The 71,140-nt window shown below is 48.1% G+C and overlaps 1 protein-coding gene across 1 annotated transcript; it reads right to left on the bottom strand.

Moving 5' to 3' along the window:
• Positions 1 to 13,860: 13,860 nt before the first annotated feature.
• On the bottom strand, positions 13,861 to 57,949 carry PLPP3 (phospholipid phosphatase 3). The gene is made up of 6 exons (XM_082287383.1): positions 57,252 to 57,949; positions 33,299 to 33,456; positions 28,422 to 28,705; positions 27,367 to 27,424; positions 20,010 to 20,186; positions 13,861 to 15,681 (listed from the first exon to the last, which is right to left on the bottom strand). The coding sequence occupies exons 1-6, from the start codon at positions 57,388 to 57,390 to the stop codon at positions 15,556 to 15,558; spliced, it is 942 nt and encodes a 313-aa protein (XP_082143509.1). The 5' UTR covers positions 57,391 to 57,949; the 3' UTR covers positions 13,861 to 15,555.
• Between the last annotated feature and the right edge of the window lie 13,191 nt (positions 57,950 to 71,140).

The following is a 71,140-nucleotide window of genomic DNA, read 5'->3' on the forward strand; positions in this document are numbered from 1 at the left end:
TTTTTTCCCCCTCATCAGCTCCCTGACTCCACAGAGAGCACTCCCATTTCAGCCCTCGCTGGAGCTCCTCGGGGTAAGATTGCAAGCGCCAGGGAAAGACACATGTTTCCCATTACATGCCTAAGTCTTCGCAGAGTCCTGGTGACAAGAGATCTTACAAAATAGCACTCGGTGGAAAGGGGCCGCAGGTGGGGGAGGGACTCGCTGCTTGCAGGGGCAGATTCACAGGAGGGAACCCCGTTATGGATAAAATAGAGGGGGTGGAGAGAGGATAATAGAAAAAAAAAAATAGCAGGGGATTGTTTTAGCAGAAATAAACAAAAATGATTGACTTAATAAAATGCTCTCCCAAGCTGGTCAGCTCTGGGGATATGTTGTTAACAGCATTTATTCAAATGTATGCTATGTCATGGTAAGAAAAGAAAACACCCAACACCTCTGTTTATATAAATTACTTGATTTAACCTCAAAGTCATCCTCAGTGCTTCTCTCACACACTGCTGTCCTGCTCCTTCGCCCGTCCTGGAAGCACTCCCTTGTTCCCAGGGTTGTGTTACAATCCCATTTGTTTCTCCCTGTAAATCTGGCTCATTTTGTGGCTCTTCCCATCCCCGCTGTTCCAATAGAGTACCCAATTTCGCATTTGCTTATGACACGCCATGATCCGAGCAATATAACTATCGTGGCTGCTCTGGTGTTAATCATCTCGGTCCTGGCTGATGGGAGAGCAATTGAAACTGCACTGCAGGTGATTCATAGCATCAGTTTCACTAATTTTTACCGAAATATATCCGCATTTGAATGACATGTTTATTGGAACTTCTTCTGCCGTCAAAGAGAGTTATTGTGGGCATGGGTGAAATGCATTCAGCCATTATATTCTGCAAGCTGCGGTTAAATGCCAGACCAGGGCTGAGCTGGGTTTGAAAAGCCTATCTATAAAATCTCCTGCATGTGTCACAAGGACAGGCTGGCTAAAGAGTTTACCAGCTTAATATATTAGCCTAATACATTAGCTCTTAGCCTAATATTAAAATAACAATAACCGCCAGAGGTACAAACGTTGTGGCCAAGCAGAGAGCGCTTGGAAAACGCAGCCCTCGAAGGGAGCGGGTCATCAGCCAAGAGAAATAAATTACCTTCAGCTCCCAGCACACCAGCTGTGTCTAAATCAGCTTAAACTTATGCTGTCTGCAGGCTGGTTTTATCTCCTTGGAAGCAGAGGAGGGTTCGTGGTGCTTGGCTGTCGGGGGCTTCTCTTTGCAGCCTCCTCTGGGGGTGGCAATCACCTGCCAGGCCAGGAAGGTTTGTCCCCCCCAGGTCTGCCAGTCCTATCTCCCAAGCAAATCTGGCTCCTCTTCTCCCTTCTGCCTCCATATCAGACCCTAAAGGACTCTCTTCCAGTTCCGGCACTGGTTCCCTAGGCAGCTGCTGATGCTCCTGAGGTGGGATATGGGGAATATTAATTAGGGAAGTGAAATCAGTGCAAAGATCCTTCTTTTTGCTAGTTTATACAGCCTAAGCATGGGCTGGCATGGAGAACTGGTGTTCAGATGGGCTTCATCAGAAAAGGGGCTCCCGGTGCTTTCGCACCGTGTGATGGTTTTATTCGGCACATTAGCACCTCCATGCCAGATCCTCCTCCACGGCGGGCAAGCGGCCCCGCTCAGGATGGGGTTTGATTCCTCTCCCTGCCCTTGGGAGCCGTGGAAAGCAGAAAACAACGCACATTTCAGGTCCGCTGGGGACACGAAACTTGGCGAGGGTTGCACAAAACTCGGTGGAGACACAAATCTGTCCTGGGAGCTGCCAGTAAGCACAGCCCCCAAAATCACCGCTCCGCCTCGCCATAAAACGCTCTGCTGCTTCTGCAGGACACGAGGGGGTTTCACCTCCGGGTCAGGGTTTTGTTTGGAGTTTGTGAGTCTGCAACCATTTGCTTTGCAGTAGACCAGCTGGTTTTTTTTGGGGGGGGGGGGGGGGGGGGGGAAATAAAAATCAAACCAATGCAAAGCGCAGAGCTCTGCGGACCTAATTTGGCATTTGTTGTGAACCTGCCTCTCCTCAAATGCAAAACTGAATGAATAAAAACTAACCGAGAAGAATTAAAGTTGCAAAGTGCACCTTTGTGTATGAAAGAAGCTGGAATGCCAGGCTTTCTTTCGTCCCTAATTTGCAAACTCCTCATTTTTTAGGGAATACCCCATTCCAGTGAAGGAGGCCAGGACAATAATAGCAATAAAACTTTTGCAGAGTTGATTCAGACAATTAAATGACACATAGACTTCTAAAATTATGAGAAATTACTGCTTTCCATCTTTGAGGTCTCAGTTCCTTGCTGACACCAAAATGTGAATCAAAAACTGAAATAACTCTTGCTGGGGATATTTTTGTCAGAACTTTGCACAACTACAGGCAAAAGCCCAAAGATGGCTGCGTGCAAATCACAAATTACTTCGTGCATTATAAACAACTCCAGATCAAGTATTGAAGAATTGCTCAGAAAGAATCAAAAGGAGGTTTTTTGGTGGTTGGGTGGGCTTTTTTTTCCCCAAGAACACATTTCTTATTTTTAAAAATTGCTATGTTTCCCAGACCTCAAATTTGAAACGAAACAGGAGTTCTGATTAAAAGTGATGTGAAAGGAAAATGTTCAATTGGATAATGCCCTATTATTGTTTTTCTTAAGGGTGTAATGCAAGGGACATTTTACAGGCTTGTCTTTTTGGGTTTTACTCCCTTTTTTGCAACTCTATTGTTAGAGGGAGTGACAGCAGAAAGGGGCAGTGCAAGGCTTAAATATGGACAGGAAATTTCCCACATGAGGACAGGCAGAAAAATTTGCTGAGGAATCAAAACGTAGCCCTGTTCTCTGGGAAGTGGATATGAGACCAACACCTTTCAAAGCTTCCAGAGAGGAAAACAGCTTATGTCTTGTCTCACAAGTGGTCACAATCCAAACACCAGGGGATCAAATAATGTTAAATCCCTTTTTTTTTAGAAACAGCTAAAGCAGGAGTGCAGTTATTTTGGCTGGATGAACCAGGCTTTCGTGAGCAGCCCAGACCAGCTGCACCAATCTGGTGAGACCATGACCAGAAGTTTTGTCAGGAATGGGGAGATTTGGCCACGAATTCTGACACAGGTCTGGGGTTTCCCACATCTCCATCAAGGATCTTTATGGCCAAATACACACATTTCTGGACCACAAAGCAGCTTGTGATATCAAGAAACCTTTCTTCAGGAGAGCCCAGTTAAAAAGAGCTGGTTGTCAGGAAATGTTTCTTTTGGAAGAAAACAAGAACAAGTAAAGGACAAAGCTGAAGCAGTTAATCCAGAACTTCCCATTTGTCTCCTCACCATTAGGTTTTGAGAAATCCATGCTAATCTACTTGAAAGAGTGGGTCAGCAGCTATGGCTTCTCCTTTGAATAAGGTCCCACAGAGCTCGTAATTGCTGCCACCCCCCTCACCTGACCCCAAGTTTGGGACACACGTGGTGTTTACCTTCCCTGCATCTCATTTTCCCTTCTGCTAATAAAGGGAAGCAATGACTGCTGCCTGCTTTGATGAAGTCTCCTGTGATCTACAAGTGAAAAATACAGTGTAAACGCAAGGAATGTAATTATTATTATCACCGAAGAAGCTGCCTGCTGACCTCGGAGCTGATTTATAGATTCATAATTGGTTTAGATCAAAATGGTGATGAGGCAACAAGGCTAAACATGTCATTGTGTTCTTGCTATGCCCAGTCCAGTCTTGGGGGACAGTAAATACTGCTGTTAACCCATGTTTCAGGACACTGCAACACCTTCACCATCTTCTGAGCTCCAGGTGCCCCAGTGATGCTGGGATTTGGAAATTCCCAGTCGATACTCATTGTATCACACAAGTCAGGTCAGTTTTCAGCCTGTGTTTCGCCACAAGGAATTGTGTGCAGACCTCAGGAATGAGAACCCAGTGCTATTTGACATTTACAGAGTGTTTGATTTCAGAGAGATGCTGTGTGCAATAGCAGTGAAGAGCCCCTTCCAGCCTGAAAAACAGCTGCTGTTTAACATTATATAATCACTTTATGTTGCCCTGGAAAATGGAAGGTGAGGATTCAAATGTTGCATCCAGTTAAAATTACGGGAGAGGCCCCCATAGACCAAAAGCCAAATGGGAGTGTAGCTGTAATTATGGGTCAAACAGCTCCTCTTAAGTAAAAAGTGTCCTTATTACAGCACTGCTGTAGGGGATTGGCTTTTCAGCAGTTTTTTTTCCCTACCTCTCATTTATTAAACTAATCTGGCCAGAAGGAGAAAACAACACAACCATGGGGAGGGCTATAAATCTTCCTGCTTTGGAGCAGGAACTCAAGCCCTAAGTATAGGGAGGTTGGGAAGCCACTTCCTCCATCAACAGGTTGTTCCGTAATTATCCTCTCCTGGGCTTTCTCCACCTTGCCCTGCAGCTTGTAACCAGAGTCAGAGCCAAGATCCTGGGCAGAGTGGACACACCACCAGGCCCCCTCTTTCCCAAGGTTGTGCAACGCAGTGTCTGTTATCAGTGTCCTCAGGATCTTCCCACAGCTGAGACAAAAGGTCTGGGGTTATTTGTAGATGTCTGTAATTTGCAGGGTCCTCCCTTAGTTTGATTTGCTCTTAAATATAGGACTGGGAACTCCTGTGCAGAGTCGTCCCTCTCATTGCTTGGTGTTTCCTGTGTACTGAGCGTGCTGTCAAAACAAATATTCCCCTGCCCCTGTTTACCACGTTCAAGTCTGGCATCTCATACTTCAGGCCCGGCTTCCTCCCAGCTTCTCATAAGCACGATTGCCTGAACAGGAGCTATTAAAGGCTTTTAGCAGTTCTTTCCCCACCCAGGAAAATGAACCGGATCATTCAGCTTCTTTTTTTTTTTGTGAAAAGGGTGGTTACAAATCCACTTAGCCACCGGGTGAGATCAGTATCATCCATCGTTTGCTTCCAGCCATCCCCCTGTAGCCGAACTGGCTCCTGGCTGGTTTCCTTTGCAGATATTTAAAGACTATCATAGTATTTATTTCTCCTTCCTTTGCTATTATGTGCTAGATCCTTGGGCTTGTGTTCCAATGAATTTTCATCGCTTTTCCCACGTCTCCGTTTGCTGCTGAGGTTGTGGATGGAGGAGAAGCCGTGGATGGCAGGACTGGCACTCTCACATCCTAAAACTGCTCCCAAGGTTCCACATTAGGTGGGGCTGGGGCTTCCCACAGGTCCATCCCACAGACCCAGCTTCTGCACCACCGGCTGTTTCACACCAGAGCAGAACCTCTGTGATGGAAACCATTGAGCTTAGGCCAAGGTTTTTCCTCCTTTTGGACCACAGGCTATTCTGGACATGTGAGCTGCAAGGGGACAAACCTGATGATTTATCCACTAAGCCACATAGGCCCCTCAAACAGCTCCTTAATGTGAAACATGTGCTGCCGGGCCCCGGCAGCGAGTTCTCACTTCGGCTCAGCCCTGGTTTGCTCAAACACTGAGAGCCTTCGGACAACAGAGGGGTTTGGGTAAGGAAAGCAGAATTCCTGGAAATCCCGTTGCTGCAAGAACACACTCTTTCTGCTGGCACTTATTTTGACTCTGACCTGAGTTATTTACAGGAGGTGAAGGGCGTTTCGCTTGACTTTTGTCACATTATGATGGGTTTGTGCAGATTGAGCGTTATATGATTCATGCTATTTATGGCAGCAGAGTATGGGTGCAGGGCTCATGCTCAGGACTTGGGGTCTGTACATAAAAGGTTATGTAGACTCCTTTTGCCCGGGTAGGACCAACTCCTGTTAAAATCTGGAAGAGCAGAGGGCCTGAATAACCTCACAGAACACCCCCGGGATTCACAGAGGTCTGTAGGTGCTTGGCATATGCTACACAGCAAACTAAACGTGAAACCAGAGCTGGGCGACCTGTGTTACTGGAGGAGTCATTTTAACCCCATCACCTCATCGCTGTTGGAATATTTGCTCCCTGCATTGCTCTAGGGGGAGGAAATGGGTCGTTACAGCAAAAGCTCCTTCCCTGGAGGCTTTAGCACTGGGACGGCCTCACCTTTGCTAAGCATCCTCTAAACCCTGAGGATCGATTAGCACAGCCCGAGGGGAGAAGGAGACAGGTAATCCTTGCTGAGGCACCCAGCGGCAGTGCCAGGAGAAACAAGTTTTCCTGAGCTCAGGAGTGACAGTCCAGGCAGTATCTCACAGGATGGTGGTAAGCCAATGCACTCGCACAGCTGCTGTCGGTGAGCACGACCTCACCACACTTTAAAATAATTAATCTTGTTTTCCTGCTCGTACCACGTCTAGAAGCACTAAAGGAAAGAAAAATGTGTTCCTTGACTGCTTTGAGGTTGTAAGTGATGTTGGAATCAAGGGCACTTCTTCTGTGATAAGTGTCTGGAGCTGTGTGGGGCTGCACTAGACGGGCAGAGAGATTTGCACAGAAAATGTTTAATGTTTCCTAATGGGGATTGTTTGGAATTTCCCATTCCATGGGGGGGGAGGAAGAAAAAAAGGTTAATAGCACACAGTGAAATACTGGAATTTCTCAAGGGAAAACCCCAAACTCAAAGCCGCCTTAACAAAGTGAGGAATGGCGAGGAGAAACCCCAAGCATTTTTGGCAAGTAGAAATACCAGCAGATTGGCTTCCTGCTCACAGGGTTACCTACCTTGGCTGATAGTGCAGATGGGGGGAAATGCCACAGGGGTGTCCCTTGGGGATACACTTCCCTTCTGACTCCTGCCACCCGCCCTGGTTTCCTGGAGAACCCAAACCCACCCACCACAGGTTTTCCATGGGTGGAGCAGGATGACTACTTTACAGCCAAACCCACCTCCATGCCCCAACCTCAGCCCACTCCTGTTCACCTTGGCACCTTAGGTTTGCCTCTCTTTGTTCTTACGCTCATTTTCTGTTTAATAAACCCCTTGATTGCCTGGCTTTTGTCTTTGAAAATGTATATATTTCCCCTCCTAAAAAAAAAATAAAGCACAACAGCTGATGAGTGGATGTGAAAAGGTCACCCCCCTACCACTGTGGGTGCAGGGGCAAGTGGAGCTCTGTCCATGCCATTTTTTTCCCCTTTCTCTACTTAAACAAAAATAGCTGCTCATAAATATAACCAAATTGGGCGAAAACGTCCGGAGGCAAGCTGGAAGCTCATTACAGGTCCTGCACTGGCAGTGTTTGTGTTAGGCTCCCATTAAAGCACAATGTGTATTTTTGGGAGGTTGGCTACAGGCAGGCTGTTCTCTCCCAGAGCCTCTGGCTGCGTGCAGAGGTGCCAGCCTGTCGAAGGCTGTCCCGCTATGTGCTAATATCTTCTCCCAGTGAGGTCTGGCAGCTGGTTCATTAGTTTAAGCACTAATCCACGCTGCCTTGGACTTATTTGTATGGAGACCTGCTCTGCAAGAAAGCTGCTTTCCATGTCTTTCTCCTGAACAGTTAATCCACCTGCTCGGTGCCTAGCCTGGCTGCTTCTGCAGAGCTTCATTGCAAGATGAGGCATGCATGGCTTAGTGCCTCCAGTAAACTTGCCTTCTTTATTCAAATCTTCCTCCAAGAGCTCAGCCAGGCAATTGTCTTCCTATTTTCATGCCAGTTCAGGCAGGGAGCAGGCACACAGTTATTTGAATACTTTGTCCATAAGTAATAAAACTGGAGATGTAAGCCTGTGTTTAGCATCTCTCCCCTCTCCCCTCCAGCCTGGCAGCACAGGTGGAAAGTGTCCTGCAGCCTTTTGTTCAGCTCACATCCACTGTGTCTGTGCAGTTGTTCGCTCTCAGCCCAGGGTGCTGCTCTGGGCTTGCACTGCAAGGTCACATCTGCATTTGTCTCTGCTGGAATATCCACTGCAGTGCAAGCATTTAGCACAGAGGTAACTTCCAGTTCCTTTGTAGCTCCTTTGGAAAGCTGAGGTGGTTAGATACAGCTGTGCTGTTTGAGTTTTAAGGTGCCTGTCAATCCCCACAGAACCTTCTTTCCATGACTTGACCCTGCAGCTTCACATCGCCCCAAGGATTCACCTTCAAACCTCGAAGATTTTTGCTAAATACACCCAGCCCTAACTCATGGTGACCCAGTTCACCCGTCTAACAGTGTCCTACCTAACTTATACCAAGTATAAAGTGATTTATCCCACCCCACACAAGCTTGGAAACGCTGCCCACCCTCAACACTGCTTGGTGAAACTCAACACACTGAAAGTCATTAATGTTCACTTTTAGATGGGGCCTTTTCTGCAGCTGCAGAAAACCCCATGGGCAGGGTTATCTGCTGTTCAGGAGTGCCCAGAGTTCAGAAGTACCCCCCCGGTGTGGCAGATAAGGTGCCCGACTGAAGGAGGCTGAAGGAGGGCGAATGCTGTCAAGCTTTTATTCTCCCAGGGCCTGGAAGGTGGAGGGGTTAAGACCTGATAAGGAATCTCTCCTCTAGAAGAGCATCAGATTAAATCTGACCTACAAGCAGAAGGTGCTCCTACTTAATTGCTTGTGCAAAGGAAAATTGGTCCCCAGCTCGTCCCTTCCCCACTGACTTTGTGTTAACTTGCAGCATTTCTTATGTTCTTGTAGAGGAAGCAAAAACTTGAGCAAGTTTTAAACCGAGAAGCATTATTTGTGAAGAAACCCCATGAGAAGTTAACCAGGGGGTTCAGCTCTGGGAAAATGGCACAATTTAATCAGAAAAAGCCTCTTTTTTTTTTTTTTTTTGATAAATAGAAGGAAAGGGATATGGGGCATGGGAACACAGAAGCAGTTATTAATGAAAACCAAGGGAAGTATTAACATGTTTTTAACAGTGAGGCCAACGAGCTGGTGGGACAGCTGGCCAAGGGATGTGGTAAATCCAATTTAATCTGGCACCTTCACATTGAGCCTGGATTTCTTCCTAAAGGACTTGCAGTACCTTGGCCATAGGCTACAAGGCTAAATCTAAGAGCTGCTGCATGATCCCCTGGAGAGAGCTGGAGCATCATTAATTTGTTGATGGTTGGTGTTGGTGACTCTTAGAAGGGTGAGTTTGAACTGCCACATCTAACAGGCCCAGACTCCCCCCCAGATCCATCCAAGGGGATGCTTAGACTGGCCCTGCTGAAAAGAATCACCTCTCCTGAATTAAGCAGTGTTTTTTCAGCTGCAACCATCTCATCATTTACAAGCAAAACTTTCATAGACTTTTTCTGGGTTTTATTGTTTTCCCATGGAAAGAAATACCTTGTAAAGGAAAAAAAAAATCCCCATTTTTTGTTTTAAATAAAAGCTTCAATGGGCTTTTCCCTCCCTCCCCTAAGCCTTGGTAGTTATTCTTCCCTTAATTTAAGCAAGGCTTATATCAGTTGACGTTATACTTGTGCTTACTTGACTTGAGGTAAACACGGCTAATCCTGCTTAAAAATGAACTAAGATTATCTATGCACTTTATTGAAATGGATTAAAATTTTACCTCATATTAAACATTAACAACTTTTCTTGTTCAGACAAGCCCTGGGAGGCTGGAGGAGTGTTATTAATTTGCCTTCAACATCACTAAAATTTCTTTGAAAATAAGCAAATTATGCACTTGTGCAGAAGGCAGGTCCCTTTGAAAAGATGGTGCTCACAGGAGATCTGGCTCCCTTTCTTCTTTGGATAAAAAGAGTGTTTCTTTTTTAGGTTTTATTCTCTTTTTAACACTTCATTTTCTTTCCGAGTTCCTTCTGCTCCATTCCTGATGTTTCTCCGGGGGAAAGATCAGCCTAGCAAGAATTAAATGCTCCTTTATTTAATTTATATCTCAGGCTGACATTGGCTCACATGCACTCACACCACACACCTGGAAATGGAGATGTCAAAGTGCGGTGGCAAAGCCAAGCTTTTCCCACCAGTTCCCATACAAAGAAAGTGATGACTTTGTTTCAATTTAATAATTTTTGAGGTGGGAAAGAGAAGTCACATTATTTCAAGTTTTGGTATATTTTGACTCATTTCAAAGACTTCAGGAGCGAGCTGAATCCACCACAATTCCCATTTATCCCATCTGTGGACATGTGTATACACACCGTTTGGTGTTTCAGTGGTTCTGTTCCTCAACTTTCTGCTGACACGTGGCAACACTAAAAGGTGTTTTTCTTAAATAATAGCCCATTGTTCCAGCTGGTTATGAACCCTCTGCACAAAGCGAGATCAAACCCTGCAGAGTTCATGCCTTCAGACACCGCAGGTGCTCAGCCCTTTGCCACCAGCGCCGAATTACCCGGCAGCCTCGCGCTGAGAGCCACCTGATGAGAAATGAAAAATAAATAAATAAATAAGCAAACAAATCAGCCAAGATGGTTCTTTTCTGGGCTCAAGACAGGAATTAAACGCTGCACGAGGCCACAGCACTATGTATGAAAAGCAGCGTTGCCTGCGAGGCGCCGCCGCGGTGGCACTCAGCGGCTCCGGCAGGGCAGGAACTCGCAGAACGAGACTTTCTAAGGAAACTGGGAGATGTTCCCGGTGACTTGGCTCCCTTCTAGCTACAGATAGGATGAGGCGGGGAATCATCACAACCAGTCGGATCATTATTACCCAAACACACACATAGGTGTAGTCCGTGCCCCGAGGAAATTGGAACTCGAGACAAGCTAACGCAGGCACTCCTGCGCCGGCTGGTGCCAGTGGGGGTGGCGTGCAGAGGTGATAATTGAAAGTTGTTGGGGTTTGGGGTTTGTTTGTGTGTCTTCCCCCCCCCCCCCCCCCCCCACGCTGAGTCAACAGGAGGTTGTTTTCTACTTTCTGCTTCATTCAGTGGAGGTGACAACTTCAGTTTTGCTTGGTAATCCAAGCAGTCAGGGCTGTGCCCAAAGCATCACCTGGCACCCAGGGAACAAGGGTAGGACAGTCTGGAGCAGATGGGCAGTAGCTCCTCTCTGTGGGCAGGGGTACAGACCGTGTTTACAGAAGCCAGGAGGCAAGAGATTCACTTCGTTCCTAAAAATCTGAACCTCTGATCTGGTGTCCAGAGGAAAAGGTAAAACACAAGGGAGGAATCGCTCACCTTTTGAGAGGAGAATGGTGGATGAAGGCAGGGAGTGTGTCAAGGCAAAGATGGGGGGAAAAATGCAGATGAAGTGGGGTGCTGGCTCCAGGGACAGCTGTGCTGCACCCCAGCCATGGATGTGGGCTTGACATCAGCCCTCCTGTGCAGCAGGACCTCAGCCCAACACGTCCTCTGGCTCCACGGCTGAACGCTGGTTTCGGCTTTACAAAGAGCTGGGTGAAACCTTCGGACAACCAAAACAAGGGCAGGCTCGGAGCATGAGAAAAACAGGTCTCTGCTTGTGGGGCCAACCTCCTCCCTCCCCCTCCCTCGATTGAGAGCTTCATATCCGAAAATCATTGAGCAGAAGTACAACAGCTCCAGCCTCTGCAGGCTGCCAAGGCATTCTTGCTGAGTGAAGCTGTTTAGGTGCACCGAGACACGGCCGGACCTGGGGCTTGCGTAAACCTCCCTTCCCCTGGAACAAAAGACCTGCTCCCATGGCAGTCAGGTGCACGCACGAATCCCTCCCTTTGAAAACGTGTTCAACCGGTCTCGGTGCAAAAAAGACAGGTTTGACCAGAATGTCCCCTTGTGCAGAGAGGCTCTGCCAGCCAGGCCCCGGCATCAAAGGCAGACGGCTGGGTGCTCCGCAGCCCCTGATTAGCATCAACAGGAGCAGAGCCCAGGGTTTGCAGCACTAAAGGCCACAACCAGCATCCAGCCCCGGGCTCCAGCAACACGTCTTGTTTGCATGAGTGCATCTGGGTTTGGACACCCGTCTGCCTCCTCAGGAGCGCTGCAGAGAGCGGCAGCATGCGAACCCCAAAGTCTGCTGGCTGCTCAGCATCCCAGCAGGAGGGAGCAAGCAGCACAGCAGTGCGAGGTGCAAGCTCCAGCTGCAGCTGCAGACACTGCAGAAAGTGGTGGCCTCAGGATCACAGAGCTCGTATGGGTTTGGGTTTTTTCCCATTTCACTTGTTTATTTTCTCTTCCTTCCTGCCCCTCAGGAAGCAATGGCAGTAGGTACACCCTGTCACCGTACTCATGGTTTGTGGTATCTACAACTCTGCTTCTTTGGCTTTCGCTTCTCTGTGGGGTTTCATTGAAATGCTTGTTTAAAACCAGTCCTTATTCCTTCTGTAACACTGAAAGGTTCCTCTGTGCTTGGCTAGCCCAGAAAGGTCCGTGTGGATCTTGCCTTTTCCCACCCATGCTTCCAGACATGATCACTTCTCTTAATCCCCAGACAGTGAGTAGGGGTGAGCCCCAGCAAAGCTGCACCCACCCACCCACCCAGCACATGCTGCCATGCAAAAGCTGCCCTTACCTTCCCAGGATGGGACGGAACAGCAGGGGAGAGGCAGGCAGGAAGCAGAGGAGGAAACAACCATCGCTCAGCCACAAATAGGACTTGGCAATGCTGATGCTCAGCCCCACGCTATAAAGTTCTACCCTGTTGCCTTCTGTAGGTTTATCCATGGCCTTTTCTCCCTCTCCCCAGGCTGACCCACACATAGTGAGAGAGATCCCGTGACTTGCCCACTGCCCTGCCTGGGCTCTTATCGCCTCCTGTGCCGCTTCCCTTCTGACCCTTCTCCAAGCCCTCCTCTTTCACCCAGACATCTGTATTCCTCTTTTTTTTCCAAGTAGCTGGAGTTAAGATGCAAGCAAACACTTTTCCCAGCCCAGTGGTTGCTGCACTGGGGCTGGCTCTGCACATGAAGGGCTCCACAGGCAGACAGGACAGTGTTTCCTTCTCCCATGGGGGTTGCTTACACCCAGGCAATGCATTTTGGAGATAAACTGGGGATTAAGAATCCTCACAGCCATTGCCCTGAAGCTGAAGTCTCACCTCTGCAACACACTCAGCCCCTAAACACTCAGGCTCAGATCACACGTGGCACCATGAAAACTCCCTTTGCGTTTAGGACAGGTGCAGGTTTACGAAGTTTTTCCACGCGTAATAAAATTTTACTTCTAATTAGGATAATAATAGCAAGTGCTAGCTCAGTTCTGCTGGCTTAATTTCCACCTGCTCTTTCTTTGCAGTTTGATGTGGTATTTGCTTCCTGTCATGCATTCTTGCATATTATTTGTGCCGTGTTATCTCGCTGATGTGGTTCACACAAGGAGTGGTCGAAACGCGGCTCTGACTGTGTGTCACCACCACCAAGTTCATTTGCCTCTGTAGGAGGAGGAAAATAACAATAAAAAACCCCCTAAAATAATAATAATAAAAAAATCCAGGCTGCCTCATAACTGTGTGCTGTGCACATGTGCCTCTCTGAGAACATGTTGTTGTGGGATTTTTTCTTTTTTCTTCCTTCCCCTTCCACCCACATTTGCAACCCAGCAAGCTGCAAGGTTTTGGTTCAGCTGCAAGGCGTCTGCTTTTCATGGGAAAGGCATTTGAGCAGAGCGTAGCTGGGAGCCCTCCTAGGCAGGGGCTGTCCAGGACAACCAGCAGCTGGGCTGTGGCTCTTCAGACCTTATTTTACTTCAATACAATTTCTTTAAAGCTTATAAAATTGCTAAAGAAAAATGGATGCCTTAGGTAAAATGGGATTTGCTTGAAGACTGGGCATAGCAAAGAGATCAATGCAAACCCGTAAGTGCCCCCAGCCAGGAGCTGGTGGGACCTTCTCATCACTCCCACTGAAAGTGGCATCTGCTCCTTTTTATCCAGCTGCCCTCCGGTACCATCACATCCCAAAATGTCATCCAACATCCCCATCATAACCCCAAACTGTCCCCCTGGGCAAGGACCCTGCTTCTCTGGCAAGGAAAGGGCAACCCAAAGACAGAACGCTACTTGCACCAGGATGTTTAGTTGTGTTATGAGCTTTTATTTAAAAAGCACATTTATACAGCAATAATTTCGCAGATACAAACTTCAATTTTGTATTCTACAAAAGTCTTTGAATATTCTTCTCTTTACAAAATGGAACATTACAAAAATACAGACAATTTAATATGTTTTTTTTTATACAAATGTCTCTAATTGTAGTTATTTTCATTAAAATATTACTACCACAGAACTACAATATTTTAGTCGACTATAAAAAAATTAATTCAATGCTTTTTTAAGCAGCAAAATGTAAATAACACAGGTCAGGACACAGTTTATAGTCATAGTGGATATATCTAAAATTGTTTCAGAAATAATATTTTACATAGTTAATTTTTAAGGTTTTATACATTATTTATATAATATTTATAATATAAAAAAAAAAATCATAGCTTGCTATAAGTTGAAATGATAGGACGGATTCTGTGAGAAGGATGTGCAAATGGCCGTTCTGCGTGTTCTGCGGGATCCCTTTGCAAACGCGCTTCGTGGAAGGGCTGCAAACCAAGGACCTGTGGCTTCTGGGCAAAAAAAAATTCACCATCACACCCGAGAGAGGCACAGCTGATTTCCCACCGGAGTGACCCAGCGGAGCACAGGACCTGGTACTGCCATGGCGCACCCCGGGGTGCCCCGGGGAGGAGGAGGAGGAGGAGGAGAGGAGGGGATGCACAAACCGACTGACACCCAGGCCGGGACGTGCCGCCCAGCAGCCCGTCCCAAAACTGCAGAATAAAAGTTTCCCCGGGACTCAGCCCCGGGGTCGTAGTGCGAACGAGTCTTCGGCAGAGCCGCCGCTCCCCTCGCGCAAACCGCCGGCTCCCGCGGGCGGGCGCACAGAAAACCTGCTGGGATTTTTTTTTTGGGGAAAAGGGGATGGCTGGGAAGTGGAGGATGCTCTTTTCACTTAGAGGGGCTCGGGTGGGATGAGCCCTCGCCAGGGAGTGAGCGGGGAGGAAGAAATGTGGCTTCTCTGCATGGAGGAAGGAGCTCTCCGGCCTCACTGCGCGTCTTGGGGCCGCTCGTTAAAGGCGTGTAGTGTGAGCAGAGAGAACAGAGACCCTTCGGAGATCTTGGACTGGGCAAGCTTCTTCTAAATTAAGTCACAGTATGGAAGAGAGGAGGCAAAAATAAACTAGGATCAAAAAGAGAAAAAAGCAACTCTTACAAACCAATCCCAGATCTTGACTCAGTGCTGTTGCTCATATGTAGTGCTATACAATTTAGTGTCTTGAGTTGGTTTTTTTTCTCGCAGGCATTGGAAATCTTCATAGAAAAAATCTAGGATGGCCAGCTTTCCAAAAATCCCTTAGTGTTCATTGGGCTAGGAACAATTTGGCGTTCACTACAACATGAACACTCAAACCAATTGCACATCCAGAACTCCGGCACCTCTCTTTGTTTGTTCGGCTTTTTGTGTTGTGTGGGTTTTCTTTCCTTTTTCATTGCCGCCTTTGCCTTAGTTCACCATCACCACCACCCCTTTCATCCAAATGTCGCAAGTTGAAAAGACCACAGAGTAAGACTTTACTGGTCGGGCAAGAAAGTCTCTCCCTACATTCTACTGTCTGATGAGATTTGAGAGCAGCAGGTAGTTGCTGTCAGCAGTCACTTTTCTTTTGCAAAAAAAAAAAAAAAAAAAAAGAGTTTAAAATACAACACCCATCCGATTCCTTGAAGTTCTACACCATGTTGTGATGGTTATTCCTCTCAATGATGTCCACAGGTGAAAGGATCTCCTTCCGGATGGGAGGTGGAGGCAGGCAAGTCTTTGTCTTCGGCTTGAAGAGATCTGAGACGTAAAACACCTGTAGGAATAAGTGGAAAAGGCAAACTTAGCCACAGTGGGTGATGCTTTCTTCGAAAAGTTGGTTTACAGAACACACACACATCTTTAAGCTGTGAAAATAGCACTTTTTGAATGCCTGCCCGTAACAGCTGCGAAATCCCAAGTGCCTGCTACCACCTTTCTGTACAGCAGAGAAAAAGGCTCAGCCCGCCCTAAAGAGTGTAAAAACATGAGAGGACAACTTGATTTCTCACTGCGTAATCATGGAGTGCAACACCCAGACCTCTGCTGAATGGGTTGAAAAGCCAGGAAACAGATCCATGGCCTGCACTCCAATAAAATAACAAAGGTCTCCGAAGGGCTGGCCTGACTCATCCTGAGTGGTTTCAGGGATGGAGTTGGTGTGAAACAATTCATTGAGCCAGACATCAGGTAGGCAATTAAAAGCTTTCAAATCAAAGCTGTGTTAAAAGCTCTCAGCAGAGAGTCAAGAGTGAGCAATGCTCCTCGCGCCCCACCAAGGCACCAGGACAGAGCTGGGGTGTGGTGGAAGCCAAAGGCTAAGGAGAGGAGGAGCTATTCCTGACTCCTTCTTCCTAAATGTCCCGTGATGTAACCCCTCTCCCGGATGTGAAAAAGCCAGTGCCTGGCAATTTCGGAAGGTAGCAACACAATAAGAAACAAAGTGCTGGGAGGAAACTTCCACATCCTCCTTTGGCCACACGAAGCTTATCAGTCCTTCAGGACTGGGGCACTTTCACCCTTGCCAAACCTTAGCCCCGTGCCAGAAGGGAAAAGAGTCAGATCCTCTGGAGGAAGCAAGAAGTGGCAAGGATTCATCATTTTGTCACCTAGCACCACAGCCCCAAACTTCCGTCCTGCCACCGACTGCCTCTCCCAGCCCAAATGTGACGGCTCACCCCAGAAATCCTAAACCCCAATAATCTGGACTAAAGCCAACGGTTTGCTGAGCTGAAATCCCAGGATGAGCAGCACATGGCTGTAGGAATCACAGTACATTTGGGTTTTCTCCCACAGTACTCAAATGCAACATTTAAGCACCCAGATAAATCAGGGGAAAAAATAATTCCAAGGTGCTCAAGGAATAACATTAGATTACTACTTCCAGGCTGGGTAACACAGGGAGGAAGGAAAGGTTTGCCCCACCTGCATCTCCACATTTTCTAGCTACCCAGAGCCGTGTGCAGCAGGTCAAGTTGTCCTTGGAAATAACTTTTGCAAGCCCCTATCTGCACGGCAGATGAGGCTCAAGCTGGGCAGACAGCGAAGCTGCTGTAAGCAGCAATTTACTCCTGCAATTGTAACCAGGGATGCAGGAAGCTGAGCTCTGCTTTTATTACTTTGTGGAAAAGCAGAGAAGGAGCAGATTTATGAAACAGGTCTTTTCTTGGTGAATGTGCTGGTGGCTGGCTGTTTGGTTGTGTAACAGAGCTGATAAAGTTGTTTACAGGGCATCCAAGGGGCAGCATGTGTACCTTTGGGTAAATAACAGGATCCAGCTGATGCTCCTGAGGATCACAAGTTGGAGTCTAGCCCCTTGCTGGAGCATCACAGTGTAAAAACACATTGAACTGCTCTGGCACTGGTTTCCTTTTGGGTTGTTAATGACTGTAAACCCCCCATTTGTCTGGTTTGGAGCGCTTCTGGTGCCATCTCGCTCATTTGTCCACCTCTGAGAGCTGGATTCAATCAAAAAGGTGTCCAGCTTCTGCACCAAGATAGCCATGACAAATCAATTTAGGGGAGGAGATTGCTGAGTGCAAGAAGCATATGGGGATTGCTTTGAGTCTGGTCCTTTGACAGGAATGAGTTATGATGGAGTGTCATCCTGGGTATTTCAGCTTTTACTGTGCTGCTTTTCAGGGTTTCATTCAGAGACTGGTTAAGAGGTTTCATTTCTCTTTAAACTGTATTTCACTTTAACATGGCTGGAGGTTATATAAACATTTATAGGAATAATGAAATGTGATCTTTGGGGGTTAAAAGTGTGTTAAATCCTCCTAATGCTTGAACTGTTTAACACAAAAAAGGACTAATAAACGTGCTAAGTTTTTCACTTGGATTAGCTCCATTTCCTGTAGAAGGTGCTCTCCACCCATAAAGAAAACTTGATGGGAGAAGACTGAGAGCCTATTTTAAGCCAATATCTTACATTCCCACTCAGCAATTCCTATTACTTTTCATTATATTGAAGCATTTTTAAATCCTATACAGAGAGGTTAAAACAACTCATCTAAGCTAACCAGAGCAACACTGGGAGCATGTCCTTCTGACATCTCCCCTCTTCCCTCTCCCTCAGATGAGACATAAACCACACAACACACAGCAAGCTGCCTACAAGGCGCATAAAAACTATTTCTATTTGAGAAATCCTCATCGTATTTCAGCCTGGGTCCAAGTTTGAATGTTTCATCAGCTGGAAGTGCTTGACATTAATGTCTTCTGCTTGTTATTTCAGGCACTGAAAGACAAACGTGTCTGCTGCAGCATGACCTGGGTTTAAGCTTGGGCAGCCTTCGGAGATGAAATCCACAATTGGTTTCTACTGCAAATTACGGCCTGATAACTGTGGTGTTTTTACATCTCTTGACTATAACCAGAGTGGACCCTGAAGGCTTTGCTAGGGGAAGGGGTGGCTGGGAGCACCCAGGCTTGGAGGTGATGAGTCTCCAGGTCCTTCCCTCTGTTTCAGAGCAGCCCGTGTGGCAGAGCTGGGCAAGAACCCCCAGGACATCCCAGGAATTGCAGCCAAAAGCTGCTGAACTGCTCCTCCAGTGCAAACTCCAGGGTGTTTTGGGATGACTCTTCCTCTTGTCCCTTGCTGCCACCTCCCAAAATGGAGGAAAGTCTGTCAGGCCCTCCTAGGCAAAGGCTCCCACCAGCAAAGCCAGGTTCTGGAGAACAGCACACTGGTGGTTCTCTGCAGGCTGAGGGGATGGGACAAGGGCTGGGTTCACACCCTGCCCTGAGCCCTAAGCTACGTCCCGAGATGTTCCAGGTCACGGAGCCCTTCCTGCAAAGCGTTTGGAGACAACTGCCCCTTCCACCAGCGGGCTGGGACAGCAGCTCAGGCTGCCCCAGGCTCGCAGGCAAACCCAAGCCTGCCTGGGAAACTCCAGGCAGCTGCTTCCTATGACACAGGAAAACTATCCCAGCCCTGCCACAGCCTCCCCTCCCCAGCACAGCTTCCAGCTGCCGGAGGGCTGGGAGGGCACAGCCAGGCCTGCTGCTTGTCCCAGCCAGGAAGCATCCGGACACCCATCCCAAGCATCCGGAGAGCTATTGTCCTTCTGGAATCGCTGCTGGGATCCAGGGATGGATTGCCTGGTCCCCACTCCCCTTCCCTAGGGCTGTTAGCCCACTTCTCAGCATAAAGACACACACACTTCTCCCACCTTCCCCTCTGGGTCTGCTGGCCCTGCATGGGACATCGGCACCAGGCAATGGCAAAACCCAACAGCTACTGCTCACAGAGTTAATACCATGAAAACGTCCCAACAATGACATTTCTGTTTTGGCTTTGGAATATTATCAACGAGTGGGAAGTACATAAATAACCTCTTTTCTCTCCCTGCAAAATGTAATATTGGTGAACTTAACTCCTTGTTCCCAAGGCTGATTTACTTTTAGAACAGTTAAAAAAAAAACCCAAAAAACAACAACAACAACAACAAAACCCCACAAAAAGTGGTGAGTTGTTAAAATCTTGCTTTCAGGAGTTCACACAGGCACAGAAACCACCACAGCCCCCAGAGTTCCTTTGTGTCTATCTGAGGCAGCTGCCTGACCTGGTGCCCCCCCATCCTGCCAACTTAAAACATCTTCATCTGTCACTTCGAGTTACAGGGCTCTGCAATCAGGTCACCCTTTGGAGAGCAAGTGGCACGAGAACCAGCCCAGCAGCTGAAGAGAAGTGGGCACAGCTTTTGTTAGGCACTTTCTCAAAAGCCCTTTTCCTCCACGAAATTCTGCCTCCCCTCATCGGGTTGCCACCCGTTTTCGGATGGATTGTGTTGGAACATAATCCCAACCACCCCAGACTCTCTGCTCAGCTCCTGGTGGAAAACCTTGCTAAGGAGCCTAACTGAGAACAGCTGGAGAAGCCAAAGCTGCAGGTGGACAGGGAAATACTCTCCCTTGACTGAACATCCTTCCAGTGCCCCGAGCTGCCTGGACCAAGCCTCCGCGGCACAGCGCTTCCCACCACATCCCCAGCTGTAACACGGAATCACCTGAGCTGAACTGGTGGGTTGCAAAGGCACTGCTATTCCCACAGGACCCTCCCAGCACTCCCAGTGCCGCTCCTGCCCTGTTTTCCACACTCACCACGCAGTAAGCCACCAGGGCTCCCTGTGCAAAGCCTGCCAGCACGTCGGTGGGGTGGTGCTTGTGGTCCGACACGCGGGACAGGCCGGTGTAAAACGCCATCATGATGAGGGTGAACTGCAGCAGGGGACGGAGCAGGCGGGCTCCCTTCCACGTGAATCTGGCCTGCAGATAAAACTGTGGGAAGAGAGGGAAACAAACAAACAAAAAAAAGGTTGTGTTAGTTTGCCCAAAATGAAGCAGCAACTGCTCTGTGGGGGTGGCTGTGTGGCAGCCATGGCCCTGTGGCTCAAGGAGGGGCAGTTGTCAAAGAGGAAGGATGAAGGATGCTCCTTGCACATGTGTGGGCTCTGGAGGGGTTTGTAACCCATGGAGAGGATGAGGACAGTGGTGGATGGGCATAGCCCCCCCTCAGTGAGCCCACACTAGGGGATTGGGACCCCCTGCATCCCAGCTCTGCTTCAGCCTCCACACAGCACCACATACAAGTACAGAAATTCCTCCAGAGCATTATTTAGCGCATAACAAAAACAAGGTCCCAAATCTGGGGTATTTAGGACTCACAGCATCTCTCAGAGGAAAAACAAGAGTCAATGCAGCATGCTTAACCTTCTGAGCCACCCCAAGAACTCCCAGACATGGCCACAGCCACTGACAACATGCACAATGCCACCCTCTAACATTACCACCCTGTCTCCCAGCCTGAGCCCCAGGGTTTGCAGGAAAGCAGGGAGCAGCTGCCCCGCTCCACGGCCTGGGAATTCCCTCACTGGGTGGGAATGACAAGCAAGGCCCTGGCTCAGCCCAAAAACACGATGCTGAGGTGATGTCAAGCAGACATTGTAGCCCTGCCGTGACTATCTCGGGCCCGTTTCCGTTCTGGCTGCCGGGCACGGCCGGTTCCTGTGGGAACCGGGAAGCTGGGCGGGAAGAGAGGGCAGGAAAACAGCAACTCCTGCCCGTGGATGAGTGCAGGGAGGAAGGCTGTGGGGAGGGAGGGACGCCACAGCAGCCTCCAGGCTTGGGGAGCAGAGGGTGTGAGAGTGCGTGGCAAATGCTGCTCAGCCCTGGCCGCTCAGCCCCACTGCCCGTGGGCTCAGCCCCCCAGCTCTGCTCTGCCTGTTCCTAAATGAAGCACTGGAGTCAGACCCAGTGTCCTGCAAGGGGCTCTGCTACATCAGAGGGCTGGAAAGGGGTTTACTCCCCATTTATGATCCCTTTTACACATGCAGAGCAGTTTGCACCGCCTTGATGTGAAAGGGAATGAAGCTCTCGCTGGGTTCCCTGAAACCACAAACAACTTAATGACAACATAAAAGCATAAAATGACCTATAAAAGCAGAACTAATTGGGAAGCTGATAAGAGGGAAGCATCATTTTGGCCAATTTAGTATGTTTGGCTGTTGCACAAACATTGTATTTACCCCTTTTTGGAAAGAACACACACTGGGCTCTTCTGAAGAAACGAAACATCGCGTCATCTGAATGGAGCAGATGCTCCAAATTATCCAGATTGTTAGCCAATTAACATGGAAGGGAGCAGCACCAAAACAGCTCGGTGCTGGCTAATTCACATGGTGATTCTGGGGAATATATCTGCAAACCAGCCCGAGCCTGGGAACAGAGCCACGGCCCCATGGAGCACACCCCACACCCCACACCACAGAAACTCGTGCACGCAGAGCTATGGGGTGAGTCTCAGCTCCCACAGCAAGCCCACGCTGATGCAGCCCAGCACATGGACCACTGGGCTGGTTCTCTATAGTTTGGGATGATAATTTTCATTGCCATGGTCTTTGGGCACCCAACTTCTGCCCCAGAGGATAACTGTGCAGACAGGATACAGCTGTGGATGGCCCATCCCTGAAGTGTCCAAGGCCAGGCTGGATGGAGCTCTGAGCAGCCTGGTCTAGTGGAAGGTGTCCCTGCCCATGGCAGGGGACTGGAAATAGGTGACCTTCAAGGTGCCTTCCATCCCAAACCATTCCACAATTCTATTTTCATGTTCGAGAGCCTCAGCTCAGCCCAGGTGACAGTGCAAAACTCAGGTTCCAGTGCACTGCTGCTGCAGAGCAAAAATAGCTCCAATATTATATATTATAAACCATCACTCTCAGTTCTAGCAGAAAGACTTGAAACCTGATGCCTTATTTTAATCTTGTGTCTATGTCCCATCAAATCCCTTAAGAAGGAAATTTGCTGCTGGATAATCTGACATTTGTCACTTTTGCACAGTCTGGACATCTCCTCAAATCATTCCATCCTACAAGCCTGGACTGAACAGGTCATCTAGAGGTGAGGGTGCAATGTATCAATTAAAAATCAGCAAAAAAAGCAAATAGCAAGTTTGAAGACACAATAAAGCAGGCACCTCTGGAGCTGGACTGTGACCCTCATGTGCAATCTTTAGCCCTGGAAAAGGAGTAAAAAGCAGTGTGGCACCATATGGGGTGTGCTGGGTGTCCCCCAAGTCCCCAGCACCCTACTCACACCCACACCTGCACATCTTGGAGGGCTAAAACTCACCTGAACAGTGCCCCTCAGACACTGCAACACCAGTGTGAGGATCTCAACTGAGTTCCTTTTACTGCCACAATTAAGGCCATGGAAAAGTTGCTCCTTACTCCCCATTCATAAGGACAAAAAAAGAGGGTAACAGCACTCCTCATATTCCACAGGCATTTTATGAACCTGCAGTATTACAAAAGCTGCTCTCAAACACCAGGATCCCCTAAATACTTTCAAGGTAAGACTTGAGGTGCTCCAGACTTTGCCCTCAGTATGAAAGAAAACCCCAGTTAATAAGAGAAGGTCAAAAAGTGAAAGTAGAATTCAGAGGCTGAAAGGATCAGAATTTCCCTAAAGCAGGAATTAGTGCTATTACCAAGAAATGGGAAGTTCCTGGAAATTTATCTGAAAATCTGCTTATGAAGGTGTTCTTTATTGCTTTGTTTTGGTGTTTTTTTGCTCCTGGGAGCAAATCTGAAATGCTGCCTGCTACAGGCTGACAGATTTGGATGGGAATGTGGAGCTGGAATGGAGCTCTTCCCGGGAGGGGGTGGAAGAGCAAGACCACAACCAGGGTTATTTCCACCACAGATCATCGCAGGGCAGCGAAAACCAGGAGCACCACCAGGAGCAAGGGTGGATGGAATGGGATCACACGGAGTGGGAGTTATTTGGAGTTCCCATCCGCTGTCTCCTGGCAGAGGCTGAGTTACCACAAAGCAGATGGTTTGAGGGACGTCATATCACTCTTCCTGTGCCAGGGGACTTCCACAGTGCTGGTGGGGACATCCCACAGCCACACACAACCTCTGAGCAAACTGAGGAGGAGCTGGCAGGGGACACAGGCTCAGAACATCACCTCCAGCCTCCCGGGGCTTTCTGCTCTCCAGAAACCCTGTCCCATTCACACTCTCCCCGCCGCAGGGCTGGACTCCATCAACCTCAGCCCGTAGTCACACCTAAAGTTCCCTTCTGGGAAACAGCTGGGCTTGTTTCTGGCTGTCTGACCTGAAGTGACCTCCTTCTCCAGCCCCATCTGCAAGCAGAGTGGTACCCAAAGTGCTACAGGGCCAAAACTTCCCCAGCCCAAACTCACTCCAGTGTAATGGACTGCCCTGGCTGGACAAAGCCAGCTGGAGGCTGGGGAATGCAGAACTTGGCTTTTAGCACCAAGCTGAACAGAAAGGAAGGACAGGAGATGGGAAAAGACCTCTCAGCACCTCTCAGCATGTATTGTTTGCCTCTTCCCTGCCTCTGCTGACTGCACAGCACCCTCTCACCCCATCAGAAACATCCCCAGCAGCTCAGCAGCTCAGTTCACGCCTCAGCCTTGGCCTCTGATGTAATTCCAATTTATTCATTTCCTTAGGTCACCACTGAACTCAACTCCTAGTCCACAGTCACCACAGAGGTTCCTTCACAAGGGCACATCACTGCTTAGCTGCACCAGGGCACCTTCTCCACCCTGCAGCAAGGAGCTCCAGGAAGAAACCTCACACTCCTTCTGACACACAAACCCAGCAACATCTCTCATTTTTCATTTACATCAGTAGAACACACCACAACCCATTCTGAAGTCTTCTGGATCACCCACTGACACAAATACACAAGCTTTGCTTGCATATTATCCAGAATCAGCCAACATTGCTGAAGAATATTAATTCTGCTTTTCTGATATTTAAATTTAGCTCTTCTGCACTCTTCGTGTGATTTCAGGCGACTTCATGCCGCAAATAAATCATCATTATGGTCTCACATGCTCGAGGAGTAGAAAGAATCCCCTTTGCTCCCTGCAAAGACTCCCACACATCCACAGAAACAAAACCAAGAGGTGTGGGTCAGCTGTGGAATAAGCTGTTCCTTCCATACCTCCCCTTTCCTCAGCCTGCTATAAATATGTATTACAGCTCAGCCAAGGAGTAACAAAGCAAGGAAAATTAAGACAAAGAGGATTACCCAAGAGTAATTTCCCCTTTTAAATTTTTTATACAAAGGCCTGATGTTAATTGAGTATTCCTGGTGACAAGAAGGCTGCGAGAAACTTCGCCCTGAAGTCTCAGCATTTAGAACTAAATCCCAGGGGATTTTGCTGTGTTGCAAGTGCCTTTCCCTGGGACTTCTCCCTCAAAGCCCTCCAGGGCTTGGCATCTATCAGTGTTTTCCTGCTAGGAGCCCATGGATAGCACAGGGCTCTGCTGCTGTGCCGGGAAAAGCTGTGGTCACTCATCCACTGTCCAACCAAATACCTGGACAAATCCAGCCCCACGGTGCAGGCGAAGCCCTGCGGGATGCGTGGGAATCCATGGATTTTTGAATAGACTGACTGGAATTTTCTGGCACCCGTCTCCACCAGGTGAAGCGAACTCGAAAACATTTTAATTCAGAATGGGCTCCGAGAGTGAAGCCAGGGAACGCCAGGAAAAGACGGGAAGTGACTTATCCTGGAAATATGAAGTATTGTTCAATCAGGAACACACTCGGGACACGAGTGATCTGCCAAACCTCTGCAGGACACGCTCAGCCCCACAGATACCCCCACTCCACAGAGGCCCCTGGCACACTCTTGGTATCCAAAGTGTAGGCAGCAACCTGCTGCAGCACAGCCCTCACTTCCCAGGAACAGGGAGCATCCGTTTTTGTCTTGATTGAGATGATTTCCTGATTGAATCCATCAAACACACCTCCTGCAGGCACTGGCGTGGTGGATGCCACATTTCTAACCAGGCTTTCAAAACCCCAACCATTCACTGAGGTGGGCAAGACAGTGGGGTTTACCTTGCACCAAATAAAATCCCTCTGGCTTACTATAATCTCTTTTTTCTTGTAGTTGTTTTTCGGTATTATCGGCCTCTCCAGCGTGTCAGATTTTCTGCCTCCCTTTTTCTGTGAGATTTCTCTGTCAGGCTCAGGCAGTGACCAGGGAGCTGGAGTGATGGAGAGCAGGGTGCTGTTAGACAAGCTGGAATCAGAATCATTTAGGTGGAAGAGAGCCTTAAGATCATTGCCTCACCTGTCTTGTCTCAAGTTGCCTTTTTCTCCCTTCAGTTCATCACCAAACACTTGATGTAATTTTCCCTGACTTCTCAAGGCACAAGGCACCTGGACAGCTGGTCAGACAGAGCCTGCTACCAGCCTTATCACAACACTTCAAGTTGAAAATTAAAATAATTTTTATAAAGGGATTGTCTCCTCCATAGAGAGGGATAAATGGAGCAGCCTCTTGTCCTGGATTAGGGGGCGTGGGGAGAGGCTGGTGAGTGCTGACAGCTCAATTGTTCCTATACGGGGACAGAGAAGGGCAGCAAAGAGAGACCAGAGGCACCTCTGTGCTCCAAAACATCCCACAGGAGCTGAACACCACTTCTAAAGCCTGTTGCAAAGTCAGAAAGAACATCAGGCAGCAGGCATTGGTGCAAAGCAGCACTGGGAGATCAGGCATGCAGGTTTCCCATGCATTCTGTGGGAACTTGGAATGCACTCTGCAGTTCTGAGGTCTCTGTCACCAGCCCCCCAATCACTGTAGACCCATTTGTCTCCCACCTGCTCCACAAGAGCCGGAATTTTAGAAAAACACATGGGGGAAAAAAAAAAGTTTGTCCAGCACCCTGCAGAAAATGGGTTAAGCCCCAGTAGAGAAACCATCCCCAACTTAACAGGGGCTGGCAGTCCTTGCTGTTCTCAGATGCTGGGCTCAGAAGCACCTCAGGGCTGACTTATCCAACTGCCCACAGAGCTCCCCAGAAATAAATATCTGCCCATGTGAGCATTCCAAACTCAGCTCAGAGAGTTTTACGATGGGCTGAGCCTCCTGTGAAGCATCACCAAGGCAGCTCTTCATTGTAATACAGCTGGGAGGAAACGGCCAAAACGTTCACTGCAGAAATCCAAAAGTTTTCCAAGAACAAAATAAAAGGGAAAACAAAGAAAGAATTTAATATGCTGCCCACAACTGCCTGGAAAGCACAGTGATTCAATTACAGAAGCTGCTCACAGGGAGGGGGCATCCAAGGCTGAAAAGGCAGGAGGGAGCAGTGGTCACTTATCTTCCCAGAGGGTAAGGGATGAGGGGGTGCACTGCTCATAGATAAAAGCTCATGTTTCATGTTTTTATCAGGGCTGTTCCTCTGCTTGCTGGTCCAAGATTACCGGGGATGGAGGAGGAGCACGAATCTTAAAAGCAGCACAATACTTGATTTTTTATGAACTAAGTAACTTTTTACAAAGGAAAACCAGACACAAACCCCTCTGCAGCCCCCTGCAGAAGGCCCTGTGTGTGTGTCCAGCCCGTGTGGGCAGCGCTGCCTCCCGCAGTCCTGGCAGGAAGCACCTTGGCAGCCACCCTGGCCCCAGCCCCGGCACAGGAAGGGCAGAGCCATTTCTCACTGACAAAGGAAAACAAGTCCTAGCCCTCCCCTGCGGAACCAGGCGGGCAGAGGCTGCTCCACCTGCTCTGCTGGCACATTTCGGAGCCAGGCATCACCTCCTGACATGGCCGTGGCAGCACATCCTCCCCCTCCATCCACGAAACGTTCTGGCTCGCCCCAAACTCTCCTCAGTGGAAACCACAACGTGAGGCGGACAAAATTGCACAGGTCGTCCACAAATTTAGTAGGATTTGGATTTAATTGCCACCTTGGCTACATCCCAAAGTTGCACACACAGCTCAGCTATCACGCCAGGACTCTCCATCCTAAATAACACCACAGCAGCTGAGGGTGGATCTTCCCACCAACGGCTGAGACTCTTTGTTTTTTTCAACCAACTTTTTCCATGTCCAACGCTCATCCTGCCATTACTGCTATGGAATGTGGGACAGGGGGACAAGGGATCAATCAGTGAGGTCACTTACCACCAAATACAGCATGGTGTACAGGGAGAAGGACGCGTGCCCGGAGAAGAAGGATTTCCTGCAAAACAAAGCAGGTGCTCAGAACCAGCCAGTATAATCCTCAATATTATGATTTTCCCTGTAATACGGTGACTTGCCTGTGGTATCTGAGGATGCCAGACCAGAGGGACCCACAACCCCCAATCCTCTGGGTTATGAAAGCCCTGTTATCCGCCCTGCCTGCTGCTGAGGCAGAAAGCGAACGGACGGACAGGATGCTCGCATTGTTTGTCCCTTCCTGGCCTACTCATGGGACAGCAGTTATTTCCAGGCTAGCCCAATAACTCATCATCTCGCCTCAAGTAACCGGGAAACCCTGAAGAAATGAGAAGAGAGCAACTCCTCTGGGCGCTTCTTTGCAGCGTGAGGAATGTGCCCCTGGAAAAGTCAAAATTGGGCATCTGACAGATGTGCTAGAGCTCCAAGGGGAGGCACTGGCAGCCCTGCCTGTGAGGTGGAGCCTTTCCTGAGGAGAAGCTCTGCTCTGCCACACGGGACAGCTCGGGCTGCTCACCATGAGCTCAGCTCTGGGGGTGAATTCCCACAGTGAGCAGCAGCTCAGGGAAACAATAGTGTAGGAGTAAAGAGAAAGGAAAAGAAATGTTATTCAGCTGAGTGCCACACTTCCCAAGGGAAACTGCTGGTCACTGGAAAGTGGATTTATGGCCTTCACAGAAAAAGCATAATTTCATAGAATCCTGGAATGGTTTGTGCTGGAAGGGACATCAAAGACAATCTCACTCCACCCCCTGCTATGGGTAGGGACAGCTTTCACTATCCCAGGTTGTTTAGACCCCCATCCAAGCTGGCCTTGAACACTTCCAGGGGATAGGGCATCCACAGCTTCTCTGGGCAATCTGTTCCAGTGCCTCACCACCCTCCCAGGGAAGAATTCCATCCTAATATCCAATCTAACCCTACTCTCAGTCTCAGATTTGAGTCCTCTATTGCTGACAGAGAAACCCCAGACACATTTAGTGGCAGCAACCCACGGCTTTGGTGCCACGGGCTCTCACCTGGCTTCCTGGACCCTGCTGTCATTTCCCCTGCAGGTGTAGTTCTGGATGTAAACTCCCTTGGCGCAGTTGATGGTGGAGAAATCCAAGTCACAAACCGCCAGGAAATGCGGCCGCAAGCGCCCGACGGACACTTTGGCAATGTCTGTGAAGGACTGGCTGATGGCACAGCCAAAAACAAAGCAGCCCACTTGCTTGTAGAGAGCTGCCACGTAGGGGTTCTGGATAAAGGAGCGGGATTTCTCCTTCAGGTAGTGGATGCGGTAGAGCTCTCCCGTTATAATCTGTGAGGGAAGCACAACAGGGAGGTTAGAGAGGGGGAAAAACGCTGTGCAAAACGAGGGCTGGGTGTCAAAGCAGGGCTGAGGCAGCTCTGAGATCTCAAACCAGGAATCTGCCTCTCCAGTGAGGAAGGAGAACCCATGGGCCAGTGTCTCTCCATCCTCCCCCTCCTCCCTCCCAATGCTTGGAATGGTGTTTATGGAAAAATCCAATAAACAAAACAAAAAAGGGGTAGATTTTGGGTTAGCATGTTGGCATATATGCACAAAAGTGAAATAACACCCCAGGCAGAGTGGGAAAAGAAAACTGACATAAACCAGATAAAGAATTAGTGTGTGCTGGGAAGGAGAGGCCAAACCCACTACCCTCTTATCAAACTGATTTTGGAGGAAAATAAACACACAGCCTGCTTATCTTCCTCTCTTAAAACCATTAACACAACAGGGGAAGAAACAGAAAGCCCCAAATTTTTCAGATTGTGGCCCAAAACTTGCTGCCAGCAGGCCCAACTCAGACCTCTCAAGGCCTCCATAAAGTCCAGCTATTTTGGGGCATTTCAAGGGGTCTTGCCATCACATGGCAGCAGATTATGTTTTTCTCGTGTCGGGGGTGCTGAGGTTTGACAATACTGCCATAAATCACTGTCAGGGAGTAGAGGACCCAACTTCTCACATTCAGGACTCTTAAAAGGCAGGTTAATGAAAATCAGGCTGTGAAAAGAAGTCCAAATGTCTCACCTCTCCCAAAGAGCCAAAGGTTTAAATTGTTCTCCGTCACGCTACACACCTAAATTTTAAGCTCCAGATTTACAGCTTTAGGATTTCATTCATTACTCTAAGTGTTTTTATACCTGAGTAATAAATCGGGGCAGGGCTGGTTTTTTTTTTTTTTGGATGCCCCCTTGTCCCTGTCTCTCTGAAGTCACGGGGATTGTGATATGTAAAATTAACTGTCAGGAAAAATGCCTTCATGTTAATCCCTTTCTGGAGCAGCCAACAATATTTCTCCCAGCGTGGCAGCCTGCCAGCCATAAGCAGGAGACGAGGTTCCCCTGCCTACCTTTTTTAAAAGCTTGGCACAACCTTTGGAAACTAATAAACTGGAAAAGTATGGCAATTAGACTAAGAAGAGTTGAAGCTGTATCATTGTTTGAACTCACTCGTACCAGGGCTTGAAAAAACAAAGGTTGACCTACGGCAGCTGAAACTGCAGCTAAGCAGGCTTTATCAAAGAGAGATACAACTGTAATCACAGAAAATAAATGCCAAGCTAGAGCAGGCTCTGCTACCAGGCACAGAAATGCTTTGAGTGGCTGCACCACCATTTGGGGTTTACATGTGACAGCTGAGATTTCCTCCTGGAAATCTGGTAGTGATCAAGACTTGTTTAGGGAGCTGCAGCTAACTGGCTTCAGCATCATTTTAATCCTCACAGTCTCCAAAGACCATGGTTTATCTCCAGTTTGGACCACTTTCCAGCACAAGCTGCCAGCCAGGAAATCTACTGGCGTGAGGCCTGCAGAGGGAGGTTGTCCTGGATGGACACAGAGGCTCCTGCACGAGGGCAGGTCCACTCCCAAAAGCCTAAATTCACAAGGAGGGGAGCTCTGAGAGGCTCAAAACTCATGGCTTTCACAGAGGGAAGACCAGACAAATTAAGGATGATATCTGATACTGGGAGATGTGCTATTACTGCAAACTCACAAACAGATCCACACAAACCTGAGGCTCTTGGCCTGGGAAAGGCATGTGACCATTTTAAACAGGGACCAACAAAAGTCTGGGGATTAATATTTTTCTCTCACCGTTGGTGGTCTGGGTAATTGCACACATGTAGCAGATTGTAAATTGGAGCCTTCATTCCCTCACTAAAACGCTGCTGGGTACCCAGGAACCTTCCCCAGTTAGTGAAAGCCATGGATCAACTTAATGAGAAGCTAAAAATTGGGTAAACTTGGTTTTTTGGCAGCGCTGTCCCAGATAAAGCAGGACGGTGAAAAACTAATGCAGCACAGATGTGCACAGACTGGAAGGACATCCTGAAAAGAAAACAAGTTTTAAAGATATCAAGCTCTTCTCAGGCCTTGCACTCCTGGCAAGCCATCCACACGGGACACGTGCCATTCCGTGGTGATGGGCACAACTCCCAGGGACTGGAGCACATATTTTAAAAAGTTGGTCACTAGAGAGAAGCCAACATCAAAATTTTCTGTCTGTGAATGCTTTTTGCAGACTTTCAGTTGTCAAGCCCACTTCATTGTTATTATAAGGTATCACCAGCAATCCCGTTAGCCTGTAATTACTTCTAGAGCTCTTCTAGCCACTTGCTTTTGGTGTAACATTCTCTGTGCTAATCACATTGCAGTGTATCACCTTTGACTGTAAAACAACCAGCTAATCCAGCTGTGTAACTTGGATTACCTAGCAAATTAATTTTATTAGGAATTTTTCATAGCCTTTCAAGACCTATCAGGTGTGGGGACACGGGACTACAGCAGTGGTACCCCTACAAGGTTCAGGAAGAGGAGTGCCACCCTCCCCTGGCCATCCAAGGGACCACCAACATCAAATCAACCACCTTCCAGCATGAAGAGCAGTCAGGAGAGATGTGAGAGCGCACAGCCCAGGGGCACGAGCCTCTCCAGTGTCATCTGCATGGAAATTTGCCTGAAGCCAGTAAATACACAGATATTAAAACCAAATGCATATCCTCTCCCATCCTGATGGAAGCAAAGGTCTCGCCTCTGCCGTTTACTTAACAAACTCTCTGGGTGTCCTCAAGCCACTTAAAACATGGCCTGGACCTTTTCACCCCAGGCTAGACTGCCTGTGACGCCACGTAAAGCTAGGGCGTGAAATTTTGGCTGCTTCACCCCAAAAGCCAGCTCCCTGGAAGTCCTCATAACCACTGCCCTGCCTTCCAAAGGCAAACGATGTGAGCGAAGGGAGCGGAGTCAGTGCTTTGTGGATTTGGAAGGAATTCCTATTATGCTACAGTAATTCTGGTATCTGGGTTACATCTGAAAAAGGAGGTCAGGCTGACTTGAATTTTCCATGCAGGCTGCCATAGCAAAGAAATCTGTTGCTTCAGTTCCTCGTTAGCCATTTGTGTCACTCAACAGCAAATAACTGAGCTTTTGAATTTACCTTATTAAGTTACATTTGTTGTGGGCACAGTGAAACCAGGGCAGAAACATCCAATTCTTTGGGGATTTTCTTTCTCTTTTAATTGACCTGCTATTTCGTGGTAGAGAGTTGATGGATCACATAGGCAGCTGATTATGTTTCCAGTTTCTGTTCCAACTCCTGTATTTGCCACTGCCTCATTAGGGATCAGAAGCACACTCTGCATGGAGCTGGCGTGCCGATAGCTCCGGCAGTAATGCGAAAATGAGAGGCTTTTTCATTTCATTTTTATGGCTTTTCCACACTCGGGGGTCATTCACCTGCAGGGTGAAATTCTGCCGTGTTTATAGAATTGGGGGCCTGGCACCTTTTGGGCTTGTTGTGGGGAGGGAGGGGGCAGAGGGACAGGGAAGTTTTGGGACCTACTTTGCTGAGTGAGTGTATGTGGTCAGGAAATGATGGAGATACTCACATCACAAAGCAGCAAGGCTGAGGATGGAGTATTATCAAAGCAGGCACTGTGCCATCCTAAAATATCTACTGCCCACGACATTCATCTAGGAGGAAAGATGAAAGGGGAACAAGTGCTCCTGACCTCTCCATCTCCATCCCTCCCAGCTGAAGGAGCAAGAGGAAGGTGGCATCTCTGGGAAAGCACCTGAGCTGTTCTGGCAGCAGGTGAGAAGGAAAACGTAGGTACTTTTCATAGGGGAATTTCCTCTTAGCTGGAAGTGTTTAAGCAACAACCAGGAGACAGCTCTTGTCTTCTGCCCCACACCAGGCACACACTGCCATAAGGAGGCTCAGCTCATGGGCTGAGCTCAGCTTTTTGGCTGACAAATACAGCTCTTATCATACAATCATTTCCTAGCACAGCTCTAGAAAAAGGAGAGAAGGAGGAGAAGGAAAATGAAGAGGCATTGGGAAGGTGGAGCATTAGCTACTTTTTACAGAGAGGACTCTGGGAATATGCTCCCCATGGAAGGTTTTAATTGTCTTTTAAAAACGGCTGTAATATGCAATCTCTTAAAAACCTAATACTAACCTGTTAAATTTTCCAGGCACTGGTTAGCTGGAAAGATGTATCCTTTCTTTGTTTTTTAAACCTTATAAAATAGGCAAATACCAAGAGTTATTTGAATAGGGACAAACCATGCCAAGTCTTTACTGACACTCAAGTGTTTTTGCCTCTACTCTGAACTCCTACTGGAGGGTGAAAAAGTTCTCTGGAAGCTCACAGACTTGCCCAAACAGCTTTGGGCCTGTTTACAGGCTTCAAGAGTAATCTCATTGCTCTCATTACAAGCTTTCATTTGTAAATGTTTGCAACTCCACGCTTACAAAAGTCAAACAATCGCAGAGGAGATGTGCAGCCGGTAGATAGCCTGGCCATGGCCACATTAGCAAGACAAAGAGGTGCCAAAAAACCTCTACCGGGACAGAGGAGGAGGTTCTGGAGGCGGGACTTACCGCGAGGATGGCGATGAGGATGCCCGCAGCACACAGCACCGCGTCGTTGATGGTCTCCACGTTCTTCTGTGGGTACCTGATGCTGTCGTCGTCGCAGTAGAAGCCCCTCTGGTAGGGTTGGATCGTGCTTGTCTCGATGATGAGGAAGGGCAACCCAGCTACAAAGAAGGGGAGACAACAACCAAACCCATCAGCAATAAAGGCAAACACAAGCAGCTCGAAAAGAAACCCCAAGACTCAACTAGAAAACCCCTTGCAAACCATTCATCACTGCTCCTGGTGCTTTTCTTTTCATATAGCTATCTTTCCAAAGGGAATAGCATTGGGATTTGTTTTTCCAAGCTGGTCTTGCAGGGAATAAGCATCTCCTCTGTTATGGTTATCAGATGTCTGCGCAGCCTGGTTCCAGTTAAGCCCTGTGCGCTGCAAATATTAACTTACAGGAACAGACCTCTGGAGCAATCCCTCTGCAAAAGGCCATGAAAACCAATCTGGCACTTTTCTCCGGGGAGGGCCCAATGTTCTTCCGAGTGCCCCAGGCAGAGCAGCCCAGAGCTGAGCAAACAAACACGGCAGGATCGAGTATCTGCAGGGCTTCTCTCCTACCTGGCCAGCCCAGCTACTCTCCATCCCCGTCACCTCCCTGCCTTTGAAGCCTTCCTGGACTCACTTCTCTTTGTATTTACAGAGTGTATTGACAGCTTGCTGAGAGTGTTTGTACCCACTAATGCAACAATCATGGGCTTTGAGCAGCTGTGGAACACCCATCCATGCAAGGACCAGCCCATCCACGAAAGCCGGTGAACTCCCATCAGAGCCTGTTCCCCTTCAATCAAAATAAAGCCACGTGAAATCTGGGGTTTAAATACTATCTGTGAACCCTCTGCTCAGGATTCCTGTGTCTGCACACCTTGGCTGGATCTTTGCACCAGGCATGGAGCAGATCTGCTCAAGAACGTGGGTCAGGACCCAAAGTATGGAGGAGACACCTGGAAATTGCAGTGTGTCTGTAAATCCATGTTTTTGTAAGTTTTTCAGAGAAACGCAGCACTGCCTCAAACCTAGAAGGGTGTTTCCCAGACACAAAGTCACTTTGGACAGGGCACACTCCTTCCCTTTGCCTCAGTTTCCCCATCCATCTTTGCTGTTAAGCCCATCACTGAGAGGAGCACTACATCCCCACAAAACCAAGCCCCAAATTCCCTGAAACCCACGTTCACAGTAAATCACAAGCCACAAGGTACAGGAAACCCTCCTCCCACTTGCAGAGCGAAACCCAGGTAAGGGGAAAAACAAATGCACAGTGGTTCCAGCTGTCCTTGAGCCAAGACAACAGGTCTCACACCCAGATCCTACAGAAGGCATTAGGGAATACTTGTCGACCACTAACTTGCTTAAGTATCTGTGGGTTTGTTTACACAGCTAGAAGTCAAAGACATCAGAGGGTTTTTCCTTCTAAAATGAATAAAAATAACAAATAAAAAACGAAGCACTGTTGGGTCCGACCCAAAGCTGTCCACAGTACATCTGTAGTGAGCACCATCTGCTAGATGTGATTAGCAAGGGCACCATCCATGTTGTTCAGAAGTGTCATCAAAATAATGTTCCCCATGTTCTCCACATGAACCACTCTCTAGATTTCACTTTGCGCAATCCACTTTGGCTCCTTTTCCTATACGTTAATGGGTTTCCCTAAGCCAGGATTACTACAGGGTTTTGTTATTCTTAAGAAAGAACTCCATAACCCGTGAGCAGGGACAACACGTACTGAAGTAAAATTTTCAAGTACCCAGTAGTGGTGTAGGCCACTGCTCAGGACCCCTTTCAGATCCTCTCTAAAAGCCCTAGAAATGGGTTAATTGCAAGTTCTGGGCCCCGAGTTGCTTGGCAAGGCGGGACAGTTCCCACTACACGTGTGAACGAGCGAGGAACAGTTTCAGAACTGCTCAGATTTGGTAAATAAAATCGGACATCTCGTGTGAATCCAGCTGATCTTCATGCCACGATTTAACCGTTTTGATGCCCAGCCAGCTTGGCCCCAAAAGCCTGCCTCTGGTGCCAGCAACCCCGTTTTAATAGGCCACTTAAAAAATCCTTAGGTTTCCCAAGGAGAAATGGCAGGGGGAGAAGAGCTAACGTTGCTGGGCGCGATCTGGTTTCGCGCGCGCCCGGAGCGGCAGCGCAGGGTTGAACTCGGGGAGTAGACACACCACGGTTACGTGGCTCATTGTTATTCCTCCAGTTCCTCTTGTTAATGGCTTTCACATGACAGGTCTGTAAAACACATGTTCCCACAGACAATAAAATACATCTGAAAGCTAAAACCGGCCCTAAAAAAAAAAAAAAAAAAATTAAGAAAAAAAAGAAAAAAAAAAAAAAGACAATAGTGTTCCTATATATTCTGTGAACCCAGGAATAATAAAGATTTGTTTCCCCTTCATTCGTTGAGCTGCATGGGGTAGTATTTCCATGTCTCAATTATATGTACACTTGCCACAGCTATAATAAGAGCATAAGTGACCTATATGGGACACATTTCATAAAGCACATAGGCATAGTTTGGAAAATCCGATGGGTTTGTTTTCTCTCCTACAAACTTGTGGTTTAGTGGGATATTGCCAATCAAGTCTTGATATTTTTCCAGCAAAACACTAACCTCAGATTCCCTTTTTTTTTTTTCCCTTCCTCTTTTTTTAACATGAGAAACATAAACACACTCCCTATAACTGAATGAATATTACTCAGAAGACATAACATGCCCTTGATTTTGAGGGTTGGGTGAGAGGCTGCTCTTTCACCCAAGGAATGGAAGACCCCAGCCCATGGCAAACAATAAATTGTGCTCAAGATGGCTCTTCTTCCACGAGGTTATTTCTCCGAGGATGGGTTGTCTAAGGGACTAGGTCACCACCCACATTTTTTTTGGCAAGGGGGTTCCAGCACGGAGAAACCTGTAGTGGTGCCAAAAGGCCGCCAGAGCATGGGCTTTGCAGCAAAAACACTACAGAGGGAAGTCTGGAAGAAGACAGAAAATTAAATGCAGAGAGAGATGCCTTTGGGATCCCTCAACAAAACACCACAGAGACATTATTCACACTAGGAGATCTGCCTGAGGCAAAAGGATCCAGAAGCGGGGCTTACAGCCCACACACCTTGGAAACAGGAGCCAAGCAGAATAGGATTGTACTGTGAAGATGGAACATCTGGCCTCATCACCTCTCCTGTCCCAGTCTGCCTCTCTGACTCAGCATTTTAAGAGGGAATTCAGATTGTGCATCCCTGGCTGCAGCGATTTGGATCTACAGATTCAACAGCTGAACCCCACAAAGGTGTTAAGTCTTCCACCTCTACCACTTCCCATCCCTACACACGGTACCTAACTATTGAGGACACAAGAGGTTCATTCCAGCAAACAGTGACCTGCACTGAAGTGAATGACAGATGTACAGGGCAGGCAAAAAACTTACACTGATTTTGGGGATAGTCACTTCTCTCCAGAAATGGTCCCATCTGGTCATTCTGTCTGTGGGTACAACTCGCCTACATGCAACTGCAAAATCTTTAGGAACGCTGCAGAAGGGCCTCACATCCTCTTAATACTGGTATCTCCACACTGAGAAATGACACAGCAGCGTGTGGACCATGTCCTAAAGGACGGACACAACACTGGCACATCCAAAGGGACCTGTGCAACCAGAGAAGGGCTGCTATCCTCATCTCACAGGAAACTAAAGCATAGAACAAAGGGATTTGCTTTTTCCAATGTAATAAAGATAAATGGAGCTGAAATTACCTTCTCAACTGTAACATCCTTCACAAGGTGAAGGAAAGTTTCTTTTCCTTGTACAACGGGGATTTTTTGCTTTAATAACAGAACAAGGAAATCCCAACCACAAGCTTTTATGCAGCTATGCTGCAGGAGATCAAACACAGCTCCAAACCATGAGCATAATAGAATTCTCTCGAGGACTGATCTTGCCCCATCCAAAATGGCTCAGCCCCACTCCGAGAGGCACGGAGCAGGTGTGGACACTAAGGAATTGTGTGAGGCACTGCGGGATGCTGTGGGGCTGGACATTGAAAAATGATGTTGCTTTTGTTGGGAGGAAGTCCAAGTGACTTGGTGACCTCTAACTGCTGGTGTCCTACGCTAAGGTATTTCAGAGCAGGGTTTAAATTTATTTGTCTTTCCATTTAATAAAGCCAATCGAGTTTGGAAATCTAGCACCAAGGAAAAAATACCCCTTTCTTTGGTCAGCACCTTTATTAAGAGGCAGTTAATAGGCAATAATCCTGGGAAGGCTGGCAGCTTGAAAGCTAAAACCCCACCACCAAGCCTAAACAAAACCCCCGTGTACTCTCTGACCAGCTTGAAATGTGCATAAAAATCAAAGGCAGGGGAAAAAAGGGCTCTGTGTTGGGTACAGCACTTTGAATCTCAGAGTCTTTGAAAAGTTAACACTTGTGCAGATTTAAAGGGGGAAAAAAATTTAAAAAGGGGATAAGCTTTCATTGGCCACTCATCAAAAAGCAGAGGGAGAGGAAGGCAAGAGGCATTTGTGCAGTGACCCACCCAGGCCACTCTCATCTTCCCAGCCCAGCCTTCACCTTTGCACCAAATTAAACACCATCACCACCTTTTTTTTTTTTTAATGTCTAGTTTTGATGGAGTTTGGGACTTTTTTCCATTAAATCTTTGTTCTTTCAACCCTGCAGGTCCCTTGTGGGATGTTGCTGGCTATCTCAACAAAGCCATGGTAATTTCTTACAAGTATTCCATGATGCTTCTGCCTGCCACTGTCCAGGCCTTGGGTGTTCTTAGGGTTTCACTAGATCAGACATCTACCTAAATAAGTGAAAAAGACCATTAATTAATTTGGCAGGGCTGAGTGGAGTATCTAATTCCTCACTCAAGTCACACTCTGTAAATATTTGGGAACCTACAAGAGACAGGCTTTCTGTTTGAAGTACTTAGTGGCTGATCTTGGGTACATATAAACCTTATTTGGGTTACAGCATTTGTACATATTTAAAAATGCATATAAACTAGATTAGCCTATGGTAGGCTTTTATTGGGGTTTTAAAAGTTGGCTTCTCCAACTTTCAGAGAAGAATTGCAGCATTGCAAGGCCAACCTTGGCAACTGCTGCAAGAGCGAGCAACTCCTGAAGCCAACTTACATTGTACGTGTACATATATGTATATAAATATATAAATAAAATTTAACAACCCAAAGAATAGTATTTCCACATTTCTGCCATATCAGGCATGTGCTGTCAATCAAAAACAGAGCCCAGCTCTGCACCAGCCCTGGGTGTATCTGAAGGAATGGTGGGAGTCTGGTTAGCTAAAAAAATAATCTCAAGGGGCCAGATCCACAGCCCAGTGTCAGCCAAAATAAGGATCCTACTGCAGGCTCCATCAAGCTATTAAATTTGGATTTTTAAAGATCTTGAAAGCAACAGTGATGTGCCTCCATCCCAATGTTTTTTGACTGAATCTGGATACTTGAGGACCATATATTTACTAGGACAAGGAGACAACTGGGCTAACCATCAGCTCTGCTATTTTATTACCTGCACAGTCTTAATTGTTCTTCACCTTGATTCCAGCAGTCCAGCAGACTGATCTGTGCATCTGCCTGTATTTTGGAAACACATCTAATATCTTTGTTTGCAAAACAGATTCCCATTCAACTCTGTTACAGTTCCATTACTCTCAGCTACACAGACACATGAGGAGAGAAAATTCTCCACACAAACAAACCCTAGACTTTACGGTAAAACAGGTACCTGCTTCAGAGCACTAAAGAACCGATAAACAAGGATCAGTATATATTGCATTTCTCTGATTTGACCTGTTTGGAAAAGTTCTAGGACATGATGGGTTGATTTCCACAAAAAAAAAAAAAAAAAAACAAAGAAAAAAAAGAGTTAATTTTCTTTTTGCTGTAGGTTCATTCATGTAACTCCCATGAAGATTTGCCCTATCTATGTTAATCTGCCTTGTGTCCTTCCTGTGAAGACAGTGACAATTTTGTCCACTTTATTAGTATTATTTTTCAGCCAAATCATAGGAACTTCAAAGCAAACCTCAACATTTTAGGCCCACCAGATGCTACAGAGTCCAAAAGACTTCCTAGTGGGCAGACACAGGTTCATTTTAACCTAAATGATGATAGTCTCTGGGTTCTTACTTTTTTGGGATTCTCTTTGTTTTTAGTAGGAACTGGTTAATCAGGAACACTGGGTAAAATGCCTTCTCATGCCTGCAAGTGCAACAGCAAACAAGAAGAAAGCCAAAAATATCTATTTTCTATATAGACAACCCCATAACTTTGGTGACCCCAGGCTGCAGAGGTATTTGAGAAGTCGGAAATGACAGGTGTCTCTGCCTGCTGCCCAAACCCATCCCTGGAAGTGTCCAAGGCCAGGCTGGATGGGCTTTTGAGCAACCTGGTCTAGTGGAAGGTGTCCCTGTCCACGCCAGCGGGGTTGGAACACCACAAGATTTAAGGTCCCTTCCAACCCAAATCATTCTAGGATTCCATGATACTCATCCTTTGTGGTTAATACTCCCCTGTGCAACCTGGAGCATATTGACTGACTCAGCCATCCTGGGAGAATATTATTATAAAAAGGTTCTTGGTCACAGATACTTTAAGCCAAATGCCAAATTATCCTCTTGCACTGCAAATTCCTCTGGATTTGAAACCAAGAGTAGAAACACTTCCTCATGTGGCTGGAGCACAACGTGCCAGCCTCATGCTCCAAGAGCTCCAGATGGACAGGAACACTGCCACTGTTTTTTTCTGGGAGAAAAAGTGCTTTTAGTGAGTATCTGTTACCTATTTTCAAAAGTAAGGACCACATACAAAGGGAGAAAGAGAAGGGAATTCTACAAAGAACATTAAGTTCTTCCTCATGGGAGTTTGGCGTGAGCTGATACATTGAAAAACCTTTAATATAAAGGTTTTAATATGAAGTGCACGTACACTTTCAATACCTAAGAATGCATTAATAAGAACAAAAGGTCTTATCCAAGCCACAATATGCAGGTAAATATAAAATTCTGCATTTGTGGGGTAGAAGAGATTTAAACCAGACTGGCCAACCAGCAAATTTGGAGAGGGTGAATATAAAAGACATTACCAACAGGAATCCAGAGCCAGCTCCAGCCAAACTTAGTGGAAACAAAGCCATCATTTCACATTGTCAACAGCAAGGGATAAAATGCAACACCCATGAAAACCCCCAAGTGTCAACACCTTTTGAGGCACCTCTGCACATCCATGTGCTTTGGAAGTCTCACAGATACGACAAACCTGACCTAGGATGACCCAGCTCGAAGAGACAGGAAAAATTAAAAAAAAAAAAAAAAAAGATGTGCCTCTGAACTCTGCAATGGTGAAGGCAAACAGCTCGTGTGAAAAACATGCTGTGGTGACTATTATATTTCCAATTACAAATGGAGCGAGCAGGGTTTGCTCTGCCCATCAGCAGGGTTTGGAACGAGCTCTCACCACCACTCCTCTGCGCTCTGCCTGTGAGGAAGGGCTCAGGCCACTGCCCAGCCCCCTGCCCAGCCCCAGCAACACTCAACACCCTGTTTCTTTTGGGGGGAATCTGAGAGATTTCGGCCAAACTGATGGAAGGGTGAGTAAACCAGTTGCTCTCCTCTGTCCCCGTCGTCCCACTGGCTGGGTGAACCCAAATATTTCCCCACGTAATAACAACTCTGTTCTACTCACATAGAATCATAGAATGAGAGAAAGGATTGGGTTGGAAGGAATCTTAAAGATCACCTAGTTGCAACTCATGGGCAGAGATGTCACCCACTAGATCAGGTTGCTCAGGGCCCCATCCAACCACTTCATCACCTCTATTCAAGAGGAAAATTTTGTGAGCTGTAGGTGCTGTTTTAATACATAAAATAGCAAGCAAAAATTCCTTATCTCAGCTTCGTGCCCCCAATGACTCCAGCATACAAGCCCTGGTTTCTTCTCTTTGCATGGCCATCCCAAACCATAACAAGAACAGGTGGAAATATAAAACTGTAGCCAGTCTAATGCAGCCAACAAAATACTACTACTTTTAAATCAGTAAAGACACAAAGAATATGAAGGAAAAATGAAGCCAGTTAACCTGGTCAACATTAGGTCTCTTAAATAAAAATTCATCAAACTTCATCACTGAACTTCCCAAACATCTTCCTCAGCACCATGGTCAGGCAGTGCCACTGTAATAAAGTACGTTTTTGGGAGCAACTGCCCCTGTGCAGGAGGCAGCAGAACCCGTGGCCATAGCCCTGAGCCTGCCACCAGTAGCTTTTTGACCCAGTTCTGTCAATGTACCTATTGTAAATGCAAAATCCTTCTTCGGATTTGAAGCAGCAGCCACCTGCACAAATAAGGCTGGGTTATAACTCTGTAACCCAATACAAGCACTGGAAGCTTAAAAAGTTTGTATTCCAAAAAGCACTTCTGACCTCTTCCTTAAAAGTTCACTAATCACTTTTAATTCATAATTTATTTCCTCTTAATATACTTGCTTTATGTAATACCCCCCTTCTCCCTCCCCTTCCTCTCCTCCTTTCTTTTTTCTGGAAGTTCCCCAGGAGAAAATGGTATTACACAACTCCCTTGATTAACTGGAAATGAAGCTTTTCCCCCTCGGTAGTCGCGATTTGGTAGAGTTTCCAGGACATAAAGCACGGCCCAGAGCACTGAAAGGCAGAGAGACGTGGGTGGAAGTGATCCAAAGGCCCTTAAAGTGATGGGGGTTGATCTTGGTGGTCCCCACAGCAGAGCTCAGTAAGGCTTTGCCTATTTATCAACAGGTTAAAAAAGTGTACTACTACCATTCTTCTTGCTCCTCTGTATTTTGCCTGCACAGAGCGGCATCCTAATGTATACATGATGCAATACATGGTATAACTGAGATTGTGCTGGTACCTGGGTAATATTGAAAAAAAAAATAAAAATCATGCTCCTAATTAAAACAGCTTTGTATAACAGGAAAAGGAGACTTTGCAGGGGAAGGAGGAGGTATGACAACGGCTGCCATGGCCATGCTGACACCTTGTTGTCCAGAGAAGTTTGAGGTACTTTGGTGGAAAGCAGTTGGGAATGGGGTGTTTTGGAGGGAAGACATCACCTGCAGCGACAGAAGTGGCCACCTCATGCTGCTCACAGGGACTTACCCTGGTCCATCTGCCCCTGGACGAGATCTTACGAATTATTTGTGCCCCTGAAAGCCAAACAGATTTTTTTGGGACAGCATGCTTCCATGCCGCACACCATCTTGGACTTCTGGATGCTTTTATCCTTCTAAAAAACTGAAAATTCTGCAAATCCGGTGTAAGAGTAACACTGAAAACTTCCCCACCCTGTTCTGCAAGCCCAGGGCCATCCGGGGTGGGCACAGCCACATTGTCACCCCAGCCCCTTTCCCATGCACAGCCCAAACCTCCCCATTATGGCTGTGCTTTGCAGCCAGGTGACATCTCATAACCCTGTTTCTTTAAGGGACAGGATGAATTGGGCCACATCCGAATGGCACAGGCAAGGGCCAAGGCTCTATTCACACTGACTCGAGGGACACAACACACACCGTGCCTTTTAAAACCAAAAATGGAGAACTCTCAATTTCCATTTCCAGCCTCCTAAAACAATGCTGTGCCCTGCTGTCAAGGAACGTGTAAATAAATTGAGGAAAAAAAGTTAAAGAAGCCCAAGGGAATAGGAGTCCCTTTTTCTTTATTGCAGTTAATTTTGACAAAGGCTCTTCTGTTTCCTCTCCTCCCCTTTTTTTTTTTTTTGGAACGGCTTCGTGCCAAGCTGCATTATTCCTGTTCACCATGGTAGTGCCATGAAACCCGCCTGGTATGTTTGCCTGAAAATCACAGGTTTTCATGGCAATTGTTTTCATCTCAACAACTACTCCCTTTGTCACCTCAGGAAAGAAGGGCTCAGGCTCAAATCCCATCCCAGCAACAAAGCATCCACGGAAAAGCACCACGACCTTCCAAACCCAGCACCATGAAGATCTGCCCTCCCAACAGGGCAGAAACCCTCCAGAACCTTTTACCACCTTGCTCAGAACACCAGAGCGACTGCAAACCCATGAGAGATGCTGTGCACAGCCTCAGTTTGAAACACTGAGGGTTGGGGAAAAAAAGCATCCCAATGGTGGGATTGTTTTGAAGTATTTTTAAAGTGGAAATAGTTTCTTTTCTTGCAGCCCATCGTGGCAACCGGAGCCCTCTGGCTCCTGTCAGCGAGGCAGGAGCTCAGCAGCTCCTCAGGGGTGTCCTCTATTTCCAGCCTATTTACTGCTCTGTTGAGAAAGGAGCCTATAGATGCTCCAGTTCTCAGATTTGGGACTTTGGAGGGACTGGGTTATTCAACAAACCAACCCTTTCTAAACACTGTCAAAGGAGTGATTTGATGCCTTTCAGTGCTTACCATACAAAACGCTGAAAGACCAGCGGACTTCAAAAGCCGCAGAAGCGGAGCTGGAGTTTGGCAGGAGTTCATTAGCTGCCTGTGTCCTTCTGTGTGTGGCTTGTAATTACATGCAGACCTGGTGCCAAATCCTCATCTACTGAGGGGTACCAATTAACGTGCTGCTGGATGATTCACAGGTAGCTAATGTCGAGATTTATACACCCGGCGTGCCAAGTATCCCATGCTTTTTTATTATTATTATTATTATTATTATTATTGTATATTTTTTTTTAGCTGGTCTTTTTTCCCTCTTTTCAAAATATCATACAAAAACAAGGTTTTGGCAGTAAAATTGCGATTGTCCAGCCTGTTCCCAGGGCCACACATTGGTGCGCCTGATCCTGCTGACACTGTGCACCACATGTGCAGGGAAATGCACATCTCTTGCAGCACGGGCCAAGGGCTTGCAAGTTAAATCCCCTACAGTGTTTTCCCTTTGTAAAAAGCAGAGGTTTTCTGCTCCAAGGAGAAAAATTCTAAAATTGAGGTATCATTTGCGCTCCATACTCCCCTTTCTTGTTTCTTGCACCTTCTTACTCCTACAGGTAGCAAAACAGTAACAGCAGCAGCTTTAACAGCAGCTGGGGGAGCTGAAGAAGCAGGTAACTAAAAGTGATAATTTATTTTTTGGAGGGGAAATGTACACAAGACTGCATCTCCTGTAGGAAAACGTAACAGTTGTTAGTTTCTCTGACAAAAGATTAAAAAAAAACCCCACAACAAAAAAGAGCCTTTCTCTTCTTGCTTGAAATCTGCATCCCTTTGCCTCTCTTACTGGAGAGATCTGCATCCCTTTGCAGCCAGCTGGCTCCCAGTGCAGCCCTTGGCAATTAAAACCTTGGGAAGTCAAACACAACAGCATGGAAGTGAGCCTTTTGTTTTCCTGTTTTGTCATTCCTGTCCTGTGTTTGATCCCAAGAAGATTTCTCAGGCTAGAGGGAAACCATGGGCCCAGCGGAGCATCTTGGCACCAACTGCACACAGGTCTCCAAGCTCACTGGTTTGCCACTGCTGATGGTTTCCCCGTGGGGAGCATGGAGAGCCAGGCCTCATTTCCTTCTGCTTGACTTTCTCTTTCCCAAAAAACACTGCTCCTCAGCCCTGGGGGGGTGACAATTCCAGGAGGGCTGCAAGTACAGCCCAACGCTCACACCGCTTTATCCTTCTCTAATAAACCTTTCACTGCATTTGACACGATACAGGTCTTGTCCAGCCATGAAAGCTTTCCTGCTTATCAGGAGAATTTTTAATCAACCAGCAGGGAAAACATGGCCTGACATTTTATTGCTTCCTTGTGCTTTGCTTTTAGATGTTTCGATTTCTTCCAGCTTGTACTCTTGCTAATCTCTTTAGCCAGGGATCAGTGGAAAGCCTCACGTTTTCCATGCCCAGCAGCTTCCTGCAGATCATTTGCAGCCAGGGCAGGCAGAGGAGCATGGGGGCAGTGGGGGATTTATGATGGGATGGGAGAAGAAGGCACCAAGCTCTCGATTCACTGCAGGTTCTGGAACGGGGTTTTGTCCTGGCCACAATTACAAAACAACAAACAACGTCTGTGGGGAAGGGTCATAAGAAGTTCAGCTTTCCTCTATTAAAACCATCTGGTGCCTATAAAAAGCCCCAACTGGTTGGTTGGGATGGTTGGCAGCACCTCCTCCCTGCTCAGCTCTTCCTGGCACCTCACGGGAACGTGGTGGCACCAGAGGTGTCACAGCGAGGCACAGGGCTGCCATGGGAACAGGGAGCCTGGCAGACACACACCCCACTCACTGTGCATCCCTCCTGCTGTGAAGAAGGTGCCCCAGCATCCACCTCATTTCACTTCTTATCTGAGCCAGAACTTCTTTACGAGGTGCCTGTCCCCTCAGGAACGCCAGCTCCTGCCAGAGTGCCCTCGGTGAGCCCCTGAGAGGGCTGAGCTTTCTGAGCAAAATAAAACATCCCTGTGAGGCCGGCGTGGGACCCTGAAAAGGGTTTCTCCAGGTCAACGGGTCCCCCTCCAGCATCAACAGGGAGAGGCACCGCCAAACCTGCAGGGGATGGGAGACTTTATTAAAAAAAAAAAAAAAAAAAAAAAAAAGCCTAAACCTCTTCTTTGTTTCCAATAGAAATAAAAAAAGGGGGGCGGGGGGGGTTAAAAAAAAAAAAAAAGTGAAAGAAAGGAGAGGAGAGGAGAGCTTACAGCCAGTTCCCCAGCCTGTAACACAAAACCGGGCTGTGCTGGGAAACCTTACACCACGCGGCATCCAGCTCATGTACTCCTGCTCCGCTCGCCGCCTCCCGGATGCTTCCCCAAGCCCAAACTGCCCTTGAGAGAAGCCAAGCCTCAGCCTCTGCTGAAAAGCCTCTTTGTTTGGATTCCCTTTCCAAATCAGCGTATCCTGAGATTGAACTCCCTTCCACCCCTCTGCAGGGCTTTTTAATGTTGGGATGCCTTTGGCAGCAGCCAGATCTGCCAGCAGGTTTGCGGTCCCGTAATAGCGCTCAGCCCGCGGAGCTGGGGCACGCTCAGCGCGAGGAACTTTCTCCACGATAAAGGAGAGAAAGGCAGGGAACAAGAAAGTATTGCAGAATTACTTCAAAAGATCCTTTAATCATGAATTGTGAACGGAGAAGCTGAGTTCTCCTTAATTAAACAATGGCTTTAATCAGCCTTCAATAGCTGGCATTACACAGAGGGTGGGGAGGCCCTGGCACAGGGTGCCCACAGAAAGCTGTGGCTGCCCCATGCCTGGAAGTGTTCAAGGCCAGGTTGGATGGGGCTTGGAGCAACCTGGGATGCTGATGGAAAGTGTCCCTGCCCATGGCAAGGGGTGGAACAAGACAAGTTTTAAGGTCTCTTCCCACCCAAACCATTCCATTGTGTGACATTAAGGCACATCAGTGAGACCATTTTGTCTTTCTTAACCTGGAATAATTGAAAGGAAACCAGACAAGGCATCAAAGGAACCCAGGCACAAGGTCTGGACCATGCACACATCACCAAGAGGGTCTGACTCCAAGCACTGCCGTGAGCTTTCCACGCAGCCCCAAGGCCATCACTCACTGAAGCCCTCAAGGTGGACCTCAAGTCCACCACTCACTGCACACAGAAATAAAATGCATTTTCTTGCACTGCCCACTCTGTCTGCAAGCTCAGGGCACAAGTGTGGTACTTCCATACAGCTCCTGACAGGCAATGGGGTCTCCTGTCTCTCTTGGAACTTGCAAACGCCCCAAAATCCTGCGTTCCCACAAAAGGCAGAGACACGGTACTCCCAGGGAAGGGCCTCTGCTCTAGCAATGATGCAGCTGAGACCCACAAACAGCACCAAGGCAATAAATTCACCCCTCAGAGAAAACACAGCAGATCTGGCAGCAAGGGAGTGTTAATGAGAATATCAGCCCGACACCTCACCCGACACTAAAGGGAAAAGCCTCCAAAAGCAGCCTCAGGCCCAGGACTTGAAGCAATTTCACAGGGGAAGAAGTTGTTTTTCACTTGCAGGTAGCTTTTTAATCGAACTCAGTGTTACATCTTTCCCTGTGAAAGAAAAACCCTGAGCTTTAAGCAGGTGGATTTTCAGACTGTGGACACATTTGTGGCAGAAAACTTCAGTGAGAGCAAAAGCAAAGTACTTGTTGTTATATCCACAATCCTGGTGTATCCCAAACACTATCCCACTTGTCTGGCAATTTCAAACATGCTGCATGCCTAGATTCTGCAGTGCATCTGAGAGTTTTCACACTGGAAAACTTCTTTGTGCCCATGGTGATTTATCAAAACAGGCTTTCTCCAAAATGCTGTCTGGCTTTTTCAAGGGTTTTGCATTTGACAAAGATTCACACCAGCTCAGTCAGAAAAATAAATGCCACAAAACTTCTCCTTTAAGGAAAAAAAAAAAAAAAAAATCCAAACCACCCAACCCTCACAGCCCAATGCTTTAGAAATGCTTCCACATGCTAATCAGCCTCCTATTCAGTTCCAGACTGAATAGGACTCCAACAATGACAAAGAAATACGCTGAACCTATCCCACATTTCATCCCCTTCACTCAAAATGTTGCTGTTACCTTGGTTTTCAGCCGCTTTGTGGGAGCTGCAGCAGAATGACAGCTGCATGCTAAAGCTGCAGGGATGGTCAAGAAACCAGGAGTGCTGGATGAAAAAATACCTGGACCAGATTACATGGGAAAAAAAATGGAATTATTTGAGGAGATAGTAACTGATGCTGCAAATTTTTGTAAGAGTTAATAAGGAAAATAAAAACTACAAAAACCCCCGAGTTCTCTACTGAAAGCACAGCCCCTTGTGGTCAGGCAGCAAAGGGAATTTTTTCTCAGCCTGGCAAGTATGAGTAGGATAAAAGCCCCTCCAAGCCCTTCCCTTTGAGAATTATCCATTTTTGTTACGTATTATCAACTGGCAGATGCCTTAGTGCAGCTTTTCCTCTATATCCTTAACCTGAAAAACTCCAGCTCTTATTCTGGGAAAGGACACGCCAGCTCCTGCTGCAGTGGGTGAATCCAAGGTTGCTTCCTTTTTCTGCAGAACATGGAAGCACCAGGACAGAGCCACCCAGGGAAGTTTGCCTAGGAATTAGGGTGGGAAGCTCCAGGACAGGTGCCCATATGCCCTAGGGACACATTTCAGCCCAAGCCCTGGCAGTCACAGACTCCTCCACAGTCGCTAAGGCTCTGATTCCAAGATACTTTGGGAGGCTGGTGATGGCCTGGCAGGACTGGCAGAAGCAGTGAAGTTTGCAGCTCCAATGGGGAGTTCAGGAAGGAATTAGAGGTACCTCAGCAGCTCTGAAAGCCCCAGTGGGCACCTGGGTGCCTCTGTACTGGAAACACTGCCTTCAAAGTGTGCCCTTGCCAGGCTCCAGCGCCTGCCCACGCACGGAGGTGATGCTGCTCCCTCATGCTCCCTGTCTCCCTAGATTAGAAACTCCCAGAGGCACAAACCTCCCGTGACGTGCCTGGGCAGGACCAAGGGCAGCACAGCCTGACACAGGGATCCTCGACCCAGCACGTGAATTCAGGAAGAAGCAGCTCCCCAAAAAGCAAGGGCCATCTGATCAGTGATCAAAGAGCGGCTCCAGAAACCTGCTAACACCAAACTGATTCACAGCTATCGACTTCAAAGGAGTTTTGCTGCCTGCCATCAGCTCGCCAGCCATCCAAAATTACTCCCGGAGCATCACTCAGAACACAAATGCACCTGGTGGTTACTGACCAGACCTGCTTATCAGCATTTTACCACACTGTTTGCGACTTTCCCTTTGGAAACCAGCACTTTAAAGGGTGGTGGGCCTTGCAGAAAAGCCTTGGAAGCCCTCAAAATGCCTGGGATGTGGGACTGGTTGCCACGGTTGCTGTGCTGCTACAAAGACCAGAGCACAGACTTCGCTGTCAGCTGGGTGGGAACAATAACCAGGGCTGGGCTGGCTGCTCCTCCAAGCTTAAAGGAAAGCCCATCACACCACTCCCCAAAAAAGTCATAAATAACCTGCTGAGTGTCAAGGAGACAGGAAGCCCAGACCATTTGGCACACTGGCTTTCAAATTCAGTGGCTGGGCGCTTGGAGGATGTGATGAGGTCTCAGCTTTGCACGAGCACACGCTGAATTAACAGCAATGTAATTAGTATCTGCGTGCAGTGCCTGCATGCTCGGACACAGGGGCACTGCTGGCTGGTCAGAAATGGCTGTCATTTCCTGTGATTTACAGCAAAAGCAGGTGAAAGCCAGTTGCAGGATGTCCCGCAGCTCATTGCTCCCTTTGTGCAGCACCAGACTGACACTGCTGGGAGATGGGAGCTCTCTGAAGGAGCCTCACTTCTTTCAGGAAGGATGGCTGCCCAAAACCACTAACCAGTAACTTTCACTTCTTCTCTTTAAAGCCATGGAGGGAAGAAACATGCTGTTCTCAGCTCCAGCAGCCAGCAAAGGTGATGAGGCTGCAAGAGGTGCAGTCTGACATCTGCAAGCTGCCGAAGCAGTGAAGGACAGCTCTGAGCCACAGCTGCCTCTGGGTGAGGTCTGGGCGAACCCAGCAGTGCCAGCTGCTCCAGCCTCAATTTGCTGTGCTTTCTGGGCATGATAGGCTATGCCCACTGGGGTGTTTTATCAGACAACCTGGAGGCACCTCCCAAGCTTCTTGGTGCTATGATCATCACACTTTCATGTCTTTCTGGACAAGAGATGCAAAACTATGGGAAAGTAGCAGAGGATTATGAACGCTCCCCATTGACTCAGTCACTGTCAGACCAACTGCAGCTCCCTTTGGGCTCGGGCTGGCAGCTGCAGCCTGGCCCTGTTGGAGGGCACCATGTGCTCAGAGAAGACAAGGTCGTGTATGAATGCAATCTACAGGCAAGGGACACCCAGGGCTGGAACAGGAACACAAAGAGCACAGGCATTTTCAGAGCATCACAAGCTCTGGAGTTAAATTACATGTTCTGCTTATAACTTGACTTGATGCAGAGTCTGTTTTCAACCCTCTATCTCCAAAACATCCAGCACATGTGAAAAATGAGCCCACTTACGTGACCGACTCCAAAGGATGGAGTTCCATAGGAATTTCTAATACTTCCAAATCTGCCAGGACAAAGCTAATTTTCAAACTCATTCATGCATTCTCTTGGTAACAAACTTATGCTTAAGGCTTGCTTTCAAACTGTTTGCATCAAAACCCAAACGGAGACACTTCAAATTCCCTGGTTTTCGTGGCATTCTGCCTCCTCAGGTCTAACTGGAGGAGCAGCTTCTGCTCATCACGATCCCACTGTTGCAACTAAACCTTGTACAGCTAAGAGGCAAGAAGGGATTCTCCAGCATAACTTCCCAACAGCTGCTCCAACACATCCCTGGGCTCAGACACCTGATCCACATGAAGGAACTTTCCACCTGCTCTAAAATTGTGGAGCAGGTAGTGCCCCTCCAAGGTGGATGCCATGGGAGAGAGTGAAATGGAGACGGGGTGGCTTTGAAAGGGATACAAACGCCCTTCTGAGAAAGGGGCTGTGCTGATCCTTGAAGAGATGTGACACACAGGGCACCCTCTTCCCAGCTTTTGGCAAAACCCACCCAGCTGAGGTATCTGGAAAGGCAGAGGGAAGGCTGGCCATGGGCCAGGCCTCCAGACACATTGGCAAGGCGGGAAGCACAGAAGTGCATTCAGAAAATTGACTTCAGGCTTTTATAATTACAGGATAAGTGCTGGATTACTTTAATTCACCTCTTTCATTGAGGTTTTATCATTCTCATTTTTGAGCCTTTTTTTTTTTTCTTTGTTTGAAATATGAAACCTGACCTATCAGAAGAGCTGAACAAGGCCCTAGGACAGAACAAAAAGGAAGAAATGTAAAAAAAAAAAAAAAAAAAATATATATATATATATGACAGCCCTCATCAAAACCCCAGCTGGCAGGGTGGAAAGCCACATCCTGGGAGGGGGTTTCCCTGCTTCCTTCCCCTGCTGGGACACAGCCCCTTGGGATGCCAGGGAAGCTGCCGTTCCCAGCGCTGGCTGTGTGGACGCTGGGATAGGAGGGTTTGAAGGCTGCTGCCTTTCCCCACACTGCCTTCAACAGGCAGGCCCTTGTTCCAGGCCAGGCAGGCCGGGAGACCACAACGGTCCCTTCTGGATTACTATGGATGAAGTGGGAGCATTGTATGAAGGGAACGGGGAGGATGGAGCCTGCTCCGCCAGAGCGAGCCACGCAGCAGAGCTGGGCCTTTGCCTCCCCCTCTTTGAAGGCATTTCAGGCAGAGATGGAGCCATACAAACACCCTGCCTATCTCACATGCTGAAGAGGGGCCCTGGTTTGCCAGAGGTTCCCCAGCTGTGGTATGCAAACCATTTTTGGGTGGTACACGGAGCACACGCATCTGGAGAGACAGCACCAGCCTGTATCCAGACAAAGAGAGTCAGACCAAAGCAGCCTAGGAAAGGCATGCATATTAAATTGAGATTTAAAGGGTATAAAAATAATCCGTTTGATCTGGGAGTGATGTTTATATTATTTTCTGTGCTCACTACAAACAGACAATTAAAAAATGTCATCTGCTGTAATTGTGATCCCATCTCCTGCCTGTCTCAGCAGCAGGTACACAGGATTCAAAGCACTCCTGGCCATGAAGCAGTTGCACATAATTCTGCTTTTCCTGGAGACACATCTTCAGGCTGGCCAGGTTCCACCAACTTGGGAAAGCCAACAGATTTATACCCCTGAGGACTCGGTCTGCCATAGGTACAGCATTTCCTTGTTCTGCAATTAACACCTCAAGTATAATTGTCACTAATAATCTCTTTTTGATAGGTTGGCTGTCTTTTTTTTGTTTGTTTGTTTGTTTTCACAAAGCAAATGCAAAAAAAGTGGATTTCAAACACCCCCAAAATATTTCTCTCGTGTTTACTTCCAGTCATCTTTGGCTCTTTCGGTCTTTCAAGGGAGGCACAACAGATGGGTATCATGCTTTAGGCGCTGACTGTTGGTTCAATAAGAAGCTTTTCCAGACTCAAAAAAAGCTCCTTTACACCCAAGTTATGGCAGAGTCCAAATGCACAACAACCCCATGCCAAGGCGCCACTTCTGCCAACCTGCCTCTGCCTGAGTGCTTCCAGAGCAGACATCCCTGGCCAGGAGCTCGCTGCCACCGAAGAGATCCTACAGGTATGAGGTGATACATAAACATTAACAACCAAACCCCACCTAGGGATGCTCAAAACACAATGACGACTGTCCACCCACACAGCTTCTCTTGTGTGGTGTGGGCTCGGTCCTCCCCGACACGGAGGAGACACAGCGTGGAGAAGGCAACACCGGGGGTTGGGACTGTCCAGCTGGTTTGGTACAGTCAGGTCTTGTTGTCCCTTGCTGAAAACAAGAAATGGTTGGCTCAGCATCTTCTTCAGGTGCACAGAAAGATGTCACCCACGCGACAAGCGAGTGCTGCGCAGTGGGGTAGTCCTAAAAATAAAAAACAACAGCCCCAACCCAAACAAAGCAAAGCTGCTTAGCTCATCACATCCAGCTTTACACGACCCACATAACTCTAACCTCACCCCTCATCTCCAATTCCTCCCACTCCTTACACCTAAATGACAATCCCAGGCCTGTTTGCACCAATTTTCGTGACGAAGCGACAAGGCCCCTGGCAGAGCTCAAATCCTTTTTGCTTCTGAGAGCTGGAGGACGACACAATTTTCTACACAGAAGAGGAAAGTCAAGAGTAATCTAAACTGTTAGCCCAAATTACAAGATTATATCCCCACTTACATAAACATGTCAAGGTCCAGCTAGCACAAATATTTACTTTAAAAGTTCATTTTAGCATCAAGCTCGCTACAGGAGATGCCAAATTTGTGAGAAAGCTGCAGAGATATTAAGGTTGTAAGAGGTCTATCCATCTGTTGCTTCAAAAAACCTCCCCAAGGCAGTAAAACTTGTGTTGTACAGATTAACTGGGATTGACAGAAGAGAGAAAATTAAATTAGAGGCAGAAAAGAAGAAGGGCAGTAAATTATGTGCAGTTAACATCCCACCAGCCTGAAACATATGCTCCCATAAACCCAATTTCCACGAGCCTCAGAAGCAGGTATGCCAGATGAAATCCTTGTATTTTATGGCACAAGCAGGACTTTTTGGAAGCTGTTTTACCTGCACAAGCTGCACAAATACAAGCTACTGAAGACCCTCATCTGCCCTATCACCCTTGCTGACACAGCCTTCCCCTCTTCCGAGATTAAACGCTCGACTTAGCACCCGTCAGCAGAGCACAGGTGGCTGCTCAGGGCTTGCTGAACACCAGGAGTCCCCGCCAAGGGAAGAAAGCAGGTCAGAGAGGAGTAAATTTAACCCTAGATGCTACATCTGTGCGGCCAGGCTCCAAAATATCCCACCTCAAGGGTCAGGGCAGGAGGCTTTTCCCCAGCTGGCCACGTCTCCTGCATCAGGAGGAGGTTTGGTGGCTGTTGCAGCAGCTCCCTGCAGTGCTGCATCAGGACAGCAAAACCCCATGGCACCAGGAAAGTTGTCCCCTGAGATCTGCCCCAGCCAGCGTCACCCCAGTTCCCCCCAATAACAACTCCATGCTCCAGGCAGGAGGTGCAGGAAACCCGTGGCAGAGGGATGGGCTGTGGATGGTCAGATGAAGGTGGAGTGAGGTCCACCCATCACGCCTCTTGTTTTGCTGCTCAGAGAGTTCCCCACCACTCTACAATGTGAAGACACCAACCAGCTCAGCAGGGGCAACTTCAGACCCGCCCAGACCCCCTCAACCACATTTTCAGATGTTTTGCAGTGATCAGGAGACAGGGACAGGGCAGCGGGGACTCTTCCACACCGCCGAGCTCGCCTGTGGCCCTAACAATTTCAGGAAGCATCTTCCACTGCTCTAAACAGAGCCCTCCCAAGAGGAGGAAGCAGATGGAGAAAGTTATTTTCCCCCCTCACATGACCTGCTGTAATAAATGCACACTCAGTTCTTTTCTGCCTTTTTTACTGAGTTAAGCACGGGCATGGAGTTTCTGGGAAGTTCACAGCGTCGGCGATCAAACCTCTCGTTCATGCAAGAAACCAGGGATTTAGGAGTGCCAAGTGCACTCATTAGAGGAGTGGGCTGGTCATTCAGTAACATCCAGCTCCCTGCCAACTCCACTCAAGTTGGAAATGCAGGAGAAACGGAGGGTCTGGTCCAGTGGATCTTCATCCAACCCACTCCACCAGCCACGCTCTTCTGCCCATGGCTCCATGACTCTGCTCCCCAAGAAAAGAAGATACAAATCTTCCTCTCATGCATTTGCTATCAAGATAACCATTGTGCTACTTAAGGATGAAAGACAAAAGTAGATCTTTCTAACGACTCTCACCAAATTAAAGCTGAAGGAAGCTCCTGATAGCTCAGCTTTACTAATTCAGGCTTTCTTAGATGTTTATGATAATTGTCTTCTGGGTAATTTGTTTAAATTTGTGTGTAAACAAAGGGTTTGTACACACCTACAGCCTCCCAGAGAGTGTGTCACTTCTGAAAAACATTTCAGCCATAGTTCACTCTTTTCATTTTCCCCTCATAGAAAACCAATTCAAGGCGGAATTATGGCAGTACCTGCAGCAGGAGCCAGAGCAGCGTCACAGGCCTCTGCAAATCAAATGGCCAGTTTTAATAGTTCCTAAAGTGGTCCTCAAATGAGAAAAAGCCTTCTGTTTCCCTGCTTCTCTGAATGTCTTCGGGCAGCTGCTCAAGAGGCGTAACTCAGTTTGACGGCACTGGAGGCCACTGGCCATGCGCCCACATGCACCAGCAGATTTCTGCTGGTCCCTCCACCTCAAAAGAAGTCATTTCACCCAATTCTGCTCCTCATTATCTTATGTAGGACATAGGACTCTTTTTTTTTTTTTTTCTTCCTCACTGCATGTGTAAATATCCATCAACTTGTACCTGTCCACCATTCTCTTACAGGAAGGGTTCAGCTAAGGCACCTTTTTCCCACTTTCCAAGTGGTTTTTTGGGGATTTTTTTACAAGAAAATGGGAATCAAGTGCTTGGAAACTATAAGCTCATAGTCTTCCCTAGCAAAAGGCACAGGGAAGAGCAAGCCAAATCTCCCATGAGTGGGGCAGCTTTCACAGCAACTCATGCCCAGTCATCCACCAGCAGGTCCGATACTCCTGGTCTGGGTGTATTTGCAAAGCCCATCCCCAAACACACATCATGAGCTACCCACCCCCAAACACATCATGGGCTCTCCATCCCATAATCACCTCCTGCACCATGTCCCACCCATGCTCTTCACCTGCCAGTGATCAGCCAGATCTAAACTTTCCTTCAGTTGTTGCATTTATGCTTTTACTTTTAAATGCTGCTCACCCTAAAAAAAAAAAAAAAAAAAAGCAACAAAACAACAACATAGAACCCCAACAAAAACCCCTAAACAAGCCAACTCTGGTGTTTACTTTCCGATTTCCACCTGTAGCAACCTGAAACAAAGCAACAATCACAGTTTTGCTGTATCACATTATTCCCTGCTAACAATACTTTCCAGTGATGCTTGGTAAGTCCTGTTTACCCAAACTAGCACAAGTAGAATAACACATGTCAACCAAACTGCTTTTTCATTTAGGACCCTTAGCCCAGAGAATGGGAAGCAAAACCCTTTTCCCATTCAAATAGCACCTACTCATGCCAGGAATGCCTCAAGTTAAGAAAACTTGCGTAAATAAAAGTTTAAAAGTTCTGATTCCTAGGAGCTGTTTTACTAGGAATTCTGCTTTCTGCTTAAGTAAGTAAGTCCAGCTAGTTATGTTTCTACTTATATTAGTTTCATATATGGGGTATCAAGTATTTTTATTTTTTCCAGATCCGAAAAGATGAAGCTTTCTGCACTGGCCCCTATTCTTGTGGGAATATAAAGAGAAAACCATGCCTCTCCTCTTAATGTATTAGTGCCCCGTAATACACACCAGATGATCAATAAACTGCATAAAAATTAAATCAAACTGACAGTCTTTAAAAAATAGGCTCTAAGCAGAAACAATTGTTTTAAAGACTGTGGTGTCTGGAGTATTAAACTCACGTGCTGTTGTGTTATTAATCTCTTTGTTGGAAGCCAGTTGATTTCCCCTGCCTGTATCTGTCAATTAAATATTCAGCATCGCAGCCACAATGGAAGGGTTGATGTTTTGGAATGCAAAAAGTTTTTTTGAGACGCGCTGTTGACAGTTTCCTTCCATGCCACAGCATCTCCAAAAGCCACCGCATCTCCAAAAGCCAAGCAGGCAAGGCAAACCCAGACCTCAGCCAGGGGCTGCGAGAGCGCTCCGAGCTTTTAAAGGAGTGAGTTTAGCGAGACCGGAGAAAGAGAGGAGCGCTGGTAAAGCCGCCAGCAGAGCGACACACAGTCCCCAGAGCGGCGAGAGTTGCTATTTTCCATTATTAACCAAAACACGAGCCGGGCTGACCGTAGAGCGCTGCCTCCACCTGGAGCTGGCCCCGGCGCCGCCGAGGTGCTGCCGAGCCAGCGCCGGGTGCGGGGCCCGTGCCGGGGGCACCCCCGGGGCGCATCCCCGAGCCCACAGTGCCCCCTGCGCACCGCGGCAGCGCCCGGGCAGCTCCCCCACCCTCCGGCAGCGGGGCCGCGGGGGCAGCGAGGCACAAATAAAGGAGTATCACCGACAATGAGCGGATCGGGGTGCGGGGGTGCCGTGCCCGGCTCTCCCCGCGGGGACCCCCGGCTGCCCCCGCGCTCCCCAGCCCGGCTCGGCCCGGCCGCTCCCCGGCTCCCCCGCTCGCTGCCCGGCCCGGCTCTCCCGGCGGCCCCGCTCCGCTTTTGTTTGGGAAGCGGCGCGGCCGGGGCACGGCCGAGCTCTGTCCGCCCGCCGCCAAACTTTCCCAAAAGTTTTTCCCGGGGAGTGGTGGGGGTGCGGGAGCGGGGAGAAGGGGCGCGGAGCCCGCGGTGCTCACCCATGACGAGGCAGAGGCAGTCGAGGCAGATGAGCAGGGCTTTCTTGCTGCTGCTCTTGGCCGGGTTGTTGTTGAGCGCCGGGCTGCCCCCATTCTTGCTCTCCGGCGGGATCGCCTTGTCGTACTTGTAGCTCTGCATTATCGGGGGCGAGCGCCCGGGACGAGCCGTGCCGAGCCGAGCCGGGCCGTGCCGGGCCGCAGGGAGCCGCTCGGAGCCGAGCCGAGCCGTGCCGCGCCGAGCCGCGCCGCCGGGCTCGCACGCCGTGCGCCGGGGAGGTGCTGCCCGCGCCGCCGGAGCCGCTCCCGGCCTCTCCGGTGGGGCACGGGAGGCGAGAGAGGCAGGCGGGTCTTCCCAAGGAGAGGAGGAAAAAGAGAGGGGGGAAAAAAAAAAATCAAAGTAGCAGAACAAAAACCAAAACAAGCCCCCAAAAATAAAACCAGCGAAGGGGCAGCGAGGGAGAAGTTTGCGGGTTGTCCCAAAGGCGGTGGAAAAGTCCTGGAGGAAAAGCCGGGGGGAAGGATAAAAAAAAAAAAAAAAAAGTGGTGTATATATATTTTTATGTCTGTATATGTGTGTATATGTATGTATCAAGGTCTCAGTCCGGGAGAAGGTGCGGGGCGATGCTGCCCCGGGGGCAGGTGGGCTCCGCGCTGGGCTCCGCTGCGCTGCGCTGGGGGCTCCCGCCGCGCCCGCCCCGGCCGCTCTGGGAGCCACCGGCTCGCTTCTGCACTTTTATTTCGCGAGGCCCTTCTACCCTCAGGAAAAAAAAAAAAAAAAAAAAAAAAAAAAAAAAAAAAAGAGAAGAGGGGAAAAAAAAAAAAAAAATCAGTCACTTCGCCTCGGATGGGATATCCAAGTAAGCACGGCCCCTTTCCTGCATCTGACATTTTACATAGATAATTAACTCCACATTTTTTTCCTGAGGGAAGTTTAAAAAAAAAAGAAAAAGAGTTAGGAACTAAAGTTTTCTCTCGCAGACCAGAAGGAGAGGAGAGGAGAGAGCCTCTAGCGTTCGTACAGGAGTGCAGGGGGAAAGGAAAACAACCAGCCGATACAAGGCTGGAGGACTCCGGAAAGCTGGGAACGGTGCAAGGGGCAGAAAACTAACAACAAATAAATTTAAACGTTTTCTTCTCCTGTTTTTACTTCCTGCCCTCCAGCTCTGTTCCTTGTGCTGAGACAGGGGAGGGGACATGATGTGTGTGGTACCCACAGACCCTGGCAGACCCCAGCGGGGTGACCCTGGGCTCAGGGCTGGAGGTTTGGCTGTGCCACCCTGCCAGGTGCCATCGCTGAACCGTGGCGGCTTTGCCCTCCCGCAGCAGCAACACCACCTTCATCGAATGAGTGTGAGGAGAGAGCTGGGTCAGGGATTGTTGTGTTGGTTAATCGCTCGTTTGGTCTAATTAAAAATCACCAGGAAAGGAAAGGAAAGGTTTCCTAAGAAGCCCAGCTGGCAGGAGGGCAATGCTCTGCTCTGAGCAGGGGTGCAGGTGGTGCTGCTACCCCGGGGAACTGCTCAGGACAGTGTTTAACCACTTCTCCTCTTATTTTTGGGTCGTGTATTTGTCAGCCTCTCACCTGTGTGCTGGCACGTATCCTGCTGCACCCCTGGTGTTTCCCAGGCAGGGAGGGCAGGGAGCCCTCTCCAGCAAGGCCACCCTTCCCTGCTGCTCCTCCCGGAGCTGCAGACGATAACCAGAGCGCTGGAGAGCGCGCCTCGGCAAGGGCAGGTTTTCCAGGAATCTGTTTAGACACATACCTGGGCATACTGAGCCCAGCCTGGCAGGGAGGAAGAAAGTGTTTCCATATTTTACTTTTATATGTGCGGTGTAAAAAAGAAAGGGGAAAACAGGCCTTGGATGTTCCCCCAATTCTTTGTTTATGCCTCAGTGACGTGAAATCTGGTGCCACCTCCCAATGTAGTTTTCAGGAGGCTATTTTGCCCTTTATCACCCTGTGGCACTGAGTACAAAAGCATCACTTTTGGCACAAAACGGTGTCAATCACCCACCTGGGGGACCAAGCTGCTCGGGAGGACACATCTCAAGGTCTCTCTGCCTTTCCCCTGAGTGTGGCAGAGGTGTGGGTGCCTAATTTAGGCTCCTCGGATGCCTGGAGCAAGCGGAAAGAATCTTCACGTGGGAATTCTCCCCCAGCCGAGGGGCCAGCTGTGGGCACACTGCCCAGCACAGCTCATGTCCACTGAGGGGCCAAGCATCCACCTTCCCCTCACCATTCAGAGCCTGGCCCTGCCTAGGGGAGCCCACAGATTCCAGCAGCTGGCTCCAGCCTCCCCACATCCCCAAATCTGCCGATTCCCTGGGTTAAATTCCATTTTGCGTTCAAAGCAAGGAGAAAAAAAATAAACAAAAATTGAGACTTATCATTGTAACAGCAAACAAAAAAAAAAAAAAAAACCAACAAAAAAAGAGGCTTTCTTGTACTTTCAGGGAAATTGAAATTACGGTTTTGTATTTGCATTTACAAGACCCTTCAGGCTACTTATGTTTGCATTTTCATAACAAAAAGATTGTGCTGTTAATTGATGCAAGCCAGGGCACACAAATCTGAGTCTTGGACAATTTCTTAAGGGAGCAGCAGCCACCACAATTGCCCAGTTCACATTTGACAATGGGTGAGTCAGCAGTGCCAAAAAGCAGCTTCTGTGCCTTTTGTCAATAATATGCAAGAGATACATTGGTAATAATTAGTTGTTTATTCATAAATGGAATTATCGAATACACCATGCAACAGTGTCCTTCAGGACCTCAGCTTTTCCTTTCAGTCAGACTTGAAATTCTCACTGTGGACTGAGGCTTTTCTTTGTATAAATTATTTAGACTCACTGAGTTTGTATTACTAGTGGATTTTGCTCTGCATTTTTGGAGGACTGATTTTCACCACCTTCCCACCCCAGCTGGACCAAACCTCTGGAGAACAAGGAATATGCTGATACAATTTCTGGGAAGATAAAACATTGCTATACCACTTGTTCTTTCCCAGATTTATTTCACAACCCAACAATTTGAAAAGAGGAATTGAGTTTTATTCATTCAGTCTTGTCATTTTAGGAGAATCAGCTCTTTAAGGCTATTCCCAGAATGGGCAAAGGGGCAGGAACTTGTTGCTGCCCCTTTTGTCTTTGTATCAGTGGGACAGGACTATGTGGAAACGTGTTCATGACATGCCAATAACTTAAAAATTGAGAGAAGGTTTTGCTCATACCTTACTCACTCATCGTGACCAGTCAACATGATCCAGGCCAAAGGGTATCTGCCAAAAAAAAAAAAACCAACCAAACCCAAACAAACCAAAAAACAACAGTAAAAATGTTAAATGTTCTTGTATTTCATTTTTTACTTTCTTCTCCATACAAGAGCGTGCTCAAGTGGGACAGTAAGGTCTGGTTTGGGGCACGAGGAGCCCGGTGAGAACTTGTGTTTCCACCAGGTGCACAGGATGGGTTTGGGGAGAGAGAAGGCAAGGGAGAAGACTCCACTTTCTGCTCTGAGGCTCATGGAAGTCGTTCATCCCACACATTATTTAACATAAAACAGCTATTTGTTGGAGCAGGGAGTGAACCTGTAGCCTGCCCTTACACTCCTGCTTGCCCCATCCCACCCACTTGGCCCAGCACAGCTTTAGTGAACCCCCACAGCGTGTTCCATCAGTCCAGCATTAGCTCTGGGGTGCAGAGACAGCTGGCCAGCAGCACTGCCCTTGGCCAGCACCGTCCCTGTGCTTCTGGAGCTGCTCCTCAGCCCAGCAGGATGTGGCGCTGGTGCTCTGTGCCGAGGATCACAGAATCCTGGAATGATTCGGGTTGGAAGGGACCTTAAAGATCATCTCATTCCCCACTAGACCAAGCCCCATCCAACCTGGCCTTGGACACTTCCAGGGATGGGGCAGCCACAGGTTCTGTGGGCAATCTGTGCCAGGGCCTCGCCACCCTCACAGGGAAGAATTTCTTCCTAATACCTAATCTAAACCTGCCCTCTGTCAGTTCAAAGCCGTTGCCCCTTGTACTCTCACTCCATATCCTTGTCCAAAGTCCCGCTCCAGCTCTCTTGGATCCCTTTCAGGTACTGGAAGGGGTTCTAAGGTTTCCTGGAGCCTTCTCTTCTCCAGGTTGCAACTCTTCTGCTCTTCCTGAAGTGCTGCAAACACAGATGATGTTGCAGAGCAGTTTGATGCCTGAAGTGTGCCTGGTGGGATGCTCATTTCGATGCACTGCCCAGTGCCAAGCCACCCTTTCCCCCTCAGACCTTCAGCCAGGTTTTCCTTGGGAACACGCTTTGCTTTTCTGTCACAGGGAGGATTTTGGCAGCAACTCTTCTGGAGAGGGGACACGCAGCGTGGGAGGACCAGGCCCTGCCTATTGTATTTCTTGGAGCTGCTAATGGCCATGGCTACAGCAATCCTAAAATAAGAAAGTGAGCTGATTGTTATCCGTTATCTGAGATTGTTCCCCACCGAAGGGGGAAATCAGAGCGCACTTACGTGCTGCACATCAGGTGGCCTGAACTGGAGTCAGGAGGCTTAAGTACCAGTAAACTTCTGAAAAGTCCAAAGCTGAACCTCCACTACCCTGTTCAAGGGTATTTTTAGCAACACCAGCTGCTGCTGCTGGAGGAAACACCCTCAGAGGGACTGCGAGTGGGGGCATTGCCCAGCCCACCCCGTGGCGGGAGGAGGTTAAGGGCAGGACACCTGCTGTGTCCCCTGCCCGTGTCCCCACGCTGGACACCGTCCCCGGCGCCAGGTTGTCCAACCTGCACAGTCAACACTGCCCTGTTAAATTTTTACAAAGGCTGGAGTTAGGCCTGTCACTGCAGAGAAAAGCAAATAAAAGTGAAATCCAAAGGGGGCCCGGTTCTGCCCTCCCCAATGCGGCTGGGAAGGAGCAAGCCTCATAAACCTTCAGGCCATTAAAAAGAGTTAGCTGATAAATGTCATCCTGATGCAGCATTTGATGCTGTCCAGGAAGTTGGGGATCCAGGCTGATGCAGGCCAGGAGGGTCAGCCCTCAGGCACGTGCCTCAGTGACCCGTGGGATGGGACATTCTGTGGTCACGGACCCGTTCTTGGCATCCCAAATCACTCAGGGTCAGCAATATTCAATTTGCCAACAACTTGAAGTCCAGCCTGTTTTGAAACCAGCATCTGTATCCCTGCCAAGTTGCACAACTCTGATGTTTCTCCCTGATTTAATTTAGTACCCCTAAATCTTGCTGGCTCTTGACATGATTGGAGGATTTCAATACACGTTATTACAAAATTTTTAAAAAAAGAAATAAATTTCAAATTACATGATTACAACAAAAAGCTTGAAAACATGACCTTGAAATCTCATCCAAAAGATCAACACAGAGGCTGTAAAAAAGGACGTTGTTTGATTTAAGATATTCTAAAGACGAAATGCCGTGATTTGAAGGAGCGTGATTTATAATTTGGGGACACTGGGGACTGGTAACACCTTGTGTACAGTCACAGCTGTGCTTGTCTTTCCTCGGCCATCCCTGTCCTCTAAAAAGAGAATAACAGCACCATCTACTGCCGTTCCTCAGCATTTGCTTGGGAACGCCGAACTCCAGCTCCATCAAAGCACCCCAGCAGGTCATGGCCCAGTATTGACAGAGAAACGAGTAACTTGGACTGCAAAAATCAAAAATCAGCAGTCTAAATTACTACTGATGTGTGCTAATTATTAAAAATTTCAGGCCTGAATAATACACCTTCCCCCCAAAACTGGTGACATTGAAAAAAGGATTTCAACAGACCAATGTTTTCATACATTTCCCCCAAATCCTTTCATGTGTTTATTAGCGTAGCCTTGAAGGGCTGTCTGTAGAATTCCCGATTTCTACCGGGCAGGCGTTTTCACCATCAACAACAGCTCATGAAAGAGGTGGCACATCACCCTCATTTCCAACCTGGTAAAATCCGGGTCTGTGCTCAGGGCTGGCCAGCTCCCAGGAGTTTGTTTGAAAGTCAAGAATGTGCCATGGTTTAATTACGCTCCGAGGCCGGGGTCTAAATGAAAGCCCCGTTATAAAGAGCAGTCTCAGAGGAGAGCTCCACGCTCGGCTTTTTCTCCCCGAACTGATTACTGGTTAACTCGGGGTAGTTAACACATTTGTAATGTCTGGTCCAGGCACTTCCCAGGTATTTGTTGCAGGATACAAACATTTGTGGTTTATAAAGTAAACAGGCCCGCCGACATTTTTTCGGCTTGGATTTATTTCTGGTCGCAAACTGTCTCAATGACCTGGTTGAAAATGCTCCGCATCCAAGTGAAAAGTGAAAGAAAAATTAATATCTTTTTCCACGTCTAGACCAAGCCATTTTTATGGGCCACCCCACAGCTTTTGGCATCGCCTTCAAAGCGTGAAGCCCCTGACGATGCACACGGGTGCTGGTGGGGCAGGTGTGTGGTGCCCACCATGGAGCAGCAGGAAAAGGGATGCTGAACGTGGGGTTGTGCCTTTCCGAAGTGAATAAAGACTCTGCTTTGATGGGATGGTACTGGAGGGATCTGGGTGTGTAACTGGGGAAGCAGGGAGAGGCTTTTGAGAGACATCACAAGCAAAAAAGCAAATGGAGGAAGAATGGGGCTTGTCGAGAGATGAAACAGAACAAGTAAAAAGTGTAGCACATGGCCCCACATGTGGGGACCCTCTGTCCATCCTGAACAATTATACAACAGAAAACCGAGTTTCACCAGGGCAGAGCTCCAGCATCGCTCCTGTGGCCCCCTCACGTGAGCGGCGAGGGCCAGGCCAGGTATTTGTATACAATGCACAAGTCCCTGGGTTTATCTGCTCCCAAGTCTCTCTATCTTGAAAAGTCATTGTCCACCAGCTTCAAGTATTTCAATGTGTTTGTCAGGGCCAGGCTGGACTGTCCCCAAATATTTGCTCCAGCACACAGACTGGGTTTGCTGTAACCCTCGTCATCCCTCCATGCCATGCAGTGCCAGGAGCATGTAAAGGAGCTGCACTGCCCAGTTCTGCCATGGAGGAACTTCCCTGCCTCTGCACCAAATCAGGGACAAAAGAGGTTTTTCAGGCACAGCCCTGCAATGCTGTGGCTGAGCAAGGTTGTGCCACGTGGTGACAAAATTTAATGGTTCCACGGCAGCAGCTGCTTGAGCAGGAGGGGATGGCAGGCCCTCAGTGAGCTCCGAGTTCTGCACCGAGCCTTCAAGGGGCACAGTACACACAAAAAATCTCACCAGCAGCCTTCAAAGCCTGCTCTTTGCTCCCATTTATCTTATCTAGTGCTCCACTGAAGCATGGATTTACGTAATACACACCTAATATATTAATGTTGCTATTCACCGAGAGGATCTTGACACTGTTTTCTTTGAAAGTCTTGCCAGAAACGATCGAGCTCCTTACAACACAAGAGGGTTTTATAGCTCTGAAAAGGATTTTCTCCCCTGTTTGTATTCTGAATCCTTTCACAGAGGCTGTTTGCTTCTGTGATAAGAGCCAGGCCCAAAAACTGAGGAGCGGTAGGATCCACGGCTTGGGTTAGCAGCGCATTACAAAACTACAGCACTCAAATTACTGACTCAGCATGAGCCAGTTGTTTCACACCCCCTTTCCAGCTGCAATTCTTTTCCCAAAAATTATCTTGCAACACAGCCTTTTAATAGTCAAGCCTTGTCACCCTTGTCATACACATTTCCAGTCAAAAAACTTTTTCATTTTCTCTTTAAGTGCACAAACTTCCCTTCCTGCTTCATTTTCTGTGCCAGTTTAGTTTTGCTTGGGACACTGGATTTCCAAAGACTGAGGAAATGTCTGTAAAGAAGAAAAAAAAATGCTGTTCAAGTTATGATATTGACCTTAATGCAGCTCAAATGACTTTACAAGTGCACACAAAGTTGCCTTGCAGACCACAGCATCAAACTACTAGAAGGAGGCTATTTTCCCTGTAAAACCAAGCAGATTCCCTGGGATATATATCCAGCCTATCTTTTCCTTTATTTTGAATGGGATGAAGACATACTTGCTTTTATATGAATGTTTGGGCATAAAATATTCTTCTAGCCAAAGGTGGACTAAGAAAAATGAGAACTACGTTGCCCATTTTATTTTAAATAGTGACAATGATCGAACTTTGGAACACATTTTTGAGTACTGGGTGAGGGGTTGATGTTTCTGCCTTCATATCTTGCTTTACACCGCAGCTAAACACAAAATATTGGGCTCAGATGAAGTTAGGTGGCTTCAGCTATCCAGAGACTCAGACCATGGCATTAACGGTCTCTTCTGATCTTCAAAATCTGCAAATTTGCTCTGAATCAGGGATTATGAAATAGCAAAGAGTAAATCCCTTTAAAATTGGCAGTAAATGTCAGGGACTACACTTCAAACACACAAAGACACAGGTTCACTGACAGTCATTGCCCAACAGCCCTCAAAAAACTCGTGGGCTCCATCATGGACCCTTTATCTCCTTTATCAGAATTGCCAACATCAAACACTGAATGTCAAAATCCTCCTGTTTCCAAACCACGAGACTATTTTGAAACACTGGGATTCAAAAATGAAAGAAAAAGACACCTCCCCCCCTCAAAGTGATGCATTTTGGGTTCTCCTTTTACTCGTGCTCGCCTGTCCACCTTTTCCCAGGCACGCTCCCACCTTTACATGCTCCTGCCTTCAGCAAAGCCTTGCGCCACCAGCTGCTGGGGAAGAGGGGCAAAATGCTCCCTGAGAGGTGCCTTTTGGGGTGACAAACCCAACTGCAAGAGCACAAATCGTACAAGCCTGACAAGGAACTGTTTCCATTTGGGTTTGTTTTCATCTGCTCTTCAGAGACCGCCAGCCTGGGTGGCTCTGGGACTGCGTGTGCTTGTGTGGGCATGAGCATCTGACAAGCAGCCCAAAAAATACTGCTAGGTCGTGATGTGCATGAAGGAACCTGGCCCTGATTTTACTCCTTCCTACTGGACTTGGATGAAGAGCTCCTCATAATGGTCCTCAAAGAGAAAACAGGAATCACAGAATGGTTTGGGTTGGAAGGGACCTTAAAGATCATCTCATTCCACCCCCTGCCATGGGCAGGGACACCTTCCACTAGCCCAGGTTGCTCCAAGCCCCGTCCAGCCTGGCCTTGGACACTTCCAGGGATGGGCAGCCACAGCTTCTCTGGGCACTCTGTGCCAGGGCCTGCCCACCCTCACATGGAACAACTTCTTCCTACTATCCCTACCCTCTGTCAGTGTGAAGCCATTGCCCCTTGTCCTCTCCATGTCCTCGTCCAAAGTCCTTCTCCAACTCTCTTGGAAGCCCTTTAGGCAGTGGAAGGAGCTCTGTGGTCTGTTTGGAACCTTCTCCAGGCTGAGCACTCGCAGCTCTCCCAGGGTTCTGCAGCCCTCAGCTGATCTTTGTGGCTGGACTCACTCCAGCAGCTCCATGTCCTTTTATGGACACTCCACATGGTTTTTCCTATTTCTTGACCCGTCCTTGCTCATGTTTTCCATACTCAGACAGCGCCTTGGTGGCTGAGAAACTGTTGTTCTCTGTATCACACACCCCACCTGAAGGCAAGAGAGAGAACAGACCGAAACAGAAAAAGAGCAAAGGAGCACAGAACTTAAACTCACACAAAAAATAATTGCATAAAAGGGGAATCTTGCTTCCTAAAATAGGCTGGCACCAGGCTGTAACACGAGACCCTTCTGCTGATGCCAGATGAGGAGAGTGAGCTCAACATGACCGCCTGCCCTTACAAGAACTCAGCCTGGACAACACAGAGCTCTCTCTGCTGCAGCTTAAGACCTTTGATTCCAAAAGAACGCAATAAACAGCACCTTGCTTCAAAAGTTTCACGATCCATAGAAATTAAACTTGGCCAGTTCAAAAGGCTATTATTAATGTGCCTTCTTGTGCAGATATGATCTCAAGAAAAACACACATCTAGGACTAATAATAACAAATAATAGAGTTATTCATACAGCTGCTGCTTACACGATGGCAATTTCCCCATAATTGCAGGCAAAGGGAATGGGCACACAAACAGCAGTCTGTAGTGCCTCTGCCTACTCAGGGCTTGGGCTGAAGCTGTTTCTTGTAGGTGCATATACTTCTGGGAAGAAAAGTATTTTGAACTCCAACAGAACCTCGATAAAGCTCTCCTGCATCCCTGCCTGGCGCTGTGTTCACACCAGGAAAACACAGGGAAAAGAAAAACAAAAGGCATGAGCACAAAGGTGTTTCAGAGGGAGAATGGTTTCTGGGCAGTGGTGAGATATTCAGGCCTGAGAACCCTTTGCTCAGCTGGAGACAGAATGAAAAGGCTCAGGAGAGGTGGCTGTAAAGTCACCTCCAGGACCTGGGCACCCTCCTCAGCAGGGCCAGGGCACAGGAAATGGGGCTGGCAATCACACAGTGCTCACTAAGTTGTCGCTCAAGGTCACCTGCAGCCTGCAAACAGGGCAGGGAGGGAGCCTCGTGTCCCTCCCGTGTCTCCTGTGCCTCCAGGCAGCCACCCACGGCTGTGGAACCATTGCTTGTCTGCTCCTCACACCTTTGTGTGCATTTGAGCCCCTTCCTGGGTGCTGGCCCCCAGTGCCACAGCCCTGAGCCAGGGGCCAAGCACAGCTGCCTCTCCTGAGGAGCCTGCTCATGGCCACGGCTTAGTTGAGAGGTGATAAAAGCAAATAATTTGCTACCCAAACTGGAGGGCTGGAGGGGCTAATCCCACCTTCCTCCTGGCAGAATTCAGATGTGGGACAGGGAGAGATGCTGGGCACTCCCCCTCCTCATCCCACATCAGCAGAAGACACCTGCAAGGAGAAGAGGAGGAGAAATCTCTCAGGCAAGAGTTGTCTCTCATGGTGCTTCTGCTTTGTCCCAAATCCCATCAATGGCCCAGGGACAATTTGGCTTATTTAATGAACAAGGGGGGTGATGCAAAGGGAATTCCCTCATTGGGAAATGTTTTCCAGCTCAGAGCAGCTGCATTTCCAGTCAGCCCAGGCTGCACACCTTGGGTGACACCAGGGGACACTACACAAACAGACAGCAGCGTGCTCTGTGTCCAAGCACCCACGGGGCTGACAGCATTCAGAGGAAAAAGAGGATGGATAAATGCATCCCTGCAGGCTTGAATGCACCTTGACTTATGGATGATGCCTTTGCTCTTCCCTCTGTCACATTATTTTCCTGTCCTGGTGGCCCAGCACTCAGCTGAGGTGGTGGAACAGACGCCGGAGAGAGCTGCACCACAATGGGATGGCAGCAGGAGATGGGAAAACTCCACCTCCTTGGCCCTTTGATTTTTTTTTTTCCCCTCATCCAAATGGGATTCTCATTTTTTAATTCAGCTGCAATTATAATTTCAGAGCCCAGGACTGCATTTGGGAGCCCAAATTCCCACCTTGGATGCCATCTAGTGCTGAGTGCTGAGAGCAGAGGAGCTTCCCAGGTGCCTGGAGCTGCCGGGAGGAAAATCATCTCCACTCCTCTTCCAGGGGCTGCTGGCTCATGCCAGACTTTATTTCCCAAGATTCCACTGAAAATCACCTGTGATTTGGGTTGATAAAATTTCTTCTGACCACTTCTTTATCTACCTTTTTTCCCCCCTTTGTCTCTAATACGGAAGAATTTCAGGAATAAGCAACCACATTAGCAGCACAGGCTCAGGAGATGGGACACCTCCAGAAGGCAGTATTTTCTGGAGTCATCTAAAATCTGTTTGGATGATTTTGGTTTCCTGGAGATGAACCACCCAGCTGAAAGGTTGGGGTTTGTCCAATTGCCAGGTTTCAGGGGCTGAGGATCCTCAGTCAAATCCCAGGATCAAGGCACCCTAAGGAAGAGGGCAGTCTATTTTTCCAGCACTACCATTTTGTCCACTTCTGCTGGTCTGGCGGTTTACATTGGATATTAGGAAAAATTTCTTCACCCAAAGTTTTATCAGGTGTCAGAATTGGTTGTCCAGGGCAGTGATGGAGTCACCCTCCCTGTAGGGATTTAAAAGACGTGTAGATGTGGCACTTGGGAACATGGTTTGGTGGTGACCTTGGTGGTCCTGGGCCAGTGGCTGGACTTGATGACCTCAAAGGGATTTTCCAACCTAAATAATCCCATAATTTAGTGATTTTTCTGTGTTATCTCTACAGAATGGCCACCCCACTGGTGAGCACAGCACATGCCAGTGCATAAAGTCCTTCTGCCACCCAGACTCAATCCCCAAAAGCATCATGAGACTCTCTGAGGCAAAATACTTCCCTCCTCCTCCACGCCCCAGAGCCCAGGAGCACACACCTCCCATGTTCTGGGTGCTCCACGGCTCCCAAGGACGAGCCCAGGTCTGTCTCGCCCAGCCCAGGTCTCACCCCTGCACTGCAATGCAGACATATCCCCAGGGCATGTCTATCCACCCCGCTCAGGCTGCTCAGGAGCTGGCAGGGAGCAAGTCAGGTCTGGTTTGGGAGCTGCTGGATGGTGTTGGGCCACAGAGCCAGCCGAATTTGCCTGGGCACTGTGCCGGCTGCAGCGGCTCCACAGCTCAGGGCCAGGGCAGGAGGCTGCACAGAGCTGCTCCATCACAGCTCCCCGTGGCTCCCCAGGAGCTGTGGCACACTCCCACCCACCCCTCGTCCTGCTTTCCTCTGCTTCTGCTGGCATCTTGCCCTCCCAAAGCTGGCACGTCCCTGCTCCTGCTGCAACGAGGCCCTCAGGAGCATTCCAGTGCCTCTGGGGTCGTGCATGGCTCCTGCCCCCTGCTTCAGAGGCACAGGGACTGACTTCAGGAGAAGCTGAAACGATTCACTCGCAGGCTTGCCTGCTGTTCTATTAACTCAGTGTTTTCATCTGCAGTTTCAAGTGGTGCAATTTTGAGATCAAAGCCCTGCCCTGCTCTAATGGCTCTGTGTAAGCCCGGCCTTCACACGTACAGGAGGCTCTGCCTCCAGGAAAGATGTGAGACTCAGCCTCAGCCAGCGTGAACCAATCCAAGGCAAAACTGGACTAAATGTTGCTCTCACTCATCCCCATCCAAAGTTAATTGGCTTTAATGTGGGAAGAACATACCTGCTCGACTGATCTTGGTCAGACCAGGCCCTGCAGGGTATTTAAGAAAACCCACTGGGTAGTGCTGCCTGTGAAATAGCTGCAATTACCCCTGGCCTGAGGAGAGGAGGAGTAGCTGGGGAGTGTCCTGAATGGACAAACAGAGGGCAGGACACAAGGCAGAGGGCTGCTCCGTCGCCCACCAGCAAGAGGAATGTTTGTGTTGGGCTTCTGGAGCAACACTCAGCTCCAATTTGTTTAAAGATGCTGTGCACACTCTACCTTGTGTCTTCAACATGTTACCTACAGTCCCATGTGTGCCCTTTCCTCCCCTGTTTCTGCAGGACAAGAAGATTTTAAATGAGGCCATGGCTATTGTAGAACCGTAAAACAGTTTAGGTTGAACCTAAAGACCATCTACTTCCAACCCCCCTGCAACAAACAGGGACATCTTCCACTATTCCAGGTTGCTCAGAGCCCTGTCCAACCTGGCCTTGAGCACTTCCAGGGATGGGGCAGCCACCACCTCTCTGGGCAACCTGTTGCCAGTGTTTTACCACCCACATCATAAAAAGATTTCTTCCTTGTATCGAGTCTGAATCATTGCCCTTTTAATTTAAACCACTACCCCTTGTCCTGTCACAACAGGCCCTGATAAAATGTCTTTTCTCTTTAATTTTTTAAGTCCCCATCTAAGGGAGAACAGACCTCCCAGGCAGCTGGAGATGCTGGTAGATGTTGCCCAACATCATTCAACACATCAGGAACAGCAGAACCTGCACCTGGGCAAACTCTGAAGATTAACCTCAGGTGAACCTGCAGAGAAGAGTAGTGAGACTTCATTTTGGCTTAGA

The sequence above is a fragment of the Coloeus monedula genome (assembly GCF_965178545.1).
Source record: "Coloeus monedula genome assembly, chromosome: 9".
Lineage (NCBI taxonomy): Eukaryota > Metazoa > Chordata > Aves > Passeriformes > Corvidae > Coloeus > Coloeus monedula.

Excerpts from the sequence above, each read along its gene's own strand:
- PLPP3 (XM_082287383.1), bottom strand. The coding sequence starts at position 57,390 with ATGCAGAGCTACAAGTACGACAAGGCGATCCCGCCGGAGAGCAAGAAT. Across the intron at positions 27,425-28,421 it reads AGCAGGGTCCAGGAAGCCAG|GAAATCCTTCTTCTCCGGGC; the intron begins GTGAGAGCCCGT and ends TTTGTTTTGCAG. Across the intron at positions 20,187-27,366 it reads ACACCATGCTGTATTTGGTG|TTTTATCTGCAGGCCAGATT; the intron begins GTAAGTGACCTC and ends CTCTTCCCACAG.